We start from the raw sequence: 72,089 nt of genomic DNA on the forward strand, positions 1-72,089 counted from the left end.
ACTATTCTGTGGCCATGCCGCTTCCCCATGAAGCCACATCCCTATATATTTTACTAAGGGGTGCCAAAATATATTTTCGCATACCAAAATAATCACGCTAGGGCCGGCCCTGGGGTGGCTGGCCGCACAGCCCAGCCGCCGTCATGATCCCAGTGACTGCCTAGCACCCTGCGCCCTTCCTCCCTGCGCTCAGTCTCTCTCCAGTGACTCCATGAGTGTGCCCTGCCCTGCCATTTCCTACAGCCCGGCCGACACACGCCAAGACTGGAGCCTAAGACTAGACGCCGCTGCCTGTGTCCAGCTGAGCCCTCCTGCCTGATTCAGGGTGAGAGTCGGTGGGGGGGATAAAATTCTGTATAAAAGAAGGGACATTACTTTATATATATATATATATATATATATATATATACCGTGTGCTATAAAGTGAATTTCGGCTTTTACCGTGTGCTATAATGTGAATTTCGGCTCATACCTTGTGCTATATTGTGAATTTCGGCTCATACTGTGTGCTATAAAGTGAATATCGGGTCATACCGTGTGCTATAAAGTGAATATCGGGTCATACCGTGTGCTATAATGTGAATTTCGGCTCATACCTTGTGCTATATTGTGAATTTCGGCTCATACTGTGTGCTATAAAGTGAATTTCGGCTCATACCTTGTGCTATATTGTGAATTTCGGCTCATACTGTGTGCTATAAAGTGAATTTCGGCTCATACCGTGTGCTATAATGTGAAAGGGGCACCAGTACTAGATAGTATAAGGGGTCCTACTATTGTGATGCATAATGTATATAAGGGTTATATGGTGTGTTAAACTACACTGAAGGGCATGCCCCCTTTTGACGGGCCACACCCGTCAACGCAGTACTAGTAGGAGGAGGCGATCCAGCCCCTCCTCTCACCTTTTCTTCTACTCTCTGATCCTGTTGCCCGACATCACACTCCAATGGAAACCAGAAGAGGGGGACCGCTGCTGCCGGTGCTGAAAGGGGGACCCTCCACTGCCTCAGGTACCCAGTGCCTCTTGTACTGAAGGGACACACACATTCAGTAATGCTTGTACTAGGGGGTACGGTGACAGAACGAGGTACACAGTGCCACCTGTACCCCCTCTCTACCCTGGCCCTCTCTCTCAACCCTCTGTCTCACCTCTATTTTTCTCCCTCTTTCTCTCTGACTGCTAATATATGGTGCTAGGCACGCCACTCCAGTCGTGCACCCCCTTATAAAATGTGCTGCGCACGCCTATGACCCTAGGGGATGTTTCCCAACGTGACCTATCCTCTGGCGGGAAAGGGTACGCCATTAGTAACCTCTTAGAAATTACCATAAACATCTTAGTGATATTTGGTGGACCCCTTTCTTTGAAAGTAAAGCATTCATAACCTAGAACCAGAAATAACGACACTGAGACTTGAATTTTGGCAGAAAATTGCTAGCTATTTATTTGTCCCTATCCATTAGGAAACCTGTAATAAAGAAATTAATTTAATATGCCGCTCCAGCTGGCATATGGTGGCGGCCCAAAAGAACGGCTCAATTAATCTGAATTAACCTTAAATAACTAACCCTATAAATTTACTAAAACTTACTATAAACCGGTAATAGGTGACAACTCAACCCCCACAGTGACTACCCACCGCTCCTGGGTGCCCTGCCGCTGCCTTCCCGGACGGGTGGTCAAGCGGCCATAAGTCGATGGAGGTGAGTGCACCTAAACCACAACAAACTGTAAAAACACTACAGTTTTCCCTACAATACAAAACTGCCGTTCTTTTCCGCCAAATAAATAGCCAACAAAAACAGCCAACAACTTAAAGCCAAAGCACCACGTGCCACAAATTCTTAATACCAGGGCGGGAGGGTGGGAAAGCAAATCACCAAGAGACTTAAGATGGCCTCGCCTTCCCTATATATAGCAAACCCTCCCCCTAAAGAAGGCTGTACTTTCCTCACAGCTGGGTCCACCCCTCCCCAGATGTTTAACTCTTTCCTCTCCTATACAGTCAATACTCTCTCCTAAACATCTTAGTGATATTTGGTGGACCCCTTTCTTTGAAAGTAAAGCATTCATAACCTAGAACCAGAAATAACGACACTGAGACTTGAATTTTGGCAGAAAATTGCTAGCTATTTATTTGTCCCTATCCATTAGGAAACCTGTAATAAAGAAATTAATTTAATATGCCGCTCCAGCTGGCATATGGTGGCGGCCCAAAAGAACGGCTCAATTAATCTGAATTAACCTTAAATAACTAACCCTATAAATTTACTAAAACTTACTATAAACCGGTAATAGGTGACAACTCAACCCCCACAGTGACTACCCACCGCTCCTGGGTGCCCTGCCGCTGCCTTCCCGGACGGGTGGTCAAGCGGCCATAAGTCGATGGAGGTGAGTGCACCTAAACCACAACAAACTGTAAAAACACTACAGTTTTCCCTACAATACAAAACTGCCGTTCTTTTCCGCCAACAGCGAAAGACTCATCCCCAAAGTCTTTCGCACCGCCACCATAAACCTACCCTAACTCCTGCAAAGCGAAACCTAGATCCTCCAGAAAAAACATCATCCCCTCATTGGATAGATGTACTCCATCGCGCCGGAAAAGGTGGCTGTCTCTGAACCGTATCCTCGGGTGGCGAATAGAGATGAGCGCCTGAAATTTTTCGGGTTTTGTGTTTTGGTTTTGGGTTCGGTTCCGCGGCCGTGTTTTGGGTTCGAACGCGTTTTGGCAAAACCTCACCGAATTATTTTTGTCGGATTCGGGTGTGTTTTGGATTCGGGTGTTTTTTTCAAAAAACCCTAAAAAACAGCTTAAATCATAGAATTTGGGGGTAATTTTGATCCCAAAGTATTATTAACCTCAAAAAACATAATTTACACTCATTTTCAGCCTATTCTGAACACATCACACCTCACAATATTATTTTTAGTCCTAAAATTTGCACCGAGGTCGCTGTGTGAGTAAGATAAGCGACCCTAGTGGCCGACACAAACACCGGGCCCATCTAGGAGTGGCACTGCAGTGTCACGCAGGATGTCCCTTCCAAAAAACCCTCCCCAAACAGCACATGACGCAAAGAAAAAAAGAGGCGCAATGAGGTAGCTGTGTGAGTAAGATTAGCGACCCTAGTGGCCGACACAAACACCGGGCCCATCTAGGAGTGGCACTGCAGTGTCACGCAGGATGGCCCTTCCAAAAAACCCTCCCCAAACAGCACATGACGCAAAGAAAAAAAGAGGCGCAATGAGGTAGCTGTGTGAGTAAGATTAGCGACCCTAGTGGCCGACACAAACACCGGGCCCATCTAGGAGTGGCACTGCAGTGTCACGCAGGATGGCCCTTCCAAAAAACCCTCCCCAAACAGCACATGACGCAAAGAAAAAAAGAGGCGCAATGAGGTAGCTGACTGTGTGAGTAAGATTAGCGACCCTAGTGGCCGACACAAACACCGGGCACATCTAGGAGTGGCACTGCAGTGTCACGCAGGATGTCCCTTCCAAAAAACCCTCCCCAAACAGCACATGACGCAAAGAAAAAAAGAGGCGCAATGAGGTAGCTGTGTGAGTAAGATTAGCGACCCTAGTGGCCGACACAAACACCGGGCCCATCTAGGAGTGGCACTGCAGTGTCACGCAGGATGTCCCTTCCAAAAAACCCTCCCCAATCAGCACATGATGCAAAGAAAAAGAAAAGAAAAAAGAGGTGCAAGATGGAATTATCCTTGGGCCCTCCCACCCACCCTTATGTTGTATAAACAAAACAGGACATGCACACTTTAACCAACCCATCATTTCAGTGACAGGGTCTGCCACACGACTGTGACTGATATGACGGGTTGGTTTGGACCCCCCCCAAAAAAGAAGCAATTAATCTCTCCTTGCACAAACTGGCTCTACAGAGGCAAGATGTCCACCTCATCTTCACCCTCCGATATATCACCGTGTACATCCCCCTCCTCACAGATTATCAATTCGTCCCCACTGGAATCCACCATCTCAGCTCCCTGTGTACTTTGTGGAGGCAATTGCTGCTGGTCAATGTCTCCGCGGAGGAATTGATTATAATTCATTTTAATGAACATCATCTTCTCCACATTTTCTGGATGTAACCTCGTACGCCGATTGCTGACAAGGTGAGCGGCGGCACTAAACACTCTTTCGGAGTACACACTTGTGGGAGGGCAACTTAGGTAGAATAAAGCCAGTTTGTGCAAGGGCCTCCAAATTGCCTCTTTTTCCTGCCAGTATAAGTACGGACTGTGTGACGTGCCTACTTGGATGCGGTCACTCATATAATCCTCCACCATTCTATCAATGTTGAGAGAATCATATGCAGTGACAGTAGACGACATGTCCGTAATCGTTGTCAGGTCCTTCAGTCCGGACCAGATGTCAGCATCAGCAGTCGCTCCAGACTGCCCTGCATCACCGCCAGCGGGTGGGCTCGGAATTCTGAGCCTTTTCCTCGCACCCCCAGTTGCGGGAGAATGTGAAGGAGGAGATGTTGACAGGTCGCGTTCCGCTTGACTTGACAATTTTGTCACCAGCAGGTCTTTCAACCCCAGCAGACCTGTGTCTGCCGGAAAGAGAGATCCAAGGTAGGCTTTAAATCTAGGATCGAGCACGGTGGCCAAAATGTAGTGCTCTGATTTCAACAGATTGACCACCCGTGAATCCTTGTTAAGCGAATTAAGGGCTGCATCCACAAGTCCCACATGCCTAGCGGAATCGCTCCGTGTTAGCTCCTTCTTCAATGCCTCCAGCTTCTTCTGCAAAAGCCTGATGAGGGGAATGACCTGACTCAGGCTGGCAGTGTCTGAACTGACTTCACGTGTGGCAAGTTCAAAGGGCATCAGAACCTTGCACAACGTTGAAATCATTCTCCACTGCACTTGAGACAGGTGCATTCCATCTCCTATATCGTGCTCAATTGTATAGGCTTGAATGGCCTTTTGCTGCTCCTCCAACCTCTGAAGCATATAGAGGGTTGAATTCCACCTCGTTACCACTTCTTGCTTCAGATGATGGCAGGGCAGGTTCAGTAGTTTTTGGTGGTGCTCCAGTCTTCTGTACGTGGTGCCTGTACGCCGAAAGTGTCCCGCAATTTTTCTGGCCACCGACAGCATCTCTTGCACGCCCCTGTCGTTTTTTAAAAAATTCTGCACCACCAAATTCAAGGTATGTGCAAAACATGGGACGTGCTGGAATTTGCCCATATTTAATGCACACACAATATTGCTGGCGTTGTCCGATGCCACAAATCCACAGGAGAGTCCAATTGGGGTAAGCCATTCCGCGATGATCTTCCTCAGTTGCCGTAAGAGGTTTTCAGCTGTGTGCGTATTCTGGAAAGCGGTGATACAAAGCGTAGCCTGCCTAGGAAAGAGTTGGCGTTTGCGAGATGCTGCTACTGGTGCCGCCGCTGCTGTTCTTGCGGCGGGAGTCCATACATCTACCCAGTGGGCTGTCACAGTCATATAGTCCTGACCCTGCCCTGCTCCACTTGTCTACATGTCCGTGGTTAAGTGGACATTGGGTACAACTGCATTTTTTAGGACACTGGTGAGTCTTTTTCTGACGTCCGTGTACATTCTCGGTATCGCCTGCCTAGAGAAGTGGAACCTAGATGGTATTTGGTAACGGGGGCACACTGCCTCAATAAATTGTCTAGTTCCCTGTGAACTAACGGCGGATACCGGACGCACGTCTAACACCAACATAGTTGTCAAGGACTCAGTTATCCGCTTTGCAGTAGGATGACTGCTGTGATATTTCATCTTCCTCGCAAAGGACTGTTGAACAGTCAATTGCTTACTGGAAGTAGTACAAGTGGGCTTACGACTTCCCCTCTGGGATGACCATCGACTCCCAGCGGCAACAACAGCAGCGCCAGCAGCAGTAGGCGTTACACGCAAGGATGCATCGGAGGAATCCCAGGCAGGAAAGGACTCGTCAGACTTGCCAGTGACATGGCCTGCAGGACTATTGGCATTCCTGGGGAAGGAGGAAATTGACACTGAGGGAGTTGGTGGGGTGGTTTGCGTGAGCTTGGTTACAAGAGGAAGGGATTTACTGGTCAGTGGACTGCTTCCGCTGTCACCCAAAGTTTTTGAACTTGTCACTGACTTATTATGAATGCGCTGCAGGTGACGTATAAGGGAGGATGTTCCGAGGTGGTTAACGTCCTTACCCCTACTTATTACAGCTTGACAAAGGGAACACACGGCTTGACACCTGTTGTCCGCATTTCTGGTGAAATACCTCCACACCGAAGAGCTGATTTTTTTGGTATTTTCACCTGGCATGTCAACGGCCATATTCCTCCCACGGACAACAGGTGTCTCCCCGGGTGCCTGACTTAAACAAACCACCTCACCATCAGAATCCTCCTGGTCAATTTCCTCCCCAGCGCCAGCAACACCCATATCCTCCTCATCCTGGTGTACTTCAACACTGACATCTTCAATCTGACTATCAGGAACTGGACTGCGGGTGCTCCTTCCAGCACTTGCAGGGGGCATGCAAATAGTGGAAGGCGCATGCTCTTCACGTCCAGTGTTGGGAAGGTCAGGCATCGCAAACGACACAATTGGACTCTCCTTGTGGATTTGGGATTTCAAAGAACGCACAGTTCTTTGCGGTGCTTTTGCCAGCTTGAGTCTTTTCAGTTTTCTAGCGAGAGGCTGAGTGCTTCCATCCTCATGTGAAGCTGAACCACTAGCCATGAACATAGGCCAGGGCCTCAGCCGTTCCTTGCCACTCCGTGTGGTAAATGGCATATTGGCAAGTTTACGCTTCTCCTCCGACAATTTTATTTTAGGTTTTGGAGTCCTTTTTTTTCTGATATTTGGTGTTTTGGATTTGACATGCTCTGTACTATGACATTGGGCATCGGCCTTGGCAGACGACGTTGCTGGCATTTCATCGTCTCGGCCATGACTAGTGGCAGCAGCTTCAGCACGAGGTGGAAGTGGATCTTGATCTTTCCCTAATTTTGGAACCTCAACTTTTTTGTTCTCCATATTTTATAGGCAGAACTAAAAGGCACCTCAGGTAAACAATGGAGATGGATGGATTGGATAGTTTACTAGCATACAATTATGGACGGACTGCCACGGTTAGGTGGTATAAAAAAACCACGGTTAGGTGGTATATATTATAATAATAATACAATTATGGATGGACGGACTGCCTGCCGACTGCCGACACAGAGGTAGCCACAGCCGTGAACTACCGCACTGTACACTGGTTGATAAAGAGATAGTAGTATACTCGTAACAACTAGTATGACACTATGACGACGGTATAAAGAATGGAAAAAAAACCACGGTTAGGTGGTATATATTATAATAATAATACAATTATGGATGGACGGACTGCCTGCCGACTGCCGACACAGAGGTAGCCACAGCCGTGAACTACCGCACTGTACACTGGTTGATAAAGAGATAGTAGTATACTCGTAACAACTAGTATGACACTATGACGACGGTATAAAGAATGGAAAAAAAACCACGGTTAGGTGGTATATATTATAATAATAATACAATTATGGATGGACGGACTGCCTGCCGACTGCCGACACAGAGGTAGCCACAGCCGTGAACTACCGCACTGTACACTGGTTGATAAAGAGATAGTAGTATACTCGTAACAACTAGTATGACACTATGACGACGGTATAAAGAATGAAAAAAAAACCACGGTTAGGTGGTATATATTATAATAATAATACAATTATGGATGGACGGACTGCCTGCCGACTGCCGACACAGAGGTAGCCACAGCCGTGAACTACCGCACTGTACACTGGTTGATAAAGAGATAGTAGTATACTCGTAACAACTAGTATGACACTATGACGACGGTATAAAGAATGGAAAAAAAACCACGGTTAGGTGGTATATATTATAATAATAATACAATTATGGATGGACGGACTGCCTGCCGACTGCCGACACAGAGGTAGCCACAGCCGTGAACTACCGCACTGTACACTGGTTGATAAAGAGATAGTAGTATACTCGTAACAACTAGTATGACACTATGACGACGGTATAAAGAATGGAAAAAAAACCACGGTTAGGTGGTATATATTATAATAATAATACAATTATGGATGGACGGACTGCCTGCCGACTGCCGACACAGAGGTAGCCACAGCCGTGAACTACCGCACTGTACACTGGTTGATAAAGAGATAGTAGTATACTCGTAACAACTAGTATGACACTATGACGACGGTATAAAGAATGGAAAAAAAACCACGGTTAGGTGGTATATATTATAATAATAATACAATTATGGATGGACGGACTGCCTGCCGACTGCCGACACAGAGGTAGCCACAGCCGTGAACTACCGCACTGTACACTGGTTGATAAAGAGATAGTAGTATACTCGTAACAACTAGTATGACACTATGACGGTATAAAGAAAGAAAAAAAAATACCACGGTTAGGTGGTATATATTGTAATACAATTATGGATGGACGGACTGCCTGCCGAGTTCCGACTGCCGACACAGAGGTAGCCACAGCCGTGAACTACCGCACTGTACTGTGTCTGCTGCTAATATAGACTGGTTGATAAAGAGATAGTATACAATACATACAACAATGAATATACTACTATACTGGTGGTCAGGCACTGGTCACCACTAGTCACACTGGCAGTGGCACTCCTGCAGCAAAAGTGTGCACTGTTTAATTTTAAATTAATATAATATTATGTACTCCTGGGGGCTCCTGCTATAACAACCTGCAGTGCTCCCCAGTCTCCCCCACAATTATTATAAGCTTTGCCTTTTATACATTGATGTGCAGCACACTGGGCTGAGCTGAGTGCACACAGACTGAGTCACACTGTGTGACTGGCTGCTGCTGTGTATCGTTTTTTTTTCAGGCAGAGAACGGATATAGCAGAGAACGGATATATATTAAAATAAATAAAAGTTAACTAACAACAACTGCACTGGTCACTGTGGTAAACTCTGTCTGACTCTGCACAATCTCTCTCTCTCTTCTAATCTAATTTCTAATGGAGAGGACGCCAGCCACGTCCTCTCCCTATCAATCTCAATGCACGTGTGAAAATGGCGGCGACGCGCGGCTCCTTATATAGAATCCGAGTCTCGCGAGAATCCGACAGCGTCATGATGACGTTCGGGCGCGCTCGGGTTAACCGAGCAAGGCGGGAGGATCCGAGTCTGCTCGGACCCGTGAAAAAAACATGAAGTTCGTGCGGGTTCGGTTTCAGAGAAACCGAACCCGCTCATCTCTAGTGGCGAACCACCCTCCCACCGTGGGACAGCACCCACTTTGCCACCGCTCCGTTCACCTTTTTCCGGGCCTCATCAATCTGGCGACCATCCGCCACACCCCTCCAACACAATCTTGGCACCATCATGGAAAAAACCAACACACAATTGGTCCATGCCGCGGTCACACTTGCCAGATCCTGTATCATGGCCCACCGCAGATCCAAGGATGTCCTCTTCCCCAGGTCGTTGCCACCTAGATGGACAACCAAAACCCTAGGGACTCCATGCTTGCTGGCCTGACTCACTAACCTACTCCTCAGCTCACCCCACATCATTCCTCGCCAGCCAAGCCATCTGACACCCTGTGTTCCTAGCAATGCCTGAGACCCTTCCGGGGCCACAAACCTGGCCGCCCAGTAAATGTAAGAGTGGCCAACCACCCAAATGGGCAAATAGTCTTCGAACCATCCTGAAGGGAAAAAGAGGGGTAGAATTGATTACTAAGAGGCTTATTAATTGTTTATACTGAAGGATCTGCCAAAAAAGAAAACTTTAGATCTCGCCATTGCAGCAGTCACGGCCTAGCCGACTGCACCATGTTCCGTTGCCAATTTAAAGCGCAATTAAAGACACAAAGGGGAAAGATCAAATAAAACAAACGAAATAAAAAGGGGGGGGAGGGGAGGGGGGGGGGTATAAAATGGGAAACACATGTAATAACTCAGCTGGAGGTGAAACGTAAAGACCTGCTGAGGGACTCTGATTAGACCAAATTAGCCGAATTATAGATTAGAATTCAGTCCGTCAAGTCAGGCAAAAAATCGCAAATAACTCCAGACCCCCGCTGCCGACTCATGCCAGCAACGGCGAGTAGCTAATCCCTGAGTAGGATAAAAAAGGGGGAACACCAACAGACGCACAACACCATAAAATCACAGAACTGGAACAACATAATACATTGCCATTTAAACAAAGCACCAAGCGCAAACCGACCTCTCATGTGACGGGGCGAATATATCGTCTGTAACTTGACGACTTCCATCGCCCCACCGCCTGGATTTCAGTTCTGGAGCAACCCGCCGCAGCAGCCGACGTCGCTGCGCCTATGCGAAAGGAATGGGTACCGAAAGCAGTGGGTGGGAGGCCCAAGCCCGCCAAACAACGACTCAGCATCCAACGAAACTGGTATTTCGTGACTGGCAGCCCATCATAATGCAACAGCCAAGACCCCTCCTTAACGGGTCGCACCACCACATATTGCCTTGCCAGACCAACTGGGCAAACGCTCTCCTCTAGCGCTGGAACCATTGTAACCCAGCGCCCTCTCCCCACTTGATCCGTCTTGGAGCGTCGCAACCTGCACAGCAAGGACCTCTCACCCACTACCACGTCCCCGACCAGCATGCGCGAATCTGCTCTCTTGGAAGGCGCTACCAACTCAGAAACTCGAAAGGCCCCGTGGTAAGCCATTGAGAACGCCAAACTGAACAAAAGCGTCTCAAACCTGGACGACGCGACTCGCCCTACCGCCTCGATGACGGCCGGCAACAAAGCCGCATCGATGGGCCGCCTCCTATCCGGTGGCGACGGCGCAACTCGCGCCCACCCTTTCATTGCCTTCCGCAGAACCTCGCTTTTCGTTACGTCAGGGACGCCTCGCAGCTTGCAGAAAAATGAGATGCCTGCCAAATACCGCGATACCACTGCTCGTGACCTACCGGAGACGTAAAGCTGCCACATAAAAGAAAGCATCAGCCGATGCCTGCTCTTACCTTGATGCTGACGCCCTTGGACAAACTCCTCCCATTCACTCCAAGCTTGTCCGTAAGCCTTGAGCGTGGCCGGCGCGATTGACCGCAACGCTAGACCCTCCAGTCCGGCCCGATCACCTGCCAAACATAACCAGGACAGTGAAAACCTTGCTCTTCGGCCTCAGGTGCCAAATCCCAAAATCTCTCCCACTGTCCACGCGACAACGCGTCTGCGATTCCGTTTTCCAAACCGGGCACGTGTTGCGCCCGGAACCATAGGTTCCTACGCAAGCACGTCAAAAGCAATTGTCCGAGCACCCGCAGCACCACTAGCGATTTCGCCCTCTGGTTATTAATCGCATGCACCACGCCCAGATTATCGCACCTGAACACTATGCTGCGGTTAGCCAACCGATCGCCCCAAACTTCCAACGCTACCATAATGGGAAAAAGCTCCAGCAGCACCAGATCTCTTGTAAGACCCTCGCTATGCCAGTTTCCCGGCCAAGATGCCGCACACCACGATCCCTCCAAAAAACAACCGAATCCAGAGGCACCTGCAGCATCGGTAAAAAGCTGCAAACTCTCGCTGTCAACGGCTGGCGCTTGCCATATGCTCACCCCGTTGAAATCCTCCAGGAACGAAGCCCAGACGGCCAAATCCCTTTTTAATTCAGAGGACAATCGAACGAAATGATGCGGCCTGGCACACCCCGCCGTTGCCCTTTCGAGCTTTCGGCAGAAAACCCTGCCCATCGGTATTACCCGACAAGCAAAGTTCAGCATGCCCAGCAAGGACTGCGCCTGCCGCAGCGTGACTTTACGCGAGCCGTTGAAACGGCAAATAGTTTCGCGGAGCTTTGACGCTTTGTCCTGGGGCAGGCGACACTCTCCCGCCACGGTGTCAATTTCAATCCCCAAAAATGATAGGCAGGAGGCCGGACCCTCCGTTTTATCCCTGGCTACCGGGACACCGAAGTGGTAAAAAAGAGCCCGCGTGCTAAACAGCAAGTCGCCGCACCTTGTGTCATTAGCCGGTCCCGCACACAGGAAATCATCGAGGTAATGTGCAACCCCGTGACCGCCTGATGTCGACTCCACGCACCAATGAAGAAAAGTGCTAAAGCGCTCGAAAAACGAGCATGAGACGGAACATCCCATCGGCAGACATTTGTCGATGAAATACTCCCCCCCAATCCGGAAACCCATAAAACGGAATGAGTCCGGATGCAATGGCAATAATCTAAAAGCTGACTCAACATCAATCTTAGCCATGAGGGCCCCGCTCCCGTAGCCGCGGACCATCTCCAGCGCCTCGTCAAATGACTGATACACCACCGAGCAATAAGCCGGTGGTATTGCGTCGTTGACCGATGCCCCTGGCGGGTAAGAAAGATGCTGAATGAGCCGAAAAGATCCTGGAGTCTTCTTTGGTACCACCCCGACCGGGGAGATGACCAAGTCATCCACCGGGGGTGACTTAAACGGCCCCTCCATCCTACCCAACCTGACCTCCTTATCCACTTTCTCCCGTAACACCGTCGGCAAGGTTCGGGCAGACTGAAGGTTCCTGTGCGCGCGCACGGACACTTCGCTTGCAACAGGCAAGCGAAAACCGAACTTAAAACCGTCTAACAAAAATTTTGCATCCCTTTTATTGGGATACAGACCCAACCATTTACCCATCGTTTCCAACTTAACTGGCGTTGGTGCTCTGCTGAGCGGTCCCGCTCGCGGCCTGCTTAGGGTATGGTTGTTTCCCCCGATTTCCCTGTCGTCCCCCTTTGAAACAAGAGGAGGCTGGGTGGGTTCCACCGCACTGCTGGCAAGAGTGACGAAAACGACACTGTTTGCCAAATGAACATGTTCCGCTGTTAAAAGCGAAGCATTTCCCTCGAGGGGCAGACCGCCCGCCCATGCGAACGGCCAATCCGCCTGTCTTGGCAAATCCCCCGTCCGCGCCCGTTCCCTGCGCTGAGGACCCCCCGCGACGCCCACCTGCTCCCTGTTTCTGGGTTTCCTCCTCCCGCTGGGATGCCCGGGTCACTTTGAGCCAGACCTCCACGTCTTTGAACCCAAAATCCATAACCCGTAGCCCGTCCTGCTTCTCCCGAAACTCTTGGTCATATCGCCGCCATTCCGAGCCCGAGGATGTGCGCTGCATGTCGTGCACGAGATGAAGGTACCGGATGATATTCATGTGCTCTTCCGGCCTGTCCTCCAAATAGCAAGCCGCAAACACCCAGAAACCGGCCAGCCAGTTATCAAAAGACCTGAAAGCTTCTGCCCCCATGCCCTTCGTAGCTCCCGCCGTTTTGTAATCTTTCTTCATGGCCTTAGTCAAACCGAATAAGTCCACAAAGTCACCCCTACGTATCTTCTTGCGGCAGCTGTCTCGCAGCCCCCGCATAACTGCGGTGTACTCGCAGCGCACTACCCCCGGCAGATCGCGCCGCTTCTTTGCCCTACGCTCCTCTTCACTAATTCGCCTGCGCCGCTTACGCCTCTTCTGCTGTTTTGCTGCCCTTTTGGCAAGTTTTTCGGCCTCCTTCCTTGCCCTAGCAGTACTATCAGCGTCGGACGCTTGCGACGCCAAAGAAGAGGAGGAGGACGAAGAGCTACGCGAACTCGAGCTCGCGGTGGAAATTGATATAGACTGTACCAACTCACCGGATGCCATCGACCTCTCCGACCCGGATTCTTCGTTTTCTTCAGTCCAATCATCGTCCACCACGAAATCTGCCAAATCCCTTTCACCTCGGCCCTCTGTGGAAGACAAAACAGAAGAGGGCCCGGCCCGCGCTTGCGGCGCACGCCGGGCACCCCGCGTGGAATGCGCAGCGACCGTGCGCCCCTTCTGCTCCCGGTCTGGTCCTAGCTCCAGCTCCGCCGCGGCGGCCCCCAGCTCTCGGCAGGCTCGTGCCACTCGCTGCGCCGCTGATGTCCTTCGAATGCCAGAAACCCTGCGTCCCGCAGCCTGGCCGAAATCCGCCATCGCCCTAGGGGAGGCCACTGCAGCTAATGGCCCCAGAGCCTCCACCACCGTGGCCAGAGCTGACGCTATGGCCCCAGGAGGATCCCGTGCGGCGCGACCCCCGGAAACGCCGCCCGAAGGACGACCGGTCCTTGGTTGGGCGCGAGCCCGCGCCCACCGACCGCCCGATGCGCCCGGGGACCCTGCCCCTCATGTTCTAACCCGAAGGCAAGTGCCCCCCGGCCGGCCCAACCGCTCTCCATCTCCGATCCTTCGCCTTCCCTATCCAGGGAAGCAGAAGAATCCCCTGGTCCTGGGGAGGACCCGCTGTCGTGCGCAGCGGCCCGTGCCGCGGCCCTGCGGCCGCTGACCCATTCCCTGTCTCCCCTCCTGCCGCGGGACCCGCTGCGTCCTGCGGTAGTCACAGGGACCTGCTGCCCCCCCGCGCGTGCTCCCCCGCGTGTCACCGGACCCGTGGAAAGCGCACCCGCCTGCTGCTCCTGGCCACCCCTTGTAGTTCCTGCTGTGCCCCCCTCTCTTATCGCCCTCTCCGTGCGCCCAGCGCTGCCTAACCGAGGCATACGCTGCACCCCCCTAATGGGCTCTCTCCCCCTGCCAGATTCTGGCATCCGGGGAGAAGAAGTGGGTGGCCTGTGTGATGCTGGCGCCGCTGCGCGCGCACGTGTGCGGCCAGCGGCGTCGGGAGCGAGCGTGGGCGCGCGCACGTCGAGCGCGCGTCCCACGCCCACCCGCCAACGGCCTCCCGCACTGTTCCTCCTCATCGGCCGCCGCGCGAGGTTCCTGCATAGGCCCCGCGCGGCGACCGCCAGCTCCCTCACCCGTCTTCTCCCCCCGCCCGGCACGAACATTCGGCCGTGGCGAGGAAGGAGAGCCAGAGCCTGCCACTCCCGGGCGCCCCCCGCGGCCCGCGGGCGCCCGACATGATCTCGGGCTCGGCGGCTCCCGGAGGGGACGGCCGCCGCCCGCCGATCCTCGAGCGGCCCGAGGGGACCCCTGGTCCCCCACGCCGCCCTCGTCCGGCCGGAGTGCCCGACCCGGCACCCGGCGGCGAGCCCGCCCGGGCCCTGTCCGTGCTGCCAGCGGCCGCGTTCGGCGAGGCCCTAGGGGACGGAGCCCCGTCCCTCATGCCGCCCACTGCCGCCTCAGGGCCCGCTCAGCCGTCCGACCCACTGTACCGAGCCGGGGCCCTGAGCACGCGCTGGGGGCGAGACATGTCGGCAGACAAACAAATACCAGGAGGGGAGAAGGAGAATTAATTATAAGGGGTTACTCTGGAGAGGAGAATCCCAAAGTGAGGGTCAGTCTATGTACTAATCGCACAGCAAGAATCCCCCAATAAAACAAAATTTTGCTTGCACTGCAGCACTCACCTAAAGCAAATCACCAAGAGACTTAAGATGGCCTCGCCTTCCCTATATATAGCAAACCCTCCCCCTAAAGAAGGCTGTACTTTCCTCACAGCTGGGTCCACCCCTCCCCAGATGTTTAACTCTTTCCTCTCCTATACAGTCAATACTCTCTCCGTTTCTTATCAGGGGAAGCCCACGCTTCTTCACACACTTCATTTAACTCTTCAGATGGAGGAAAAGCTACTGGTAGTTTTTTCTCTCCAAACATAATACCCTTTTTTGTGGTACCGGGGGTAACATCAGAAATGTGCAACACATTTTTCATTGCCTCAATCATGTAACGTGTGGCCCTATTGGAAGTTACATTAGTCTCATCGTCGTCGACACTGGAGTCAGTATCCGTGTCGACATCTGTGTCTGCCATCTGAGGTAGCGGGCGTTTTAGAGCCCCTGATGGCTTTTGAGATGCCTGGGCAGGCACAGGCTGAGAAGCCGGCTGTCCCACATTTGGTATGTCGTCAAACCTTTTATGCAAGGAGTCGACACTGTCACGTAATTCCTTCCACAGCACCATCCACTCAGGTGTCGACCCCGCAGGGGGTGACATCACATTTATCGGCATCTGCTCCGCCTCCACATAAGCCTCCTCATCAAACATGTCGACACAGTCGTACCGACACACCACATACACACAGGGAATGCTCTGACAGAGGACAGGACCCCACAAAGCCCTTTGGGGAGACAGAGAGAGAGTATGCCAGCACACACCAGAGCGCTATATAACACAGGGATCCCACTATAAATAAATGAGTGTTTTTCCCTTATAGCTGCTTATATAATATATACTGCGCCTAAATTTAGTGCCCCCCCTCTCTTTTTTACCCTTCTGTAGCTTGTACACTGCAGGGGAGAGCCAGGGAGCGTCCTTCCAGCGGAGCTGTGAGGGAAAAATGGCGCCAGTGTGCTGAGGGAGATGGCCCTGCCCCTTTTCCGGCGGACTTCTCCCGCTTTTTCTGGAATTCTGGCAGGGGTATTTTTACACCTATATAGCCTTCCTGACTATATATGGTGTAGATTTGCCAGCCAAGGTGTCTTATATTGCCCTCAGCCCCCCCCCCCCCCCCCCCAGCGCCCTGCACCCATCAGTGACCGGAGTGTGAGGTGTGCATGAGGAACAATGACGCACAGCTGCAGTGCTGTGCGCTACCTTGTTGAAGACTGAAGTCTTCTGCCGCCGATTTTCCGGAACACTTCTTGCTTCTGGCTCTGTAAGGGGGCCGGCGGCGCGGCTCCGTGAACGAACACCAAGGTTGGGTCCTGCGGTCGATCCCTCTGGAGCTATTGGTGTCCAGTAGCCTAAGAAGCCCAAACTACCACCTGTTAGGTAGGTTCGCTTCTTCTCCCCTTAGTCCCTCGCTGCAGTGAGTCTGTTGCCAGCAGATCTCACTGTAAAATAAAAAACCTAAATATACTTTCTTTCTAGGAGCTCAGGAGAGCCCCTAGTGTGCATCCAGCTCAGCCGGGCACAAGAATCTAACTGAAGTCTGGAGGAGGGTCATAGTGGGAGGAGCCAGTGCACACCAGTAGTCTAAAGCTTTCTTTTAGTTGTGCCCAGTCTCCTGCGGAGCCGCTATTCCCCATGGTCCTTACGGAGTCCCAGCATCCACTTAGGACGTTAGAGAAATCCACACATATATTGGCCTACACAGAAAAAACAATCACTTTGCTCCCCACATAAATCATGTTGCTCCTTACATAAATCCTATTGCTCCCCACATAAATCAATCACATTGCTCCCCACATAAATTCTATTGCTCCCCACATTAATTATTCACATTGTTTCCCCCATAAATCCTATTGCTCCCCACAGGAGAAATAACATAACAAATATTAGCCCCTACCAGTCAGCTGTCCTCCTCCCTGTCTCTCAGTGGTGGGGGTTGTTCATAGTGGAGTGCTGCGAATACTGAGCAGTGGGCAGGCGGACGGGCAGGTGTGGATGTGGGTGGGCAAGGAAAGCTGTGGATGCAGGTGGGAACTGGAAAATGTGTATGTAGGCGGGTGGGCTGGCTGGGTGGTGAGTTGCGGCGGCCGTGACCTATGATATCACACCGCCGCGTCATCAAGGCACAGGTCACAGCCAGAGCATGAAAGATCCTCTAAGAAGAGCCCAGGAAAACAGTTCACACTGAAGGTGCGGGAAGCTGCTCTGGCTCCGCGGCACACCTTGCAACTGGTCGCGGCACACTAGTATGCCACGGCACACTGGTTGAAAAAGCCTGCCCTATAGCCTTATGATTAATCTGAAATTAGATACCAGAGTAGTGGCAGTGTGGAGTCTCCGCTTTGTGGAGGTGAGATGTGTGCGGTAATGGATGTGGGTCGATCAGTCAATCAATTTATCTTATGCTATGTTTTTTTTTTTTTTGTTACCTTTAAAAAGTGAAACCCAGTTAAACTAGTATATTGTCGAGAAAAACACCACTATGCAAAATATACTGGACATTGTTCTGTTTAGCTTTCTTTTATATTGGCTAATTATTCACAATGTGTGTAAACTTATGTTTGTAAAGAAACGCTCACTCGTTGTAAAATGATATTATGCTTCAATAAAAAGAAAGTAAAAAAATAAATAAAAAAATAACAATTATGGTTCCTTGGTACCTGTGTATTAGTATTAGGTTGTAAGAGGTATGTGGCTTAATTTCTACTGTATAAGGAAGAGGGGAGAAATACATGATCTATGTTTATGTGATTAGACAGGGTGATTTTAGACAGGATGTTATCTTTGAAGGAGAGGAACGTGGGAATCTCCTAGAAAATGTCCTTCTCTTTGTTACCAAACATTGATTTGTTTGCACTGACGTCAGCTGTTAGTTTCCTCACTAGTGACTTGCATCTGCCAGACACTTAAATACAGAAGCTGCAGAGGGCACCACATTCGTGGACGGGGAGATCACACCATCTACAGACAGCAGAAGTTCTAATGAGACAGCACTTTAGTGACTGAGACATCAGTAAGTATAAGTCTGTCATATGTTACCTTGCTCTTGAATCAGTACGATACACTATGCTGCTATTCTGTACAGGGGTTTACTAACATTAATGCACAAGTGGACTTGTTAATTTGCATTGATTGATAATGTGCTTCTGCAGTTATACAGTTTGATCCTATATTAGTAAATCATACACCTTTCCTCACATTGCTACAGCAATACCCCATTAAATTGTTCTTGAAAACCAGGGGGCTTACAAAAAAAAAACAGTAAACCAAATTAATTAATAATGAATAATAATATTTGAATAGAATTGAAATCAAGTAATATGTTACAGGGGTACTGCAAACTTTATCAAAATGCTGTAAAAAAACTGAACTTTCCATATTTTCACTAATACATCTTCATCTACACTGCCATGTTATCATGCCATGACGACATGGCTATCGATGTGACCACCATCGATTTTGATGGTGACACAGGCCATTGATGGTAGGTAACTATTCAAGGAAGTACCATCAATGGTATTACCGTCCATATTTACTTACATGATCAGAAGTGAGTCAGAATGCGTGGCAGTTAGCGCTGCTACTTCTATGTAAAAGTCAGAGACTGTCAAGGAGGCAGGCCATCCCATTCCCGGCACAACACACTGTGTGTAAGAGCAGGGGGCAGCGCAGGACTGCTGGCTGACAGACTAGGAGCTCTGTGCAACAGCAACAAAAAAAAATTGGACCAGTTGCTACCATTGATGGCTGGTACTCCGTCATCGATGGTAAAAGAATTCTACACCTTTTTGTGAGTAATTATTACTGATTGTACCCTTATGCCATCTAATTTGTTAAAGTGTTGATTTCAATATCTCTTTGAAACTGTATGCTTCAGAATTAATAAAAACATTTTAGAAAAAAAGAAGTATTCTACACTGACAGTAGCTCAATAGTCTTTACCATGAACTGTTTCTCTGGCTGCTTCATTTAATATTTCTCTAACTATGTTACTAGATTTCTTCACATCTAAACTGAAATTTGGCTCCAGTAGTACAAGAGTAAAGCTGGGTGGTCAGGCCATGTATTGATAAGTGTGTACCCAGCTTAAGCACGTCCAGCCTGAATGGAATATTTAATTTTAGAAGTGCAAAACAGGTATATACCGTAGCATAACTAAAGAGAGCATTTTATAAAAAAAAAAAAATCTCTAATCAAACAACACCAGGGCATTACTGTATTTCTGTCACTGAAAAGCTTCTGCACTATCTACTTCATTTGGATATCATTATTTTTGTTTATATTTTCGACAGCAGCGCTCCTGAAAAGCAAGTAATGTCTTTATAAGCAATAAATCCTCTGTTGCTTACTTTCTCTGTAAATAGATATATAGCATCTTATTTCACACAGCCAAAATAATACACACAGCCAAAATAAATACAGTGGGATGAATTTACTAAGATGGGAGTTCTATTTAAGATGGGATGTTATCCATAGCAACCAATCAGATTCCAGGTAAATGATCACGTCAAGTAGAACTCCAGTGGCGTAAATCTCGAAGTTCAAGTGACTTTCTCACATATAAGACCATGTACCACTCTTATCGTAATGCTCTGGACATTGCCAAACAAACATATTTTCAATCTCTCATCTCTGCTCAAGCCTCTAACCCCAAGTGACTTTTTAATACATTTAAATCACTTCTTGTCCCTCTCTCACCCAACCCACCAGTCACTGTGCAAGTTCTTGCTTCCTATTTCAAGGACAAGATTGATAAGATCCGAAATGAAATGGTATGCTCTTCCACTGCAAGTGACCTGCTCAATTCCCTGCCTGAACCCTCTAACACCTTCTCTTCATTTGATCCTACAAATGAAGATGAAGTATCTGCACTCTTTTCATCTGCCTACTCTATTACCTCTCCCCTTGAATCTGTACCCTCACAAATTAGTAAAGCTCTGTCTGCTATGCTCAGCCCAACCTTAACTAAAATCTGTAATCTCTCTCTGTCTACTGGTATCTATCCTTCTCTGTACAAGCATGCAGTGATTACTCCCATTCTGAAAAAACAAAACTCTGACCCTAACTCTCTCTCAAACTATTGTCCCATCTCTCAGCTCCCATGCCCCTCCAAGCTACTTGAGAGACTTGCCTACACTTACCTCACACACTTACTTAACTCACACAGCCTACTGGACCCACTTCAGTCAGGATTTCGTGCCCAACACTCCACAGAGACAGCACTGACTAAGGTAGTGAATGATTTGGTCACTGCTAAATCTAAAGGTCATTACTCACTACTTATTCTCCTTGCTCTCTCTGCTGCTTTTGACACTGTTGACCACTCTCTTCTCATACAAACACTACAATCCCTAGGTATTCAGGACACAGCCCTTTCTTGGTTCTCATCCTACCTATCTAATCGCACCTTTAGTGTTCGTTTCTCTGATTCCACCTCCTCTTCGCTACCTCTCTCAGTTGGAGTACCGCAAGACTCAGTCTTAGGTCCTCTGCTTTTCTCTATCTATACCACATCTCTTGGCAAACTAATCAACTCTTTCGGATTTCAGTACCATCTGTATGCGGATGATACTCAAATCTACCTATCCTCCCCAGATTTGTCACCATCTGTATTGAGTCGTGTTACTGAATGCCTTTCTGCCATTTCATCTTGGATGACATCATGCCACCTCAAACTTAATATATCCAAAACAGAATTAATTATATTTCCACCGGCCAATAGTAGTTTCCAACCTGATATCTCTATCACTGTTGAGAACTCTGCAATCATCCCTACCCCACAAGCTCGCTGCCTAGGTGTCATTCTTGACTCTGAACTGTCCTTTGTTCCCCACATTCAATCTGTCTCAAGATCATTTTACATACATCTAAGAAACATATACAAAATACGACCATAACTTACACAAGACACAGCAAAAACTCTAATCCATGCTCTCATTATCTCCCGCATTGATTATTGTAATAGTCTCCTGACCGGTCTTCCCAAACATAGGCTCTAACCACTACAATCCATTTTGAATGCAGCTGCGAGGCTAATCTTCCTCGCTAGACGTTCATCGTCTGCAGATCCGCTCTGTCAGTCCCTCCATTGGTTACCAGTGTTCTACCATATTAAATATAAAATACTTTTACTGACATACAAGGCTATTAACCAAACTGCACCAACATACATCTCTTCACTCATCTCAAAATATCTCCCTACCCGACCTCTCCGCTCTGCACAAAATCTACGTCTCTCATCCACACGCATTACTTGTTCACACTCAAAATTACAGGACTTTATCCGGGCTTCACCCACTCTGTGGAATGCCCTCGCACGCACAATAGGACTGTCCTCTAGTCTCCAAACCTTTAAACGCTCCCTGAAAACGCACCTCTTCAGACAAGCGTATCAAATTCCAGACCCACCCACATAACCTTCAGTGCTTCCCTATCTAATTACATACTCTCTGTACAGTATACATAACATCACATATCTTGTCTTTCTTTACTCTCACACCCTCCTGACACTTGCCCAACATTGCAGCGTGATCATATCATACAACCCATTAAGAACCTAGCAATCTGGTGGACCATTATGCAATAGGTAGCATCTATCCTTGTGTATCAATGCCTATTTCCCTATAGATTGTAAGCTTGCGAGCAGGGCCTTCCTACCTCTATGTCTGTCTGTTTTTAGCCAGTTTTGTTCTATTATTGTTGTTCCAATTGTAAAGCGCAACGGAGTATGCTGCGCTATATAGGAAACTGTTAATAAATAAATAAATAAATTATCTTCTAGAAGGTGCTAGATAAATGAGAAGTAGAATCTGATCAGTTGCTATGGGCAACATCCCATCTTAAATAGAACTCCCATCTTAGTAAATTTTCCCCAGTGAGTTAATTACTTGAAATAAATTTTCCAGCTGACAAAATGCAACTTAATATGATTAATATATTTCTTCTATAGTGTATTTGCCATAGCCTGTACACTGGCATATTATATAAGGGTTTTTTCAGATGTGGTTGGAGTTGCTGTTCATGCAGCAAAGTACCGATGGGATGCAGTTACATTGCCAGCAGCATTGCCGGCAGTCGGGACCCTGGTGGTCAAGATACCGACGTCGGAATCCCAACCACTGACAATGCCGACAGCTGTAACAGGGGCTATTTCCACTCGTGGGTGTCCACAACACCCATAGAGTGGGAATAGAACCTGTGCGAGCCACCGCAAGGGGCTTTGTTGCGCTCGACCCCCTGACGGCATTCTGGCGTCTGGGATCCGGACGTGGGTATGCTGACCACTGGGATACCGGCAGCCGGCATACCATGCCCAACTCACACGATTACACATTGGGGGTCATTCCGAGTTGATTGTAGCTGTGCTAAATTTAGCACAGCTACGATCAGGCACTCAGACATGCGGGGGGACGCCCAGCATGTCAGTGCCGCCCCAGGCCCCCCCCCCACCCACCCGGGGGCAGAAATGCAAAAGCATCGCACAGTTAACCAGTGGCTCCCACTTGACATTATTCGTCCGCACAGAGAACTCTGCCCGCTGTGGCCAGTGTCATCTGTTGTAGAGCACCTTGGTGTCCCTGCTGTCCCAAAGGCAAAGAAAGCAGGGAAACTTGGAAAAACCGTCTTGGAGACCCATTAGGAATCCCACCATTTATGAAATAACATTTCAAATACAAGGACAAACATATATATATATGTATATATATATATATATATACACACACACACACATAACATTTTTGTAGAGAGAGCACTCACCAGTCTTCTTGAAGATACATTTAGATAGTTTATTTACTCACAGCAAGTCTAAAGGCAGACATGTCTGTTAGACTTACTGTAAGTAAACTATCTAAATGTATTTTCAAGAAGACTGGTGAGTGCTCTCTCTACAAAAATTGGATATAATTGGCAGATTTTGGATGAACTCCTGGAATTGCCTGAGATTTCGTGCACCCCAGCATGATGGAATAAGTACATTGTGAGTGTGATCACATATCTTTGGAATATAGGGGGTAATTTCTTTGTTATAAACCTACCTGTGCGACTGACAATACAATGCCCCAACTCACGGTGACATGCTAGCTGCCCATGGCAGAGGCCAGGAAATCTCTGTTCAACCATGGAGAGCCTCTGCCTTCCTCCTAAACAGCAGCAACACCCCCCCCCCCCCTCCCGCCCCACATCCTCCCTGCCCCTAGAGAGCATCAGACTGTCAATCACTAATAGTCTGATGCCACAGTGTGCATTCGTGCATGCACAGAATGGGTCCTGCCCATGAGCAAAGTACCGATAACACTACGTAACATAATAAATGTTATATATATATTTACCTCATATACATTTTTCTATTCAATATTTAGAAATGGGGGGTGACCCGTTGATCATTGCACACCTCAATATAAGTACAGACACAAAAAACAGGACACAATTGTACGTATATAATTTATTTATTGTGACAAGTATGTAGTTCAGTGGACATATGCACTTTTCCTAACTTTATTCACTTATTCTATAGTTTTAAGCAATATTTCGCTAGCATTTCCTTTTTAATATAATATGAATTAAAGGTTATTTTTTAAACAATTAAACATAAGTGCACCACTGTAAAGCAAAATTCCACTGTCTTCTCTCTTTTTTGCAAGTCACCGTGGGTGCCTGAAGCCACCCGATGGTGAGTGACTGATCCGATGGTGGGTCCTAGTACACAGGTTGGATCACTACTGCAGCAGGAGGTGTCTGCTTGTAATAGACGCCTCCTGTAGCATTACCATACAGTGCTATCACTGCTACTTTCATGAAAGCAGAAGTGATAGCAACTGTCTGCAACCACATCTTACCCTCCTGCTTTTCAATAGCAATTTAAGACCATTTAGGTTTATATGCATATGTAAACCTGGAGGAATTATTTTGTTACCATGCTGCTCTGACTATTAAATTCAAGTTGCTGTCACTGTTTATACAGTAACTGTGGGAAAAACATTTCTATCAGTCTGCAATGCTTTTAAGTTATATAATGTATAGTAAAAGTTTTCCTTGTTTAATTTGCTTTTAATTCATGCTATTTTGTATATTTTATGAGTTAAAATGTATTACAAAAAAAGAGGCAAGGAGAATATAAGTACATTGTGTTATCATGGTGATCAGGTCAGGTTGGTTAGGTGTAATGTTCTATAGCTGTATATCCAGTGACCAAGGGGCTAATTCAGACCTGTTCACTCGCTAGGGGTTTTTTGTAGTCCTGCGTTCGCATAGTCGCCACCCATAGGGTAGTGTATTTTTGCTTTGCAAGTGTGTGAACGCATGTGTGCGCAGAGCTGTACAACATATTTTGTGCAGTCTCTGAGTAGCCCAGGACTTACTCAGCCACTGCGAACACTTCAGCCTGTCCGGGACCGGAATTGACGTCAGGAACCCTCCCTGCAAACGCTTGGACACGCCTGCGTTTTTCCAAACACTCCCAGTTCTGTGAGCTGCCGGCCATGCCCCCATACCCCCAGTCCCTCTGCCTTACTGGAATAGACGCTGCACGCGTACGCACAGCGTCTATTCACCACTGCTCTGCTCTGAATGGAGCAGAGCAGCGAGTGCTAGGGAGCCTCCCAACTGTTCCCCCCACCGCGGGACACTGTGGCCCGCGGGAGGGACAGCGGGACAGACCCAAAAAAACTGGACTGTCCCACGCAAATCGGGACAGTTGGGAGGTATGCAAAAAGTACCGTTGGCAGGCAATGACAGCACATGTGTAGCATACGTGCCTACTTTTGAAAAAGCATTTCAGGGAGATTGTGAAAGTAACACCTATCAGCGTGGATGTGCACTGCTACATCTAAGAGGCATGTTATAAAAATGACTTACATCCAAGTGTAAATGAGCCCCAAAGTTAATAAGGATTTGTTTGTGTATTGTGTTTTACAAGAGGTTCCATATGCTGTGGCCACGAGAAACCTTATTTAAAATACATGTAGCCATAAGGATCATTGGGGCAGATGTATTAACCTGGAGAAGGCATAAGGAATTGATAAACCCAGTGATAAATGCAAGGTGATAAATGCACCAGCCAATCAGCTCCTAAACTGTTCATTTACACATTGGAGCTGATTGACTGGTGTGTTTATCACCTTGCACATATCACTGGTTTATCACTTCCTTATGTCTTCTCCAGGTTAATACATCTGCCCCATTGTGCCTTATAACCAATGCAGGGAAATGGCACTGATGAGCCCATTTAAATGTATATATCTCTGATTTCTTTTGTTTCTCCAAGAATGTAACAGCTGCATAATGGGGATAAGGTGAAATCAGGGAGATTGCAGGTCTATTCAGGGAGTCAGGGAGATTGCTACTATTTCAGGGAGTCTCCTGCAGAATGAGGGAGGGTAGGCAACTATGGGGGTCATTCCCAGTTGTTCGCTCGTTGCCGATTTTCGCTATGCTGCGATTTGTTGCTAACTGCGCATGCGCATGGTACTCAGAGAGCATGTGCTAAGTTATTTAACACAAAACTTAGTAGATTTGCTGGTGTTCGAGCGTCGATTTTCAGTCGCAGTGCTCATCGGTGAATGATTGACAGGAAAGGGGTGTTTCTGGGTGGTAACTAAGCGTTTTCCGGGAGTGTGGTAAAAAACGCAGGCGTGTCAGGGAAAAACGCAGGAGTGTCTGGAGAAACGGGGGAGTGGCTGGCCGAACGCAGGGCGTGTTTGTGACGTCAAACCAGGAACTAAACGGACTGAGCTGATCGCAATCGAGGAGTAGGTCTGGAGCTACTCAGAAACTGCAAAGAATTATTTAGTAGCGATTCTGCTAATCTTTCGTTCGCTATTGTGCTATGCTAAGATACACTCCCAGAGGGCGGCGGCCTAGCGTGTGCAATGCTGCTAAAAGCAGCTAGCGAGCGATCAACTCAGAATGACCCCCTATGATGTGTAGTGATGGGTATAATAGGTCAAATAAAGACAACAGTCTTACTTTTAAACTCACAGTGACTTCTCCATTACTTACCCAACTAAGGGGGTAATTCAGAGTTGATCGCAGCAGCAAATTTGTTAGCAGTTGGGCAAAACGATGGGCCTAATTCAGATCTGTTCGCTCGCTAATCTAATTTTTGCAGCGCTGCGAACAGATAGACGCCGCCTATAGGGGAGTGTATTTTAGCTTTGCAAGTGTGCGAACGCATGTGCAGCCGCCCTGTACAAAAACAGCTTGTGCAGTTTCGGAGTAGCTCTGACCTTACTCAGCTTCTGCGATCGCTTCAGCCTATTCAAGCCAGTAATTGACATTAGACACCCACCCTGCAAACGCTTTGACACACCTGCGTTTTGCCAACCACTCCCAGAAAACAGTCAGTTGACACCCACAAACGCCCTCTTCCTGTCAATCTCCTTATGAATGGCTATGCGAATGGTTTCTTCATTAGAACCAGTGCACAACGATCCGCTTTGTAACCGTACGGCGCACCTGCGCATTGCAGTGCATACGCATGCGCAGTTCTTATCTGATTGCTGTGCAGCGAAAAACACTAGTGAGTGAACAGATCTGAATTAGGCCCCATGTGCACTGCAGGGGGGGCAGATATAACATGTGCAGAGAATTAGATTTGGATGGGGTGTGGTCAAACTGAAATCTAAAGTGCAATGTAAAAATAAAGCAGGCAGTATTTACTCTGCACAGAAACAAAATAACCCACCCAAATCCAGGGCCGGCCCGAACCAAAAAATTTTGGTAAGCGAATATATATTTTGGCGCCCCTGGTTGGAATATATAGGGGCGTGGTTTCATGGGTATGAGGCACGGCCACAGAATAGTACCAATTCACATTACATCGCACAGTAGTGTCTGTTAGTCATATTACACCACACAGTAGCGTCTGTTGTTCACATTACACAGCACAGTAGTATGCAGGGTGTGACGGAGAAGCAGTGGGTGACAGGGAGAGGGTAACCGGGAGAAGGTGACAGGGAGAAGTTGGTAACAGGGAGAGGCTGAGGGTGATGGAGAGTGGGTGAAAGGGAAAGGTAGAGTGTAAAATGAGAGGGTGATAAGCAGTGGGTGACAGGGAGAGGCAGAAGGTGATGGGGAGGGGGCGACAAGCCGAGGGAGACTGAGAGAGTGGGACAGGGAGAGGCATTTGGGTTATGGGGAGAAGGTGACAAGCAGAGTGTGACAGGGAGAGGTCTGAGGTCTCTGTATGAGGGAGTAAAGGGGGTAAATTGGGTTGAAACGGCTCACTGGGATATGACGGGAAAGTATTAGTGGGAGAGACAGACAGAAAAAAACAATGGCTGTTAACATGAGAGGAGAGAGGGAGTGAGAGACGGAGAGGGGAGAGGAAAGAGAACTTCTCTGACCTGCAGTAAGAGAGACGTTCATTTCTGGACACAGTGGAAGGTTCTGGAGAGCATAGTCTCATGGTCCCAGCACTGGCAGGCGATTGAATGTCCCTCGAGCCGGCCCTGTGTTGGAGGTCTGGCAAGTCAAACAGTATCAGAGAGGAGGGAAGGGGAGGGGGCCCCCTCCTCTACTTCGGCCGGACTGCCTCCTCCTGCTTTGTTATGACCCGCTGCAGCGTACCGCTAGCTCTGTAAAAAAAAAAAAAATGCCAGTGCACACTGCACACATACATAGATTAGATAGAGGAACACTGACACATCATATAGAGACACACTGACACACAGATTGTATATGTGCACAATTACACACACATACATTGTACATGGAACAGGGGCACACTGACACACACACATTGTACAGGGAGCAGGGGCACACACACACACACACACGCACACACACACACGCACACACACATTGTACAGGGAGCAGGGGCAAATTACCACACACACACACACACACACACACACACACACACACACACACACACATACATTGTATAGGGAGCAGGGGCACACTGACACACACACACACACACACACACACACACACACACACACATTGTACAGGGAGCAGGGGCACACTGACACACAGGTTTATTTTTACTTATATATTCACCCTGCTTGTCCCCCTCCCGCACCTCTTTCCCTGCAGACAGGCAGTTTAAGATAAAAGGCAGTGAACACTCACACTGCCTGCACATCTGTAGTAACTGGTGCTGCCTGGCTAAGTGCCACCCAATGCCACAGAGATGTTTCTCTGTGACTTGTCCAGGTCCAGTCCCCTAAGAGGAGCAGCATGCTCCTCCTCCGTCTCTCCTCACAGCATGGCCGCACAGGGGTAGAGAACTGTCTGGTGGGCGTGCGGTGTGACGTCCTCGCGTCCCATTGCGCACACAAACCATGGAGGCAGGGTCAGCAGGGTCAACATTGTCAGTGCTGAATGGGCAGCGGGCGTCATGCGGGGCAAGGGGGGTGTATTGAGCTGCCTGCGATGCGGGTGTGTTTGGCATCCCTGTGTGCACGTGTAACTCTACGTTTATCAGAGTTGTCTGGTGGGCGGCAGTGGGGATGTAGACAGGGAGTGGTGGTGACTCACTGTCTGCAGTAGCGCCCTCTAAACTCTGGCGCTCCATGTGGCCGCGTACCACGCGTATGCGTCGGGCCGGCCCTGCCCAAATCTAACTCTCTCTACACATGTTACATCTGAACCCCCTGCAGTGCACATGGGAGGTCATTCCGAGTTGATCGCTCGCTAGCTATTTTTTGCAGCGCTGCGAACAGATAGTCGCCGCCTACAGGGGAGTGTATTTTTGCTTTGCAAGTATGCGATCGCATGTGCAGCCGAGCAGTACAAGGAAGTTTCGTGCAGTTTCTGAGTAGCTCAGAACTTACTCAGCCGCTGCGATCACTTCAGCCTGTTCTTGCCCGGAATTGACTTCAGACACCCGCCCTGCAAACGCTTCGACACGCCTGCGTTTTGTTTTCCAACCACTCCCAGAAAACGGTCAGTTGACACCCACAAACGCCCTCTCCCTGTCAATCTCCTTGCGATCGGCTATGCGAATGGATTCTTTGTAAAATCCATCGATCAGCAACGATCCGCTTTGTACCCGTACGACGCGCCTGCGCATTGCGGTGCATACGCATGCGCAGTTCTGACCTGATCGCAGTGCAGCGAAAAATCCTAGCGTGCGATCAGGTCGGAATGACCCCCATGGTTTTGCCCAACTGCTAACAAATTTGCTGCGGCGATCAACTCTGAATTACCCCCCATGTACACTGCAGGTGTGGCAGATATAACATTTACAGAGAGAGTTATAGGCTCTACACACTGGCCAATATTTCTCAAAGATATGAACACTCTCGTTCATTATTGAATGAGATAATGTTCATATCTTTCAGTGTGGAGTCACCAGCGATGAACGATGCGCGTCCCCGCGCTCGTTCATCGCTGGTTCCCCGTCGGCTGTGCATGCAGGCCAATATGGACGATCTCGTCCATATTTGCCTGCACTTCAATGGAGCCGGGTCCCGTCACTGCCTCCCCCCGCCGCCGGGTCACCCGTCGGCCGTATCCGCCGTCGGGCAGCTCAGCGGCAAATCTTTATATGTGTAGGGCCCATTAGAGTTGGGTGGGTTATTTTGTTTCTGTGCAGGGTAAATACTGGCTGCTTTATTTTTACACTGCAATTTAGATTTCAGTTTGAACACACCCCACCCAAATCTAACTCTATCTGCACATGTTATACCTGCAGTGCACATTGGGGGTCATTCTGACCTGATCGCTTGCTGCAGTTGATTGCAGTGCAGCGATCGGGTCATAACTACGCATGCGCCGGCGCCACAGTGCGCAAGCGTATGGCTGACAGCTGACGGCTGTCGTTGCTTAGCGATCGCCTCTGCCTGATTGACAGGCAGAGGCAGTCACTGGGCGGAAGGGGGCAGGCATGGCCGGACCATGCGGGGGGCAGGCTGCAGCGGCTGCGTGATGTCACACGCAGCCGCTGTGACCCAGGGCAGCGACGAGTAACTCCAGAGCCAGCTTTACTTATAAATAAGCTTTTTTCTTATATCATGTATATTATTCAACTTAGGAGTGTGGTACATTTTAATGATAATGTCTATGTTTTCATTATTGAATGTCAGTGTACTGGCACGCTTGGACCAAATGGGGTGGGGGGGTGCTACAGTGAGGAATCTCACTTGCACATGGGCAAAGGGGGTGGCTCTGACAATATGGGTCGAGGTGGCTGGTGTTCTTCTGGCCTGGTGGCTCTGAGCTGTGAGCTGCACCGTGGCGCGCCCAATAAGTCACACTGCGCTGATATCAGTGCTATTTTCCATCCTTCCAGGAGATAAGGACACGTTGGAGCAGCTCCATTAGGCCGGGAGGGGAAACTGCAGGTGTCGGACAACAGGGGACTTTTGCTGGGCAAAAAATAGAGCCTGGGGGAGAACACTCTTATTCATCAGTAATATAGGTTGTTCTGAAAATTGGCTTAATGCTTCAGAAATAGCAAACCTAACCACGACCGTGATAAATTATGTGTCCTATTTATATACCATTTTCACATATTCTTCTTCCATCTTTCATGTTATTTAGGGTACATTTCTCATATTTTTCATATTTCTATGGTCTGGTTCATAAAGATTGATAACAAAATGTTTTGTCTTTTATTACAGATATCATGTTCTGTCCAGCTGCAGCCCTGCTATTTCTGACCCTCTCTTCTACATTTTTCCCTGGCCATTCTTCTAACTGTGTCTCATTTCTGGCCAAGTCTCGCTTCATTTTCTCCTGCCAAGCCCAAGGTTTATTCTCTATCCCATCTGTTCCTTTTAACACCCAAGTTCTCTTGCTCAACTTCAACCATATCCCATCCATTTCCCAGAAATCTTTCCTTAATCTCACTCAGCTGCAAGACCTGTCACTTGGTGCTCAGAATAACAATGGCTCCTTGGTTATTGAAGAAGCTGCTTTCCAAACACTGACTACTCTCACAACACTTGACCTTGGAGGCAACCGCAACCTAATCATGCACCCTAAAGCTTTCAAAGGTCTCTCCCAACTAAAGATACTTCTTCTGGACTCCAATGGACTAGATGAATCTGTCCTAGAATCTAATTTGTTTGGTGAGTTGACCTCTCTGAGAAAGCTTGATCTCTCTTTTAACAATCTACGAAGACTGAGACCAGATCCCAGCTTTCTAAAGTTACACTCACTTTCTACCATCCTTTTGAAACTCAACAAAATCAACCAGCTTTGTGGAAAAGACCTACAGAACTTGCAAGGAAGACGTTTAGAGCTCCTTGACCTCTCATCAAATCCTCTCCAAGTGTCGAACACATCATTGTGCACCAATCCTTTCATGAACATTACTTTAGGGACCCTTGATATATCTTCAACAGCATGGAATACAGAACAGACTGAAAACTTCTTTAAAATTATATCTGGTACTCAAGTAGAGCAGGTTAAGATGAGGCATGGATCCTTGTTGGGCAGTGGATTTGGATTTAATAACCTGAAAAACCCAGATGAAAATACTTTTTCTGGCCTGAATTTTAGTAATGTACTTATATTTGACTTTTCCCATAGCTTCACCTCAAAGCTGGAGCCATACATATTTGCTGGGGTTTCTAAACTATTGTCTCTTGACCTATCTTTCAGCAAACTTCATATTATCAGCCCTGGAGCATTTTCAGGTCTAAGAGAACTAGTAAGTCTTAATATGTCTGGCAACCTCATTGGAGACCTCACAAGGAGCACTTTGGAAAGCCTCTGGTCTTCTCCTCTTAAAGTTCTGGATATCAGTTCCAATCATATTGGTGCCATACAATTTGGAGCAATGGATGGCCTTGTCTCCTTAGACTCACTAAACCTAAGGGACAATGCTCTGAATAATATACCATCAGTTAAGCTCCCAGGTTTAACTATTGTACTATTAAAACAGAACCGCATATCAGACACTTATGGTATTACCACCTTCTGCCCTAACTGCAAACTTCTAGATCTTTCAAGCAACCGATTAACTGATCTCAGGTCCCTGAGGGAGATTCTGGAGTTAAGGTCTCTGAAAATCCTCATGCTAAGCAGTAACCAGCTTTCTCAATGCTCACCTAAACCTGCTGTTAAACCGTTAAACAACACTTCCTTGCTTTTTTTGGATCTATCGGATAATGACTTAGGACAGGTGTGGACATCTGGACAGTGTTCAGACATCTTTAGAAATTTGGGACTATTGAAGACCCTCAATCTGGCCAAAAACCACATATACTCTTTTCCTGAAGATTTATTCCAGGAGCTAGTAAGCCTCCAGGCTCTAGATTTGTCAAGAAATTACCTTAGACTACTCCCACAGGAACTGTTCACTGACTTAAAAGCTCTGAAGACTCTCAATATAAGGAACAACAACTTTGTTACTCTCTCACCTTCCAGTTTTAAGCCTCTGACATCCTTGAAAAGCGTTGATCTGTCCGAAGTCACGCTAATATGTAACTGTGGCCTCACTGACTTCTGGAACTGGATAAGGACAACTAATGTTACTGTGCAAGTCAGCTATACTGGGAAGATTTCATGCCTTAGGCTTTCCCCACCTGTCCAGGAGATACCATTGGAAGCCTATTTCAAGGACTGTTAGATATGTTTTTGTCATCATTTTGCCATTGATACAGAGATAGGAGATGTACAGTTTCAAATCTGTAAACTATGTATTAGATGCACTGTAGCAATCTCTCCAAAGTCAATTGCAGTAATGTTGTGTATAATGGACTTCATATATAACAAATACAGGGAAGTCTGAATTCAATTGATAAAATATTGGTAAAACTGGTTAAAAAAAAAAACCAAAACTTTAAGTGAGATTATATATTGGCTGCCTGATGTCCCAAAAAAACACTCCTTGTTCCAAAGATGTTTGTTTCAAAGGCAAAGAAACTAAATTACAACTTTAACCTATTAATTTGAAGCCTTACCATAATATATAGCCCTAACATTATCACAGATTTTACATCTGAACCTACCCCACGTAAGTGCTAGACTAAAAATTAACCCAAGCTCACATTGTAACCACATTTTTATTTGTACATCAATTTAAATTTCTAATACTATCCTAACAGAGCCCTGATTTTACAACCCAAATCATTTTAATTTATCTTTGAACAGCATACTTTATGGTTACATTGCAAGTTATTGCTTGTGTATAAAGAAAAAAGAAAGAAAGGGGTCATGGTATTTTTTATAACTCATCAGTGCTCACATTTCTTCTAGAATGATGACATCAGAAGTCTGCAGTAATATTTGATAACATCAGATGACTATAGAATTCCTTGTTAATAAAGATGTTATTTACATTTTATAAACAGATTAACAACATGTTGTTTCAAGCAGAATGATGAAAAGAAAGACCAAAAATGAAAAATGAAAACGAATACCAAAAATGATAGCCACAATAGTTTTCAGGAAGTACTTTGAGTGAAATTAATACTAAATTAAGAAATATTTTTTGTGTCTTCGAGTTACTATTCATTTAAAGTGTTCTATAGGAAAAAGTTAAATAAAAGAACTGTGTATAATTTAAATACTAATTCATTGGTGTGTTTTCTTGTAATTTCTGCTGTTTATTGAAATTCTGTGCTGGGCGGCTCCCCACATGTGAGTGGTAACAGTTGTAGTTTTGCAAATTTTAATATTAATAAAGTTCTCAAGTAACAAACAATATGAATAAAAGCACAGGGTGGCAATACACATCTAAGGGCAGCACGGACGGTGTAATGGTTAGCATTACTGCCTCACAGCACTGAGGTCATGGGTTCGATTCCCACCATGGCCCTAACTGTGTGGAGTTTGTATATTCTCCCCGTACTTGCGTGGGTTTTCTCCGGGTACTCCGGTTTCCTCCCACAATCCAAAAATATACTGGTAGGTTAATTGGCTCCCAACAAAATTAACCCTAGTGTGATTGCGTGTACATGTGGTAGGGAATATAGATTGTAAGCTCCACTGGGACAGGGACTGATGTGAATGGCCAAATATTCTCTGTAAAGCGCTGCGGAATATGTGTGCACTATATAAATAACTGGTAATAAATAAATATTAAATAAAATAAATAAAGCTGCATACACATGGTGCGATTGCACCGTGTGTATGCACTTGCGATGGCAATGCGCGGTCCCTCGGGATCGACATAGCAAGAAAATATACTGTGTGCAGGCGGGGCCAATACTGACTACATGCCTCCGGACACAATGTAGTCAGTATCGTCCGTTAGCCTGCATCAGTGCGTGTGTATGAACCTTAAGGGGGCTATTCAGGCCTGGTCACATTGTTCAGAATATCGCAAAACGGCCAATTTTCAGAACACTGCGCACGTGCAGTGGCCGCAGTGCACGGGCTATCATGATTCGATCGCATCCCGGAAGGATGCATTTGCATCATGATTGTCAGGAGACGGGTGTCCAGGGGCGGCAATGCGGCATTGAAGGGGGGGGGGGGAGACACAAGTACACCAGGAAATGCAGGAAACATGTTGGCAGTGCGCCTGCCTACACAGCCATGTTTCGTAGGCAGGGATCAACCTCTATTTGAGGTTTTTGCGATGCGATCACAATTCAATTGTGGCCTTGTCCTGTGCTGGGAAACCACCAGCATGCAATTTTAGTGGTTGCAGATTTTGTTAAAAAAGCTAAATCTTCGACCAACTCTGAATAACCCCCTAAATTCAGATCTTTGTAGAATGCCAAGCCACCACTTTGATTGCAGATAGGATCTACCTGGCCCACACAGTCTGTCCTTTACGGTTAGTTCAGGGGTCTGGGTATTAGGGATAGGGTATTAGGAGTGGTTTTGTGGTTTGGGTTAGGGGATTAAGAGATTAGAGTGAGGTTGGGGGTTAGGGTTCAGTTTGGGTCAGGGTCAGGATTAGGGACGGTATGCATCCTGGATTTACTGGGAATGTACCAGATTGGGGGTATTTTCCTCAGCGTCCCGGAAATAACAGTAATTATAAATAGTAACAAGCAGTGTCCAAGTAGGGAGTTCAGTAAGGAATGTCCAGGATATGCAGACAGCAGGTGTTCCAGATGTCGCTAGAACTCCTCATATTCCCCTTTGTATGTGTTTGCCAATAGATTTTCATTCTCTCCTTAAATAATAGCAAATATTAAATATCACACCAATGATTAACTGCTACTCCAGTTATTACTATCGCTACTGGTAAAACTTAGTTGTATGCACACAATACATGAAAAAAACTAACACCACATTTTTTAATCCCTTTCGTCCAAATATATAATATATAGCCCACAATTTCCTATGTTTAATCAAACGTCTCACCCGCCGGCAGAAACAGTACAGACAATATAGCATGTCGTACAAATAAACACACTAATGCAACTGTAAGAGAAAGATAATGTAATACTATAGACACTGGTATATGTATAATGGGTGCAAAGTGTGCACCCATTTTCTTATACTCACCTCTCCATCGGCCCAGCTCTAGCTGCACGGCAGCAAAAATCACTTGAAAAATTACCGCTGTGACAATTTTCTGCGAGGCCATGCCCCCAATTTCGTGTCCCTCAGCTGTCACAGAAGTTGGGACATACTTGCCTACCGTCCCGGAATGGCCGGGAGGCTCCCAAAAATCGGGTGGCCTTCCCAACCCCCCGGAAAGGTGGGCAAGCCTCCCGCTTCCCGTGCTGCCCCTCCGCGACCCTTCTCAGCCGCCCGCAGCAGAGAACAAGTGGGCAGTCCGAGGGGGTCCGATGACGCGATTCGCGCTGAATTGCATCATCTTAGCTCTGCCCCCCCACTATACAGCGTCTCTTTTCTCGGCACTGCATAGCGGGGGTGGAGCCACGATGACGTGAACCTGATGCCACACCCCGGACTGTCTACTACCCTGTTGGCCATGCCCCCGGACCGCCCATCCTGCTGCCAGCCACAGCCCCAGACAAAAGCATCCCTGTAGAGTGACACAGCCTCTATATACAGACGCACAGCCCCCTATACAGTAACACAACCCCTATAAACAGACATGAGTGACAGTTACTTGCTGGACCTGCTCCTCTGTATGGTATCTGGTCTTTAGGTCGACCACACTTAGGTCGACAGTCATTAGGTCAACCACTATAGGTCGACATGCATTAGGTCAACATGGTCTATACGTCGACATGGTCACTAGGTCGACATATACTAGGTCGACATGGAAAAAGGTCAACATGAGTTTTTCACATTTTTTTTCTTCATTTTTTTTACTTTTTCATACTTCATGATCTACGTGGACTACGATTGGGAATAGTAACCTGTAGCGAGGCACCTTGCCCGAAGCATGGTGAGCGAAGCACTAATTGGGGTTCCCGGTCACTTTACGAAGAAAACGGAATCGAAAAATTAAATAAACTCTTCCATGTCTTCCATGTCGACATTGTTCATGTCAATCTAATGACCGTGTCGACCTAGTCACTGTCGACCAACAGTGGTCAACCTAATGACTGTCGACCTAAGTGTGGTCGACCCTATGATACACACCCCTCTGTATCACCCCTCAGCCGCAGACATGATGCTCCTAGCTGCTGGCATTGAAGATCCCATCTGGAGCCGGCTTTCACTACCTCCTGGGCACAGTTATACTGCCAGGCACTGCCCCTTCCTCTCACACAGGCCCCGCAGCAGACTGAACACTGCAAGGTGGCAACTGTCTCCACGGCAACACTTCAATAGAAGAGAGGAAAGCTCAGCCCCTAGTAGCTGTGTAGAGATGTAGCCGGTAATGATGCTGCCATCCAGGGCCGGTGCAAGGTTTCTCGGCACCCTAGGCAAAACTTCTGCGCACTCTCCCCCTCAGGTGAAAATGTGGAGGTGGCGTCTTAGAAGTTCCACAGCCGATATTGCTAAATAGAGAATGCCACCTACAAAAAAAAAAATGCTAAGCACGACTTTTGCAGAGACCCCAGGTAGGCTGTAGTGTAGGGAAGAGGGACAACACAGGCAGGAGATATAAATAGATACACAGCATATGGAGTGTACTATAGTTGTGAGGAAGGGTTCTTTGCTCGGTATGCGGTTAACATCCTGGCTGTCGGGATCCCGGCGGTCAGGATACCGATGCCGGAATCCTGACACTCTGCGAAATGGCGGCAGTCGGAATACCGTCACAAGCCCGATATTCACCCTTGTGTGGTGGTCCACGGTGGTCCGAGGGGGAATATATTAGTGTGGCGACCTTTGGCCGATGTGTGGCGAGCGCAACAAGCCTGCATGGGTACATGCTGCGCTCGCTGTCGGGATTCCGCCTGTCAGGATCCCGGTGTCACTCTCCTAACCGCTGGGACCGCCACTGCCGGGATCCCATACCAATCCCCTTTGCTCATTACAATGAGTAGATCAGATTATGTCACATTACAGAAGCCTCAGTTCATATTATGCCACATTACAGTGCCCCCCTACCATTATAACATCCACTACACACTGCTCTCACGGACAATGTAATGTCACACAGCACAGGCTGGGAATGGATCAGACCCAATTGCTTAGCAGCCAAAACTAGGGAAATTGCTATGCAACTTTATAACTTGGGTCCAGGGCCCCCTAAGCCTCCGGGCCCCATAACAATGGCACCTCTTGCACCCACAATAGTTACACCCATGATTACAGGATCAATGCAGTGACAGACCATACAATACTGATATCACTGCAGTTACTGCAGTGCTGTACATTCACTGTCACAATGACTACCATACCACATACACAGCATGTCAGTAAGTGCCACACCGCACAGAGAGCATCCTATCATCTGCCGTATTGCACAGACAGCACACGGTAACAGTGCTCACCATACCATACAGACAACACCTTTGGGATTGCAATACAGTACACTGAGTACAGGGTGTGCTGGAACTTGTAGTACCTCTATTGCTGGATACTTGTGGCCCCTCTGCTAGCTGGGCATAGGCATGTCAGTCAGTTACATGGATTAATACAGGACTCACAAAACTCCCATTATCCATAGCTGCAGTTGCCAAATGTGGTGACATGCACCTGAAACAAAAGGGGTGGGATAATTAATTGCTGACGAGGAGGGAATGGAGAGACTACAGCCAGGGAGGAGCCACCCGAGAGCAGGTGCTGCACAGGCAGGCGACATCACAGCACATGACAGTCATGTGACTGTCAGTGCTGATGTTGTAGCCACACTGAGACTAGCACTTAAGGCCCATACACACTTGCCGAGAAAATGAACGACGTCGCTCACTTTCCCCCTTCCTCAGCGACGTCGCTCATTTTGTCGGCAAATGTGTATGCTGCCAGCGATGACCGATGCGCGGCCCCGCAGGTAGGCAACGATCGTCGCAGTCGGCAGTGCATGCATGCTCTATCTGGACTGTCGGCAGTGCATGCATAACCGGCGGCTGCATGACATCACTGAGCGATATGAACGGTCATATAGCTCATTGTGTATGGGCGGCTGCTGACCGCTAGACCCGGGAGGGGAAACACTAGACAACATCGCTCATAGAGCATCGTCGTCTAGTGTGTATGGACCATTAGAGCCAGGCTGGCAGGTTAGTCATATGTGCAGGCAGGCACTGCCTGAGCCTAATTTTTTTGGTAAGAATAAATCCTTATTTTTACATACAGATGTAGCCATGCTCATCATGGCTACATCTGCGCTTAACGAGCACTCTCGGCGTGTCTAGGTGCACCCATTCATGCGAGCGTAGCTGTCTGTAACTGTCATTTGCTCCATGTATGAAAAAAACACACACTAGCCTCCACGTTAAAAAAAAACATACACATATAGCCCACATAAAAAAAAACCCACATACTGGACATTAGCCTCCACATGAAAATAATGAAACGCACTGGAGTATACTCAATACTGTACATGCCAAACACAAACTGCATTTGTATAGTATATAAATCCAGACCTACAGTATTTTACATTGTCCTGTAGATAGACAATGATGCACATGTAAACCAAGTTCAACTAAATTATTTTATTTTATTAATTCTACTTAGAATAATTCAGTAAGAACCTTTGGTAAATGTTAGTCAATTTGTTTGGAACAAAATGCAGAAATGCCTGCCCATGTTATTCCTCAATAACAAATGAATCCAGCTTCAGTCTGTAGCTATATATACTCTATTCACATTTGCCACTTGATCCACATTATTTGCTAACAAGAAAATTACACACCAAACCTTCTATATACTTTGACAAAACCGTGTGTGGGCACGGTACTGGTAGGCGCAGACGGGCAGCAGCCACGATGGGGTGATGAATGCACAGGCAATGAAGGGAGGAAGACTAGATCAGTCAGTGGGGAACAGGAGCTGGGAGGCACAGATGGGCAGGCAGCTACAGGTGAAGCTAACAGCGCCGGTGGTCGTTGTCAGTGCAGCAAGTGGAAGATAGCACCCTTGCAGATTTGTGCGGCACGTGACTGAGTACCTGGCATAACTGGGGGCCAACCCTGACTGAATAACAAGGTGCACACAACTCATATCCCAACCCTATTGGTGACCATGTTACTAAGGGGGTGATTCATACCTGATCGCTGCTGTGCGTTTTCGAACAGCGGGGGATCAGGGCATAACTGCGCATGCACCGCAATGTGCACACGCGTCGGACAGCAACAAAGGGCATCACTGGTTAGCGAAGGGATGGAGCGAAAAAACGAACACATGGGCGTTCGCAAGGTGATTGACAGGAGGAGGCTGTTTGTGGGTTGTAACTGAGCGTTTATTGGGACTGTCCGTAAAAAGCAGGCATGTCCAAGCGTTTTCAGGGAGGGTGTCTGACATCAGCTCCGGCCCCGATCAGCCTGTTCTCATCACACTGGAGGAGTAAGTCCTGGGCTGCGCACAGACTGCACACACTGGATTTTTGTAGCTCGGCGTACACATAGCATCGCATACTTGCACGGTGAATTTACACTCCCCCTGGAGGCGGCGACTATCTGAATGCAGGACAGCAAACTGCAGCCCAGCGATCAGGTCTGAATCACCTCCTAAGCTCTCTGATTCTCCATAACTCTCCCATCGGAGCCTTAGTCATGCCATGTACACAAAGGGGGGGGGGGGAGATATTGTGCTGCTGTTACCCCCTCCTCTGCTTCCATCTGCCCAGCTACAGAAAGAAGTGTGTCACTGTATCATACATATAAACCCTGTGCACACGACTATACCGCAGCAGTGCTGATCAAGTACCGCCTCACTGCGGTGTGGGGGGTGCTGTGACTGCCGGATGAGAGGCCAGGCTGCGCGGCCCTTCTTCTCGTTGTCCCGAGGCGCCAGTAATGCCCCTCATGCTCAGCGTGAGAGGTAGGTGCCGCAGTGCAGTGCGCCCAGGCCCCTCACCTCATCCTCCATAGTCTGTTTTTCCCCTGGGTCCTAGAGCAGACACATATCAGCTGATGGCACCGCTGCTCCTCATTCTCCCCTATGACCCTGTGCAGGGACGTCGGCGTACTGTGGCTGAGCCTGCCGGAGTCCCTGTGCCTGGAGCTCCTCATGCGCAAATGTGGCTGCTTCGTGTGAGAGCTGCGAGGAGGAAGACCGGATACATCAGCGGTGACTGAGAGCCAGTAAGCACTGATGGGCAGGCAGCTGCGGCTTAAGTTGTCAGTGCAGCCTGCCCTTGAAGCTTGACACCATACGCGGCTGCGTACCCAGCGTAATTGGCCAGCCGGCCCTTTGTGCATAGGCAAACGCAGGATTTATGCAGGGGTGTTTCCAAAGATGGTCTGGAGATGGGCTGGAGCGCCAAACATGGGGGGAGGCAGAGACTGAGGTGACCCTCTATATGCGGGGTTTGTTAGTGTTTGTGTATGAACTGTATGAATTATACATATATACTATATATATATAAGTACACTGGCAGCAATAATTACAAGACAAACACAATATATTTCTAGTCTGTACTTACACCCCGTCCCCTTCATCCATACTGCTTAACTTACCGCTGACTGAGATCAGCAACAGGAGCAGCACAGCGGATACAGTAGGTCACTCACTGTGACTGGAACAGGAGCTGGCCGGGTGCCTAACTCAATCAGGCCCCGCCCCCTTGCAGTGTGTCCTGGCATGTAGAAAGGGGGCGGAGTCAAATGCCGATTGGGGGCGGGGCTTAAATGGCGGGTAGCAGGGGGGGGAAAATGCTAGCCTGTGTGGAAGACGTGAGGGGTTGTAAGTCTGGCAGCCTGCGGCTGCTGCCGGCATTATCTAAATGGAAGGATGTCTCTCAGACAAGAGACATCCTTCTGTGTTTTTTGTTAGAGGATCAGTGCCGCCCTCCAGTGGCTGGCGCTCTAGGCAGCTGCCTAAAGCTGCCTAATGGTAGCGCCGGCCATGCTGCCATCGCAACCAGTTGGTATATGGAGCCTGGCTGCACTGGCTTTCATGCAGTGGCTTGCAGGACACTGCGTAATAGCGGCCGGCAATGGGGAACCCTCTCGCCCTGAGAGGGGGCGGGTCACCTCTATGCTGCCCCAGCCAGAACTGTTCAGGTGTCCCATTGGACCAAACCGCCCATGGCATAGAGCACAATATAATCAGAACATTATAATGCAGGACTTAGAAGCTGATTCAGACCTGATCGCGGGGCTGCAAAGTTTGCTGTCTTGCGTTCAGATGGTCTCTGCCTCCAGGGGGAGTGTAAATTCGCCGTGCAAATGTGCGATCCCATGTGTACACAGAGCTGCAAAAATCCACTGTGTGCAGTCTGTGTGCAGCCCAGGACTTACTCCTACAGTGCGATGTGAGGAGGCTTATCGGGGCCAGAGCTGACGTCAGACACCCTCCCTGAAAACGCTTGGACACGCCTGCGTTTTTCCAGACACTCCCAGTAAACGCTCAGTTGCCACCCACAAACGACCTCTTCCTGTGAATCATGAATCACTTTGCGAACGCCCGTGTGTTCGGATTTTACGCACCATCCCGTCACTGACCGGCGATGCCCTTTGTGGTTGTCCGATGCGCATGTGCAATGCGGTGCATACGCATGCGCAGTTAGGACTTGATCGCCCGCTGTGCGAAAACGCACAGCAGCGATCAGGTCTGAATCACCCTCTTAGAGCCATGATGTAATACAGATGGGGCCTAATTCATGTTTGTAAGGAATTGCATAGCCGCAAGGAAGTGGCTGTAAAATTCAGTGTAATTAAAATTTAAATGCAGCAGGAGGGGGTTTAGTATGAAATACCTACAATCAAAATCCCAACGGTCAAAATATCGACAACAATTGACCGATGGTCAAAATCCCGACATTTAAAATACAAACAAGGTGAAAATTCCATCATTTAAAATGTCGACAGGTCAAAAAGTCGACACGTGTTTTTCATTATATTTTTATTGGGGGGGGGGTCGACATAGGTGTACTGTGTACCTCACATGGCTCGCTGTGCTCGCAATGCTTCGGGCACTATTATATTCCCCCTCCAGGTCCACTGGGATAGTAAAGTATCAACAAGTTGGTTTCAATGAAAAACTCATGTCGAATTGCTGACCTGTCGACATTTTAAATGTCGGTATTTTGACCTCTTTGGTATTTTAAATGTTGGTATTTCGACTTTGACAGGATTTTGACCGTCGGTCAACAATTGTCGAGATTTTGATTGTAGGTAAATTGACCGCATCCCACAGGAGGCATCTGTAGGAGATAGATGACCCCTGCATGCATTTGCAAGATCCAATTGCTGCATCTGTAAGAGATAGATGCCTACTGCACACATTTACGAGATCCAATTGCTGAATCTATAAAAGATAGATGCCGACTGCACATATTTGCTAGATCGAATTTCTGCATCTGTAAGAGATAGATGCCTATTGCACACATTTGCGAGATCCAATTGCTGCATCTGTAAGAGATAGTCACCTCCTGTATCCATTTGCGAGATCCAATTGCTGCATCTGTTAGAGATAGATGCCTACTGCACGCATTTGCGAGATACAATTGCTGCATCTGTAGAAGATAGTCACCTCCTGTGTACATTTGCGAGATCTAATTGCTGCGCCTGTTGGAGATGGATGCCTCCTGCATGCATTTGCGAGATCCAATTGCTGCATCTGTAGGACATAGATGCCTCCTGCACACATTTGCGAGATCCAATTGCTGCGTCTGTAGGAGATAGACACCGCCTGCATGCATTTGCGAGATCCATTTGCTGCATCTGTAAGGGATAGTCACCTCCTGCATCCATTTGCGAGATCCAATTGCTGCATCTGTAAGAGATAGATGACTACTGCACGCATTTGCAAAATACAATTGCTGCATCTGTAGGAGATAGTCACCTCCTGCGTGCATTTGCGAGATACAATTGCTGCATCTGTAGGAGATAGACACCTCATGGATGCATTTGCGAGTTCCAATTACTGCATCTGTAGGAGATAGATGCCTCCTGCACACATTTGTGAGATCCAATTGCAGCATCTGTAGGAGATAGACGCCTCCTGCATGCATTGAGAGATCCAAGTGCTGCATCTATAAGAGATAGACACCTCCCGCATGCATATGTGAGATCCAAGTGCTGCATCTGTAGGAGATAGACGCCTCCTGCATGCTTTTGGGACGAGGGATTTTCCCAGTACAGGGGGCATCACATCCCAGTATTCAGATTTTCTACAAAAAATTAGGTTGAGGGAAGTGTTTTTGTAAATTGTGAGAATTATATATTTTAAGTGATTTAATGTATTCAATTTGAAAACAAGTAACAGGTGAAAAGGATTTGTAAGCTGCAGCGCAGACTACCTCGTGCAGATGGGGGAACCACTAAGCACATATAAATATATGTGTAGATGTATGTAATATATGTGTTGGCGTGTTTCCGGGTTCGGCAGCAGCACTGTATATCACAGCTGTTGAGCAGAACCCGGGACACATCATTAGGATTCCCTCTCCTAAGCCCACCCCCAGACTCCTTTGACACTAGCCAATGAGAGTCTGGGGGCGGGCTTAGTAGAGTGAAGCCTAATGCCAAGTCCCTGGTTCTGCTTGGAGGCTGCCCCTGCCGATCCTGTATACACGCCATCACATTATTACATAATCTTTACATGTATGGTTATATGTGCTTAGCGGTTTCCCCCTGCAAAAAGAAGTCAGCACTGCAGCCCATGGGCTGCATCCACCGCTGTTGGGCTGCCTTCATGACATGCCCATTAACTAGGTTTGCCGTAATATCCCTTTAATCCAGGACACCTTTGATTTACACAGGTTCTGTGGCTGGCTAAATTCAAACCTGCATTTAACCTGCTTTTAATCAGCTTAGAAACCTGTGTAACAACAGGATTTTAATTACCTACCGGTAAATGCTTTTCTCGTAGTCCGTAGAGCATACTGGGATTCCATTTACTACCATGAGGTATAGATGGGTCCACTAGAAGCCATGGGCACTTTAAGAATTTGATAGTGTGGGCTGGCTCCTCCCGCTATGCTCCTTCTTCCAGACTCAGTCTAGGAAACTGTGCCCGAGGAGATGGACATACTTTGAGACAAGGATATATAGGATAGTGGTGAGTGTCACAAACCGATCTCTCACCTCTGCGGGTTCTGGGGTTCATCCGTTGCCGGTGCGGTTGCTTGCGGTGCTGTGCGGCCGTGTTGGGACGCGGCGTGATCAGTGGCACAGGTGATGCAGGATCTGGGAGCTGGGGGTGCGGGGACCAAATGGCCAAAGGCACCGCTGTTTTTCTGCAGTATAGGAGGCGGCCATGTTGGAGACCAAATAAGCAATATAGAGCACTTGTGAAAACACCTGTGGGTAAGTGTAAGCCAATCCCGTGCTTGTGCTGCCTTTAAGTAGGCTGGGATTATGCTACTCTGGGCCAGTGCTTTGTTGTATCTACTCTATGCCCTAGCTCTGTGCTCTCTCCGTGCATTCCTGTGTGATTCCCGTGGTCCAGATATCGCCTCCGCTCCCAGAGGTCCGTCTGCAGCCTTCACTGCTAAAGATCCTCCAGCTCCCTGCTGTGCTGTCAGTCAATCACTCTCCCAGTGGCAAACAAGTGGATTCCCAGAGTCTTGCAAGAGGTTACCCTGTCTGCCTGCTTCAACCACACAGACTTTGGAGGATTCTACTAACATCAGCTGTTCGTTTGCTCTGCTCTAAACTTAACCCACTCATCACCATTGTCGTCTGCTGCAGTTTCACAGTGATCTTCAGAACTCGCAAGTAACCCATTTCAGTACTGTATTTTCTGTGTTGCTACAATCAAGGACAATTCTTCACAGCCTTTCAGTTAAATCTCTAAACTTCATTATAAATCTCTACAGTTATTTATTTATGTCTGCATTATCCAGTTAACACACTTTACAGTTCAGCATCAAATCTGGTTTCTTTTGGACAATTCATCATTCTTTCACAAGCCTGCTTAAAACTCAGTTCTATGAACATTTCCTCAATGTATCTTTAAGATTGTTCCTGCTTATCATTTCTACCACTTTATGCAATACGTCAGTTTATATATGGTGATTAATAATTTGTCATTTAACTCCTTACTGGAATTGTTGCTTACAATAAATATATGAAACTGAACTTTCTTCGTCCTCCCTGCTTTCATCATACCCCAGCACCTACACCTTTGGTTGGTCCAGGGTTAACGGATTCACAAAAACACCCGGCCCTGACAGTAAGCACTGGCCACATGGATCCATCAGGTGACCAATTCGCAGGAGGCGGTGCTACGACAGACATCCTTTCCCATCTGGAAAATCAGGAGTCTATACAGACACAAATAGTTCAGTTTATGCAAACTATGGCAGATCGTTTGGAGGTTCTTCATACGGCTATAAAGACGTCTCAAGTCCAAGTCCCAACTCCAGTTGTTTCGGCTACCACAACGGTTTCTCCTGTGACGCTGCCTATGTCCCGTTTGCAGTTACCCTCTCCGAGTAAGTTTGACGGGACTCCAAAGCTTTGCAGAGGATTTCTGAACCAATGCGAGATCCAGTTCGAACTGTTGTCCGCTAGTTTCCCATCAGCCCGTTCTGAGGTCGCATATATTATTGCCCTCCTGTCCGGTCAGGCTTTGGAGTGGGCGTCGCCACTATGGGAGGGGGGAGATCCTATTCTCTCTAATTACAAAGAGTTCGTATCATCCTTCCGGAAAATCTTCGATGAACCAGGCAGAACCACCTCAGCATCTTTGGAGATTCTCCATCTACGTCAAGGTTTACGTCCTGTCAGTCAATATATTATTCAGTTTCGCACGTTGTCTTCAGAGTTAAACTGGAATGAGGAGGCCCTGATCGCGGCATTTTGGAATGGACTTTCAGAGAAAATCAAGGATGATTTAACCATTCGGGATGTGCCAACTAAGCTGGATGAATTGATTTCTATCTGTAATAAACTTGACCTACGCTACAGAGAGCGATGTTTAGAGAAATCCAAGGCAGAGCGATCTAGTCCGCGCTATCATCCTAGACCTCGACAAGATTCTTCATCTCAGTCTCCTGTAACGACAGAAGAACCTATGCAGATCGGGCGCTCTCGCCTCACAGAGGAGGAACGAATTCGTCGTCGACAGTGTAACCTCTGCATGTACTGCGGGTCCTCCGAACATTTAGTTAAGTCTTGCAAACTCCAGCCGGGAAACTCTCGCTCCTAGCTTATTCAAGAGAGGTTTAGCTAGGAGTTACTTTGGAATCACGTTCTGGGAAAGAGCAGACTTTGCCTATTCATTTAGAAGTTCCAAGTTCTACAGTTAAAGTTTCAGCTCTCCTAGATTCCGGTGCAGCCGAGAACTTCATCACCTCAGCCTTTGTCATACGATCTAAAGTTCAAACTATGCCTCTGGGAGCGGCAGTTGCTGTTACAGCAGTGGATGGAAGTCGAATTCCAGATGGTATAATTACTCATCGAACCGTATGTCTCAAGATGAAAGTAGGTGTGCTCCATTCCGAATATATTTCCTTCTTCGTGATTCCCAAAGCCTCTCATGATGTGATACTTGGATTACCTTGGCTACAGAAACATAATCCACAATTTAATTGGCAAACCATGGAAGGTCTTTCGTGGGGTAAATCCTGCACCAAGGACTGTTTAGCTTCAATTATACCTCTCCGGTCAGTTAGTCTTCCCGATTTACCCTCAGTCTATCAATCCTTTGTGGATGTTTTCAGTAAACAAGCGTCAGACTCCTTACCCCCTCATCGCGAATGGGACTGCCCAATCGTTTTGGTACCGGGCAAAACACCTCCTAGGGGGCGAATTTATCCGCTATCCATCCCAGAGACTCAAGCTATGTCTGATTATATACAAGAGAATTTAACCAAAGGATTTATCAGACCATCTTCTTCACCTGCAGGAGCCGGATTCTTCTTCGTTAAGAAGAAAGATGGTGGGTTACGACCATGCATAGATTACCGTAGACTTAATGAGATCACTGTGAAAAACAAGTACCCATTACCATTAATTCCAGAATTATTTGACCGGGTAAAGGGAGCTACTGTGAATGGAAGACTGCCTTTAATACCCGGGATGGGCATTTCGAATACCTTGTAATGCCTTTTGGTCTTTGTAATGCGCCTGCAGTTTTCCAAAGCTATGTGAATGAACTTTTTTGTGATCTTCTCTACAAGTGTCTAGTAGTGTACTTGGATGATATCTTAATATTCTCCAAGGATCTGAAGTATCACCGTCACCAAGTTAAAGAGGTACTGACACGTCTGAGGAAAAATCGACTATATTGTAAGTTGGAGAAGTGTACTTTTGAAGTATCCTCCATACCGTTCCTTGGTTACATCATTTCCGGATCAGAGCTATGTATGGATCCTGTAAAGGTACAAGCCATCCGAGACTGGTCCACTCCTACGACTCTCAAGGGGATTCAGCGATTCCTTGGCTTTGCTAATTTCTATAGGAGATTCATTAAGAATTACTCTACGTTGGCCGCTCCCATCACAGCCTTGACTCGCAAGGGAGCAAATCCTATGAACTGGTCTTCTGAAGCAATCAAAGCCTTCTCTGATTTAAAACAAGCCTTTGTGTCAGCCCCCATTCTTCGACAGCCAGATTTGAACCGTCCCTTTCTACTGGAGGTGGACGCATCTACGGAAGCAGTAGGAGCTGTGTTGTCACAAGTCTTTGAAGATAAAAAAGTCCATCCCTGCGGATATTTCTCCCGTAAGTTCCAACCGGCTGAACGTAATTATGCAATTGGGGAGCAGGAATTACTTGCCATCAAGTTGGCATTTGAGGAGTGGAGATACCTTCTAGAGGGAGCACAACATCCCATTACAGTATATACCGATCATAAGAATCTTCTATATCTGCAGTCAGCTCAGTGTTTGAATCCACGACAAGCTCGATGGGCGCTTTTCTTCACACGATTTAATTTCAAGCTCACCTATCGTCCAGGGTCTCAGAACAAAAAGGCAGATGCCCTTTCTCGGTCCTTCAATTCTTCTGAATTAAATGATGCTACCACGAATCAAGCCATTGTGAGTCCTACGTCCTTTTTAATGACTCGAACTTCTCCGGTTCCTCCGCCTGGCAAAACCTTTGTCGCCACAAATCTTCGAAAACGACTGCTTACTTGGGCTCACTTTTCATCATTCATGGGTCATCCTGGGGTTCTAAAGACTCTCAAATTTATTCAACAGTCTTACTGGTGGCCACGTCTTAAAGCCGATGTTCAAGAGTTTATAGCAGCATGTCCTAAATGTGCCCAACATAAGAGTCCAAGGGGTTCTCCGCCAGGTTTGTTACATCCATTATCTATACCCAAACAACCGTGGACTCATATCTCAATGGATTTCGTGACCGATTTACCTCCATCAAAAGGGCAGAATACCATTTGGGTGATAGTGGATCGATTTTCGAAAATGGCGCATTTCATTCCATTAACTGGATTACCATCAGCCCCTTCACTAGTCAGATTGTTCATTTCTGAGATCTTCAAGTTGCATGGCCTTCCTCGAGAGATCATCTCTGATCGGGGAACACAGTTTGTAGCCAAGTTTTGGAGGTCGCTTTGTTCATCTTTAAACATTAAGTTGAATTTTTCTTCGGCATATCATCCTCAGACAGATGGACAAACTGAGAGAGTAAATCAAGATCTTGAAACCTTTCTCCGGCTATACATATCGTCCTCACAGGATGATTGGGTTGACTACCTTCCATTGGCAGAATTCGCTCATAATAATCTCTTTCATTCGTCTTCAGAATCTACGCCATTTTATACTAACTTTGGTTTTCATCCTCGTGTGCCAGAGTTCCATCCGTTGCCAGCCCTAGAGGTTCCAGCAGCAGATCAAGAGCTTCAACGTTTATCTAGAATCTGGAGTTGTGTGCGCAAGTTGTTGGTCAAATCTTCTGCTCGTTATAAATCTTTCGCAGATAGAAAACGTAAGGCTGTACCAAACTACAAGGTAGGAGACCAAGTTTGGATTTCTACTTGCAATCTTAAGTTCATAGTTCCTTCTAAGAAATTTGCTCCCAAGTTTATTGGCCCATTTCCCATTGTAAAGGTACTCAATCCTGTGTCATACAAAGTCAAGTTGCCACCGTCTTTGAAAATTCCTAACGCCATTCATACATCGTTATTGAAACCTTTGATTCTCAATAAGTTTCGTACTACCCTGTCCAAACCTCCTAAAGTTCACTCTTTGCAGGATGAGGAATTTGAGGTTAAGGAGATTGTGGATTTACGTCGCCGATATGGACGTCTGCAGTTTTTGGTCTACTGGAAGGGTTATGGTCCAGAGGAGAGGTCCTGGCTTTTTGCCGAAGATGTTCATGCTCCAAGACTGGTACAGAAATTCTATTCCAAGAATCCTGATAAAGCGCAAAGGTGTCCGGAGACCACCCTTAAAGGATGGGGTACTGTCACGAACCGATCTCTCACCTCTGTGGGTTCTGGGGTTCATCCGTTGCCGGTGCGGTTGCTTGCGGTGCTGTGCGGCCGTGTGGGGACGCGGCGTGATCAGTGGCACAGGTGATGCAGGATCTGGGAGCTGGGAGTGCGGGGACCAAATGGCCAAAGGCACCGCTGTGTGTCTGCAGTATAGGAGGCGGCCATGTTGGAGATCAAATAAGCAATATAGAGCACTTGTGAAAACACCTGTGGGTAAGTGTAAGCCAATCCCGTGCTTGTGCTGCCTTTAAGTAGGTTGGGATTATGCTACTCTGGGCCAGTGCTTTGTTGTATCTACTCTACGCCCTAGCTCTGTGCTCTCTCCGTGCATTCATGTGTGATTTCCGTGGTCCAGATATCGCCTCCGCTCCCAGAGGTCCGTCTGCAGCCTTCACTGCTAAAGATCCTCCAGCTCCCTGCTGTGCTGTCAGTTAATCACTCTCCCAGTGGCAAACAAGTGGATTCCCAGAGTCTTGCAAGAGGTTACCCTGTCTGCCTGCTTCAACCACACAGACTTTGGAGGATTCTACTAACATCAGCTGTTCGTTTGCTCTGCTCTAAACTTAACCCACTCATCACCATTGTCGTCTGCTGCAGTTTCACAGTGATCTTCAGAACTCGCAAGTAACCCATTTCAGTACTGTATTTTCTGTGTTGCCACAATCAAGGACAATTCTTCACAGCCTTTTAGTTAAATCTCTAAACTTCATTACAAATCTCTACAGTTACTTATTTATGTCTGCATTATCCAGTTAACACACTTTACAGTTCAGCATCAAATCTGGTTTCTTTTGGACAATTCATCATTCTTTCACAAGCCTGCTTAAAACTCAGTTCTATGAACATTTCCTCAATGTATATTTAAGATTGTTCCTGCTTATCATTTCTACCACTTTATGCAATACGTCAGTTTATATATGATGATTAATAATTTGTCATTTAACTCCTTACTGGAATTGTTGCTTACAATAAATATATGAAACGGAACTTTCTTCATCCTCCCTGCTTTCATCATACCCCAGCACCTACACCTTTGGTTGGTCCAGGGTTAAAGGATTCACAAAAACACCCTGTCACGATCCGGGTATCTGGACGCCATTTCTTACCCATCAGATGCCTCCTAAGGCTGGCTCAGCGCTCCAGGACCGGATCCCATCTGTTATCCTGATGTGTACATTCCTGTATCCTCTCCTGTCACTCTGGGACACTGTCACAGTAAATGCCATATTACACCTGGCATGGCGTCTCCCGCGGCCTCCGCCGCCGTCCCTGAACTTCTGCATGCAGAGTGTCTGAGTGGCGATTACGTCAGCCGCGGCCTCCGCTGTGTCCGCGTGGTTGGATGTGCATCTGTCAGCCTGGCGCCTCCTGTCTCCAGTGGCCGGCGCCGCCATTGCTGTTTTCATTACCACATGGATTACAAACCAAACTTCCCTCCAAGTGTCTGCATGGGCGCAGCCATCTTGGATTCTGTCAGCTGATCATTTACTCCAATCTGTTGTCAGTATTGTTAATCTGCATAATTGCCTAGCCAATCCCTTCCTTGCTGCAGGTATAAATACACTGTGCCTGAGCAAGGAAGGCGTCAGTGCTTTGGTTGTCAAACCTAGTTCCTGTTTGTCTCTCTCCTGTGATTGTCTTCCAGGTTCCAGCTCCTGTCTCAAGACTTCCACCATAGAGACCCGCACCAGCATTCCACCTGCGGTGTAGCCTGACTCTCCGATCCATTTTGGATTCATCTGTTTCCAGCTACAACTTTACCTGCTTCCAGCCCAGCTTCCAGCAGAGTACAGCTTCTCTTAAAGGGCCGGTGTCCTTTCTACAGTTTACCACTCTCCACCGGTATTATAATTTCACCGCTCTCAAACTCCTAACTTCAGCTCATATTTCATCGCTCCCAAGTTCATTTATTATTTAACTGGTTCCAGCCAGTATCCACTCCGTGCCAACAACAGTCTGGTTCCAGCCAGTATCCACAGCAGCCGTTTTATCTTCAGCAGCCCAGCTTTTCCTGGAACACCAGCTGGTACAATCCTGGGTTATCTCCGTTGCTACAGTCGGGCCTGGTAAGGACATTCCATCTAGAAGATTATAAGAACTATCTCACACTACCAGTGCCCTGTGGCTCCTGCAACCCTGTAGTTCCCAGGAACTGTATTTATTCTTTGCTGACTTTTATGTTTCTTTTACTGCTACTGTGATGCATGGAGTTTGTCATAAATAAACATCATTGACTTTTATTCAAGTTGTCGTGGTCACGCCTTCGGGCGGTTCTTCTTCATGTTACTTACATGTCCAGGGGTCTGATACAACCTCCCAGGTTCCGGTACATCTCAGCCCCTACAACTGAGGCTGCCTCCCGTCAGCTCAGGCCCTCAGTTGTGACAGTAAGCACTGACCTAATGAATCCAGCCGGAGACCAGGATCAAGCGGCCAGGCCGATGCAAGAACTGGCAGCCCGTCTAGAACATCAGGAGGCTGCACAGGGCCACATCATCCGCTGTCTCCAGGATTTCTCTACTCGGCTGGATGGGATTCAGACAACTCTCCGTGGATCAGGCGCGTCTGGTGCGTCAACCACAGTGACTCCAGCTATAACCCCACCCACCTTACCCATTTCTGCTCCACGTCTTCATCTTCCAACGCCAGCAAAATTTGACGGATCTCCAAGATTCTGCAGGGGATTTCTCAACCAGTGTGAGATTCAGTTTGAGCTACAACCTGGCAATTTTCCCAGTGACCGTACAAAAATTGCCTATATTATTTCTCTTCTCAGTGGCTCAGCCCTTGATTGGGCATCACCGTTATGGGAGAGGTCCGACACCCTGCTATCTTCCTACACTGCCTTCGTGTCAACATTCAGGCGCATCTTCGACGAGCCAGGCCGGGTAACCTCAGCTTCATCCGAGATTCTCCGTTTACGCCAGGGGTCACGTACTGTAGGACAATATCTGATACAGTTCCAGATCCTGGCATCCGAACTGGCATGGAACGACGAGGCCCTGTATGCTGCATTCTGGCATGGCTTATCTGAGCGTATTAAAGATGAGTTAGCTACCAGAGACTTACCCTCTAAGTTAGATGAGCTAATCTCACTCTGCACGAAAGTTGATTTACGTTTCAGAGAGAGAGCAACTGAGCGTGGAAGATCATCTGCTCCAAAATCTTCTGCTCCTCCTCCTCGCCAACTGTCACCAACTAAAGATGAGCCCATGCAAATTGGCCGTTCCCGTTTAACTCCTGCTGAGCGCCGAAGACGTCTCTCCGAGTCTCTCTGTCTTTATTGTGCAGCTCCGTCTCACACCATTAATGCCTGTCCCAAACGTCCGGGAAACTCCAAATCCTAGCTCGCCAAGGAGAGGGCCGGCTAGGAGTAATGATCTCCTCTCCATCTCCTCAAGATTGTAATCTCCCAGTCTCGCTTCAAGTTGCTCAACGTTATCGGAACGTCATTGCCCTCCTTGATTCCGGAGCAGCTGGGAACTTTATTACCGAAGCCTATGTTAAACGGTGGTCCCTACCCACCGAGAGACTTCCTTCGTCCATTTCTTTAACTGCCGTGGATGGCAGCAACATTTTTGATGCAGTTATTTCTTTAAGGACTCTACCAGTTCGTCTGAGAGTGGGAGTTCTTCATTCCGAACTTATTTCTTTTTTAGTGATTCCAAGAGCCACACATCCTGTGGTCCTGGGCCTCCCATGGCTCCATCTTCACAATCCTACAATTGATTGGACGACTACGCAAATCCTGGCATGGGGTTCCTCCTGTGCTGAGACATGTTTGTTTAAAGTATTGCCTGTCTGTTCTTCCTCCCCCAGGTCGTCTGATGTTCCACCTCCTCCATATCAAGATTTCACGGATGTGTTCAGTAAAGCTTCTGCTGATATCCTTCCTCCTCATAGAGAATGGGACTGCCCGATTGATCTCGTTCCAGGGAAGGTTCCACCTCGAGGCCGAACTTATCCGTTGTCTCTGCCTGAGACGCATTCTATGGAGGAATACATTAAAGAGAACCTAGCAAAGGGGTTCATTCGACCTTCTTCTTCCCCAGCCGGCGCAGGCTTCTTTTTTGTAAAAAAGAAAGATGGTGGTCTGCGGCCGTGCATCGACTACAGAGGTTTGAACGACATTACCATCAAGAACCGTTATCCTTTACCCCTGATTACTGAGCTCTTTGACAGAGTTAGCGGAGCTACCATCTTTCCAAAGCTGGACTTGAGAGGTGCATACAATCTCATCCGGATCCGTGAGGGTGACGAGTGGAAGACCGCCTTTAACACCCGTGACGGACATTATGAGTGCCTCGTCATGCCCTTCGGATTGAGCAATGCTCCAGCTGTCTTCCAGCATTTTGTCAATGAGATCTTCAGAGACATTCTATACCGTCATGTCGTGGTCTATCTAGACGATATCCTCATTTTTGCCAACGATTTAGAGGAACATCGTTTTTGGGTTAAAGAGGTTCTGTCCCGTCTCCGTGTCAATCATCTCTATTGCAAATTAGAGAAATGCGTCTTTGAAGTCAAGTCCATTCCGTTTCTAGGGTACATTGTGTCCGGTTCCGGACTAGAGATGGATCCTGAGAAACTACAAGCAATCCAAAATTGGCCGATACCCTTAACCCTCAAAGGGGTCCAGAGGTTCTTGGGGTTCGCCAACTATTACCGAAAGTTTATACGAGACTTTTCCACCATTGTGGCGCCTATTACTGCTTTCACTAAGAAGGGTGCTAACCCGTCCAAGTGGTCTGAAGAAGCCATGCAAGCATTTCATCTTTTAAAACAAAGGTTCATCTCTGCGCCTGTTCTGAAACAGCCTGACATCGACTCTCCTTTCATCTTAGAGGTGGATGCCTCCTCCGTTGGAGTAGGGGCGGTGTTATCTCAGAGGGCTAAAGATGGCCATTTACACCCTTGCAGTTTCTTCTCCCGGAAGTTCTCCCCAGCTGAGCGCAACTATGCCATTGGCGACCAGGAGTTGCTAGCCATCAAGCTCGCTCTAGAAGAGTGGAGGTATCTGTTGGAGGGAGCTTCTCATTCAATCACCATACTTACAGACCACAAGAACCTTTTATATCTGAAAGGCGCACAATGTCTCAACCCTCGTCAGGCCAGATGGGCACTTTTCTTTTCCAGGTTCGACTTTAAACTACAGTTCTGTCCGGGCTCTCAGAATCGCAAGGCCGATGCCCTTTCCCGCTCATGGGAGCAAGAAAATGAGTCAGAGTCTTCAGACAAGCATCCTATTATAAATCCGTTGGCATTCTCCACGGTAGGGATGGACTCTACGCCCCCATCAGGGAAAAGTTTTGTGAAACCGATGCTAAGGAAGAAGCTCATGCATTGGGCCCATGCTTCCCGTTTTGCCGGACATACAGGTATCCAAAAAACCCTGGAGTTTATCTCTAGGTCCTATTGGTGGCCAACTCTGAAAAAGGACGTCTTGGAGTTTATTGCATCTTGCCCAAAGTGTGCTCAACATAAGGTATCCCGCCAGTCGCCTGCGGGGCAACTGGTTCCACTATCTGTTCCCCGTCGACCTTGGACCCATTTGTCAATGGATTTTATTACAGATTTACCCATGTGCAACAAGTTCAATACCATCTGGGTGGTAGTTGACCGGTTCACCAAGATGGCACACTTCATTCCTCTCACCGGTCTTCCGTCAGCTTCCAAGTTGGCTCAAGTATTCATACAAGAGATCTTCCGACTCCACGGTCTTCCTGAATAAATTATCTCAGATCGAGGAGTTCAATTCACAGCCAAATTCTGGCGAAGTTTATGTCAAGTCCTTCAAGTCAAGCTAAAGTTTTCCACGGCTTACCATCCTCAGACCAATGGTCAAACCGAGAGGGTGAATCAGGACTTGGAGGCCTTCCTCCGCATCTATGTGTCCTCCTCTCAAGATGACTGGGTTCAATTACTTCCCTGGGCCGAGTTCTGTCATAACAACCAGTATCATTCTTCATCTGCTTCAACACCATTCTTCACTAACTTTGGATTCCACCCTAAAGTCCCTGAGTTCCAACCGCTTCCAGCAACTTCTGTTCCCGCAGTGGATATCACCTTGCATCAGTTTGCCAATATCTGGAAGAGCGTACGATCAGCTCTGCTCAAGGCATCGTTCAGGTACAAGAAGTTTGCAGATAAGAAGCGTCGAGCAGTTCCTGCTCTCAAGGTGGGTGATCGGGTATGGTTATCCACGAAGAATTTGAGGTTAAGAGTTCCCAGTATGAAGTTTGCACCTCGCTATATCGGTCCTTTCAAGATTGAACAAGTCATCAATCCTGTTGCTTACAGACTTCTGTTGCCTCCCTTCTTAAAAATACCCAGGACATTCCATGTTTCCCTGTTGAAACCGCTGATCTTGAATCGGTTTCATTCCTCACTTCCTCCAACTCCGAAAGTCCAAACTCAACGAGGCGTTGAGTATGAAGTAGCCAAGATCCTGGACTCACGTCACCGTTATGGTCAACTACAATATCTTATTGACTGGAAGGGTTATGGCCCTGAGGAACGTTCATGGACCAATGCTTCTGATGTCCATGCTCCTGCCTTGGTCCGGAGATTCCATTCCAAGTTTCCTCAAAAGCCAAAGAAGTGTCCTGGGGCCACTCCTAAAGGGGGGGGTGCTGTCACGATCCGGGTATCTGGACGCCATTTCTTACCCATCAGATGCCTCCTAAGGCTGGCTCAGCGCTCCAGGACCGGATCCCATCTGTTATCCTGATGTGTACATCCCTGTATCCTCTCCTGTCACTCTGGGACACTGTCACAGTAAACGCCATATTACACCTGGCATGGCATCTCCCGCGGCCTCCGCCGCCGTCCCTGAACTTCTGCATGCAGAGTGTCTGAGTGGCGATTACGTCAGCCGCGGCCTCCGCTGTGTCCGCGTGGTTGGATGTGCATCTGTCAGCCTGGCGCCTCCTGTCTCCAGTGGCCGGCGCCGCCATTGCTGTTTTCATTACCACATGGATTACAAACCAAACTTCCCTCCAAGTGTCTGCATGGGCGCAGCCATCTTGGATTCTGTCAGCTGATCATTTACTCCAATCTGTTGTCAGTATTGTTAATCTGCATAATTGCCTAGCCAATCCCTTCCTTGCTGCAGGTATAAATACACTGTGCCTGAGCAAGGAAGGCGTCAGTGCTTTGGTTGTCAAACCTAGTTCCTGTTTGTCTCTCTCCTGTGATTGTCTTCCAGGTTCCAGCTCCTGTCTCAAGACTTCCACCATAGAGACCCGCACCAGCATTCCACCTGCGGTGTAGCCAGACTCTCCGATCCATTTTGGATTCATCTGTTTCCAGCTACAACTTTACCTGCTTCCAGCCCAGCTTCCAGCAGAGTACAGCTTCTCTTAAAGGGCCGGTGTCCTTTCTACAGTTTACCACTCTCCACCGGTATTATAATTTCACCGCTCTCAAACTCCTAACTTCAGCTCATATTTCATCGCTCCCAAGTTCATTTATTATTTAACTGGTTCCAGCCAGTATCCACTCCGTGCCAACAACAGTCTGGTTCCAGCCAGTATCCACAGCAGCCGTTTTATCTTCAGCAGCCCAGCTTTTCCTGGAACACCAGCTGGTACAATCCTGGGTTATCTCCATTGCTACAGTCGGGCCTGGTAAGGACATTCCATCTAGAAGATTATAAGAACTATCTCACACTACCAGTGCCCTGTGGCTCCTGCCACCCTGTAGTTCCCAGGAACTGTATTTATTCTTTGCTGACTTTTATGTTTCTTTTACTGCTACTGTGATGCATGGAGTTTGTCATAAATAAACATCATTGACTTTTATTCAAGTTGTCGTGGTCACGCCTTCGGGCGGTTCTTCTTCATGTTACTTACATGTCCAGGGGTCTGATACAACCTCCCAGGTTCCGGTACATCTCAGCCCCTACAACTGAGGCTGCCTCCCGTCAGCTCAGGCCCTCAGTTGTGACACACCCGGCCCTGACAGTGAGATTCCGATCCAGCACACACAAACCAGAGGAAAGCTATGCTAACCCAACTTTAAACAGGAACAGCAACAGCCGAACCAATAATACTTAACCAAGTAACAGTGCAGGAAGAACGAAGCACTGGGTGGGCGCCCAGTATCCTCTATGGACTAGGAGAAAAGGATTTACCAGTAGGTAATTAAAATACTATTTGCTTTTATGTCCTAGAGGATACTGGGGTTCCATTTAATACCATGGGGATGTACCAAAGTGGGTGGGAGAGTGCTGAGGTTCCTGCAGAACTGATTGACCAAACTGAAGGTCCTCAGAGGTCAAAGTATCGAACTTGTAGAACTTAGCAAACGTGTTCGAACCAGAAGAAGTAGCCGCTCGGCAGAGCTCTAAAGTCGAGACACCCCAGGCAGCCACCCAGGAAGAACCCACCGACCTAGTAGAGTGGGCCTGTACAGATGTTGGAACCGGCAACCCTGCCATGGAATACGCATGCTGGATAGTGAGCCTGAACCAGCGTGCAATTGTCTGCTTTGAAGCAAGACACACAATTTTATTGGGATCATAGAGAACGAACAGCGAGTCAGATTTTCTGTGACAAGCTGATCTTTACGTAGACCTTCAAAGACCTCACAAAATCCAAACACTTTGAAATAGCAGAAGTGTCAGTGATAACCAGAACCACAATAGGTTGGTTGATGTGAAAAGCCGACACCACTTTAGGAAGAAATTCCTGACGAGCTCTGAGTTCAGCTCTGTCCTCGTGGAAAATTAAATAGGGACTCTTGTGAGACACAACAAATAATTAAAGTAGGCGCTAGAATACTAGCTATGAGACACTGATAATTCCTAAAACACTTATCAATGACTGCAGCTTCACAGATTGAGGTGCTGAACCTCAACAAATGTAATACAAAAAATAAAAACCACAGAGAAGCGCTGTCAATTAAAGTATTAATAATACAATTTATTAAAAATTTATACATACAATATCAAATCAATAATCCTAAACCTATGGAGAGTGTTTAGTTTTATGGATTTAGCACTCTGGATACATTTGTAACTACTCGTTTGAATTTTGTATCAATTGATGAAAAACTGGAAAAACTTCCTCAAGTAGAATGTAACTGTATCAAACAGTCCTTTTAGTTATAAACCTTTTTGCACTTGGAAGGAACCTTGAAATATACAAACACCACGTGTGGGCTTATAACATGTGAGCTCGTTAGATGTTTGAAAATTCCGATGTTAATTAAAAAGTCAAGCAATGGGGGAGTAGCCTGTCAGCCTAAACAGCAGGACGTGTTTTTGGTGGGCCCCTGCAAATCCTACCTATATATGGGATTCATTGCCCCATCCCTGCCAGATTGTACCTCTATATATCGCCCTGATTGCATCTGGGGAGCCCCCTGCACACAACGGGTCTTCCCCTGTCCCGTCTGAAGTACTCCACCGTGGCCCGTCCATTGCGGCCTACTCAACCTCTGAAGCCGCGGACTGGAGTACGTTCGGCGGCTGGCCGGGAGAACCGGGGACGCCGAGTCGCCCGCGCTCCCGACTTGAAGATCACAGTTTGCCGGCCCACACCCCCTCGACGAGCTTTACCTGACCCTGGACGGAGGGAGCCGGAGGGAGCCGGAGGGCGCGAAGCAGCGGCGGAGAAAGGCGCCGCCTGAGTCCCGTGTAGCAGCGCTCGGGTGAGCGGACAGCGCGACTTCCGGCGCTTCCCAGCGGACGGTTGCCTTTCGCCCCTACATGGAGGGGAACCACTATACCTCCACCCAGCGGCCTCACTCTCCCCAGTGCCCTGGACCCTGCACCGACACTTGGGTCAGCAGACCTCATCAGCAGAGGAGAAACAGTACACCCAGGAAGAGAGGTGAGAGGGGGGCTGTAATTGCAGGCATTGACTCCTACTCCAACTGGGCCCTCCCCCCCCCCCTCCCACAGTACCCACAGTACTCACTGCTCTACATCTCCAGCACCCCATACCAACGGGGCATTCCTATTCCTGTCCGGCAAGGGATGGATAGCGGTACATTCAGGGGTGTACATTTTCCCATAGGTCTTCGCTGCCACCTGGTGGATGCTTCTGGTAATATCAGGGGATTTTACCTCAACTGCATCATTATCTATACTATCCGTTGTGTATGAGGGAATCTCCATCTCTGCAGCTGCTGAGTTTGTGACCTTGAAAATTTCCTGCGGAATCCACTGGCTGTTGATTGTGATGTATGCAGGCTTCACCATGCAGGTGATCTGTCAATGTCATATGTGAACACTTGTTACGCCCCTTTCGCTTCGACATCATATATACAGTAACATTCTGATGTGACGTATATTGCCTATCCCCGCAATTGCCCACGTGTGCTTGAATACTACATAGTCCACCAGTGTGATTTGCTATACACATACACTACCGGTGATAATGCCACCCAAACTACAGAAGGATCTGGCCAGAATCCCTCCCGTTAATTTCTTTAAACCGCAGTCTCCTCCGCATACGAATAAGAACACTTCCTCTACCGACAAAACCCACAAGCTGTCTGCTTCGAGCTCTCCCTTTAAGCCCTCTCCTATGACTCCGACCACTCAGGGCGGTCAGGGAGATGATGCCCCGCTAACGATCGGATCAATAAAACAGCTGTTAGCCTCCTTTAAAGCGGATATCTCAGCGGACTTTAGGTCAGCGTTGCAGGTTTGCCAACAATCCATAGATGAAGTGGGTCAACGTACTGACTGGTTGGAAACCAAATTGGAAGAAGTGGTCACATCCCACAACGGGCTTATTACCCTCCATGATGACATGCAGGCGGAAATCACTAAACTCTGCGCTAAAATTAAAGACCTTGAGGATAGATCGCGCAGAAACAATATCAAAATACGTGGTATCCCGGAATCTGTTTCAACGACTGACCTGCTTGAATTCGTCATGGACATATTTACCAAGTTGCTCCCGATGGTTATGATAACAGACTTTCTATTGGATCGGATTCACCGTCTCCCTAAATCAAAAATGCCCCAAAAGTTGCCCCTAGGGACACCATAATGCGGTTTCACTATTACCATATCAAGGAGATGGTACTCCAAGCAGCTCGCCCATCAGATTCCTCCGAAGACATCCTGGGTGATCTCCAGATATTCTGTGATTTATCCGCTGCCACGTTGGCATCTCGTCATTCCTTTTACCTGGTGACCAAGGCTTTGAGGAAGGCTGACATCCCTTATTGCTGGGGATTCCCAACCAAACTAATCATTAGGAAGAATGGGACCATGACTGTAGTCTCCACGCCGGCGGCAGGCTCCCAACTTCTCCGTTCCTGGAATTTGGAGGACGATTCTTCTGTAAGGCCGCAGATCATAAAATCTCTCCCGATTGGGCTACTAAGGCTCATCCCCCGTGATGGCAGAATGCGACATGTATATTAGTGACGTTGTAGCTCAACCCTGATGTCCATTACGGTCATATGTTTTAGTGCTTTGCTTCATATACTGCACACTCTACTCGCATAGATTTTCTACATATGTTATGTGTTATGTTTTTTATTCTCAATATGCTGATAGATGTGTGATCGGCCACATGGCTGATTTACCTATCTCTCCCTACTAGATGTGTGTTCACTGGTGTTTCCTATGTTTTGTTCTTTCTTATTTTTCTGGAGTGTTCTATGTTACTGTTTACTCTATTGTTTAGAACAGACCCGCGGTCTAGGATGTATTGTCCAATTAATCTTAAATCAGCTCGACAGGTTCGGGCGCTATAGTTATTGCCCGATTTGGCCCGCGGAGTCTTTTGATGTCGGAGTGTAAAGGGTGGCTATTCTGGCCACTACCTTCTTTGTGCAGCTATGATTAGCGGCCCCAAGTTGCCCGCGCTCGACCTATTTTTCCCTTCCTTTTTCTTTTGTTTTTGCCATTTTCCATCCCCTTATGTCCCCCCCCCCCCTTACATTGCAAAGTGTTTAGCAAATGCTTACCAATAGACGTGTTCTCAGGTCCACATCTTCAAATCAGTCCTATATTCCAGCTTTCTCTCCTCTACCACAAAATGGTTAATGTAATATCCTTGTTAAAGGCCTTAACTCCCCAAATAAACGGAGGCTTGCTTTATGTAATTTTGCCAAACTTAAGGCACAAGTGATTGCGTTGCAGGAAACTCACTTTATGGCGTCCTCCCCCCCTCGGTTTTCGAACCACAACTTCCCAAGCTGTTACACATCTAATGGGCTTAAGAAAAGGGCTGGAGTGGCATTTTTATTCTCCTGCTTGTGCACTTTTGTGTTGGACAAAAAATTCACTGATGCTGATGGCCGCTACCTGATTCTTACTGGGACGTTGAATGACAAACTGGTAACATTGGCGGTGGTTTATGTTACTAATGTCAAACAAACCACGTTTATTAGGAAATTCTGTTCTACCCTCCAATCCTGCCTCAGTGAAGCATTATTATTAGTGGGAGATTTTAATTTGGTCTTAGACCCACGTTTAGATAAGTCGTCTACCCGACGAACCCTGCGAACCCTTCCGACTCGGGATCATTCTCAAACATTTAGACACATATTACATGAGTGTGGCCTGTATGACGTTTAGAGGGCACGGAATCCTAACTGTAGAGATTACACCTTCTACTCCCAAGTCCACGGATCATTCTCCAGGATCGACTTGGCGTTGTCAGACAAATGGACGTTACAACAAATAAAGCGGGCCTATATATTGCCAATCCCCTGGTCGGATCATTCAGCCTTAAAACTACGCTGGGATTTGACTTCCCCTCAGACATCCCCTCGACCGTGGCACCTTGGTGAGTACCTTCTCACGGATAAAGAAGCCAAATCATGTATCTCTCAAGCCTTATCCTCCTACCTAGAATGTAATGATCCAGCTGACACATCTGTGTTTAACGACTGGTGTGCACTAAAAGCGGTGGTTAGGGGCTCAGTTATCCAAGCGGCAGCTGGACACCAAAAGCTGTTACGAAAGCAACAAGTTGACGTAGAAGCGCGCTTAGCAGACCTGGAACTTAGACTCAAATCCTCCCCCAATAATAAATCACTCTATCGGGAGCTACTCCTTGTTAGGGAGGAATGGAATATCCTAACCCCAAAAGAGGTACATAAGAACCTCTTTAAGCTGAAACAAAAATTCTATACCCACGGGGATAGGGCGGGACGAATGTTAGCCAGGAAGCTGAGAGGCAAAATGGCAACTGAGAGAGTCAAGGAGGTTTTTAATGCTAAAGGCTTGAAAGTCTCTGACCCTTCGGACATAGCCAATGCCTTCGTAGAGTACTATTAAGCCCTGTATAATCTCCACTTGGACCCCTCTACCCCGCAACCAACTACTATAGAGATTGATGCTTTTTTGAGTAAACTAAATTTGCCCAGCTTAGATCCCCATTCCCTTCAAGTGTTGGAACGCCCCTGGACTTTGGAGGAGATTAGTTGAGTAATTAATGGTCTCCCGTCAGACAAAGCCCCTGGCCCAGATGGCTTCACGAACAGGTTCTTTAAATGTTTTAGAGATACCCTGGTTCCAGTCTTGAGGACAGTTTTTGATGAGGCTACGACAACGGGCTCGTTTCCATTGGAAATGTTGGAAGCCAGAATAGTAGCTTTCCCCAAACCTGGTAAGAATCCAGTTATGCTATCTAATTACCACCCTATAGCTCTCTTAAATTCCGACGTTAAAATATATGCAAAATTGATTGCTAATAGATTAAATCAGCTATTGCCATCCCTAGTAGACCAAGACCAAGTGGGCTTTGTTCAGAATCGCCAAGCACCCGGACAACACCAAGAGGATTATAGATCTGTTGGACGCCTTCTCCGAGTCGGTGGATCCTCTTTTGTTGCTTTCCTTGGATGCGGAGAAGGCGTTCGACAGATTACATTGGGGCTATCTGAAAGCAGTTTTGATAAAATTTGGTATTTCTGGTAGGGCCCTATCCTCAATTACTGCACTCTACTCTGTCCCTTCAGCCAGAGTATTTATAAGTGGTATGCTCTCTCCCATATTTACAATTTCTAACGGTACTCGCCAGGGTTGCCCGCTTTCCCCTTTAGTTTTTGTATTGGCCATAGAACCTTTGGCAGAGGCTATCCGCATTGATCCCAGGGTGAGAGGTCTGGCTTTGTCTGGTAATGTGTACAAGATATGCCTCTTTGCGGATGATGTCCTCCTCACCAGTCCATTACCAAACCTCACAACTCTCTCCGGGCCCTCCATGACGTATTGCAGGCCTACTCTCTAGTTTCTTATTACAAACTAAGGCCCTCATTCCAAGTTGTTCGCTCGTTCTTTTTCATCGCATTGCAGCGATTTTCCGCAAACTGCGCATGCGCAATGTTCGCACTGCGACTGTGCCAAGTAAATTTGCTAAGAAGTTTGGTATTTTACTCATTACGAGGTTTTTTCTTCGTTCTGCTGATCGTTGTGTGATTGACAGGAAGTGGGTGTTTCTGGGCGGAAACTGGCCGTTTTCTGGGAGTGTGTGAAAAAACGCTGCAGTTTCTGGGAAAAACGCGGGAGTGGCTGGAGAAACAGGGGAGTGTCTGGGCGAACGCTGGGTGTGTTTGTGACGTCAAACCAGGAACGAAACTGACTGAACTGATCGCAGTCTCGAGCTACTCAGAAACTGCTTAGAAATTTCTATTCGCAATTTTGAGAATCTTTTGTTCGCAATTTTGCTGTCACGATCCGGGTATCTGGACGCCATTACTTACCCTTCAGATGCCTCCTAGGGCTGGCTCGGCGTTCCAGGACCGGATCCCATCTGTTGTACTGATGTCCACATTCCTGCCTCCTCTCCTGTCATTCTGAGACGCGGTCACTGCAACGCCTGTTACATCCGGAATGGCGTCTCCCGCGGCCTCCGCCGCTGTTCCTGAGTTTCTACATGTAGAATGTCAGAGTGGTGATTACGTCAGCCGCGGCCTCCGCTGTGCCCGCGTGGTTAAATGTGCGCCTGTCAGTCTGGCGTCTCCTGTCTCCTGTGGCCGGCGCCGCCATTACTGTTTTGATTCTCACATGGATTACAAACCAAACTTCCCTCCAAGTGTCTGCATGGGCGCAGCCATCTTGGATTCTGTCATCTGTTCATTTCCACCAATCTGCTGTCTGCATTGTTAATCTGCATAATTGCCTAGCCAATCCCTTCCTTGCTGCAGGTATAAGTAATCTGTGCCTGAGCAAGGAAGGCGTCAGTGCTTTAGTTGTCAAACCTAGTTCCAGTTTGTCTCTCTCCTGTGGTTGTTTTCCAGGTTCCAGTTCCTATCTCCAAACCTCCACTAAAGAGACCCGCACCAACATTCCACCTGCTGTGTAGCCTGACTCTCCTATCCATTTGGATTCATCTGCTTCCAGCTACAGATCCACCTGCTTTCAGCATCCAGCTTCCAGCAGAGGTCAGCTCTTCTTAAAGTGCCGGTACCCTTTTCTGCAGATTATCATTTATCACCGGCATTATTATTTCACCGCTCTCAAGCTCCAAACATCACTTTCATATTTCATCGCTCTCAAGCTACATTTATTATTTAACTGGTTCCAGCCAGTATTCACTCCGTGTCAACATCAGTCTGGTTTCAGCCAGTATCCACAGCAGCCGTTTTACCAACAGCAGCCCAGCTTTTCCTGGAACACCAGCTGGTACGATCCTGGGCTATTTCCATTGCTACAGTCGGGCCTGGTAAGGACTTTCCACCTAGAAGATTATTAAGAACTATCTCATACTACCAGAGCCCTGTGGTCCTTGCCACCCTGTAGTACCCAGGAACTGTATTATTTCCCTGCTGAGTTTTATGTTTTCTTATTTGCTGCTGTGTTACGGAGTATGTCATAATAAACATCATTGACTTTTATCCTGGTTGTCGTGGTCACGCCTTCGGGCAGTTATTCTACATGTTACTTACATGTCTAGGGGTCTGATACAACCTCCCAGGTTCCGTTACATCTCAGCCCCTACAACTGAGGCTGCCTCCCGTCAGCTCAGGCCCTCAGTTGTGACATTTGCTAAGCTAAGAGTCACTCCCAGTAAGCGGCGGCTTAGCGTGTGCAATGCTGCTAAAAGCAGCTTGCGAGCGAACAACTCGGAATGAGGGCCTAAATGCGTCTAAAACAGAAGCACTCCCGATTAACTTCTCCGCTGCCCTTCTCGATCAATTGAAATCTCAATATACTTATGCCTGGCAAGTGGATTGCCTGAACTACTTAGGCATCCGTATTTCCCCTAAAGTTTCAGATCTTATTGAATGTAATAACCCCCCCCCCCTTTAACTAAATTAACAATGTTGACGAAAGACTGGCTGTTATATAATATATCGTGGTTAGGCCGCATAGCAGCTTTGAAGATGGTCTTGCTCCCCAAACTGCTTTATCTATTTAGGACTATCCCCATCCTATTATCTAATGCCTTATTAACCAAATTTAACTCCGTACTAACACAATATGCGTGGAGAGGCAAAAAATCAAGACTAGCTCGTAAAATGTTATCCTTACCAAAATCGAGGGGTGGTTTAGCTTTTCCCGATTAACATTTGTACTAGATAGCGTGTATTTTGGCCCCATTAGGGGCGTGGTAGGAGACGGATGTTCCTAAAATATGGGTCTCCTTGGAAAGGGGCCTCATATCACCTCTCCCTTTATCTAGTGTCTTAGGAATGCCCGCTATTGACAGGTCGAATCTATTTTCGAGATCGGCTGTGGTGCAATCCACACGTAAATTTCGTCTGACTTTGGTAGGGATGTTACTGGAAATCTCCCTCCCCCCGCTAGACTTCCCACTGGACGGAGTGGCGGGTCTAGTTCCGGATTTATCATTTCGCTTATGGGTTTCCCAGGGTGTTAGGACTCTTCAAGATGTGATGGAAGGGGGTACTTTGATGTCCTATGCCCGACTACAATCTAAATTTTCCCTCCCCAAGGGTGATTTCTATAAATATCTTCAGCTCCGACACTGGTTGCAGAGTGTACCCATACTACATGGCAGATTACTACCGATTCCCAAATATGTTCACTCCCTGATTGTGAGAACCGACTGCAAAGGTACAGTCTCCAGATGGTATGCCCTTCTCAACCGCCCCCCACGCCCCCTCCAAGACTAAGCTTAAGTCTCAGGTGAAGTGGGAATCCGACCTAAATAGTGTCCTGACAGAGGATGAATGGCGTCTGATATTTGACTCCTGTTTTCATTTGTCTAACTGTGTATCACACATAGAACAGTTTTATAAATTAATACATCGCCAATATTTCACACCGGCCCTCCTCCACTCCATATGGCCAAATACCTCTAATGATTGCTGCCGCTTATGTGGTAACGTTGGGACGCTCATGCACGTGTTTTGGTTATGCCCTTCGGTTTCGGCCCTTTGGTATCATGTTTTTGATCTGGGATTGTGGGCTTTCCAATATCTCCCCAACCTACATTAGCCCTACTGCACCTCTTTCCCAGGTATATTCCCCCTCACACTAGATATGTCTTGGGCCACATTCTATCCACCACAAAGTCGCTATTGGCACGCAACTGGCGCTCCCTGGTGATACCTACGGTCTCTGCTATTGAAGCCGCAGTACAGTCTCATTTTGAGTTTGAGATGGCGGGCGTAACTTTTACATCAGGAAACGCCAAGCAAACCGCAAAATGTGCGGCGTGGTGTGACTATAGGAAGACACGGCCCCTTGAACCACTTACCCTGCCTCGATAGTCTACTATTCCAGCAATGGTGTATAACTGGTAACCAGTTCGAATAGGTAATGTTCTTTGCAGTACTGATTTGAAATGTGTGACAGCATTGCACAGTATTGTCATCCGGTATTTAAGAGGCTTTTTCAGGGTAGTAAATTAAAAGCACAATTAGAATACACAGCTTAATGTTAATTGAAATATATCGCTGTGAAAGGCAGTCTGTGAGTGTGCAAATGCTTACCCCAGCCTCTATTGTTATATTGATGATCCACGCTTCCCTACTAATCGCGGGCGCCGGCTGCCCGTTCCACTCACCGCGGTGAGGATGAAGCTGTCTGGAACAGTGCAGTTAGCGGCTCTGAAGCTCTCAATGTATAGCAGTCGGGAGAGCGTGAGCCAGAGTCTTTGTCCGCTTATCTCACAGCGGTGCAGAGGGAGCTGCCAGAGACGTGCTGTCAGTTGTTGTGGTCACTCTCCAGCGCAAATGATCAACAAGAATATGGGCAGGATACTTAACGCGTTTCTCAGCCTCAGGTCCGGGGCTGTTTCCTCAGAAGTACCGCCTCTTAAACTTGATAGCCCTTTATACTCTCCTTCTCTATAATTAATGGTGCAGCTATCTGATGAATATCTAAACAATTAAGAACTGCGGCCACTCAATTTAGTATAATGGTGGCTCACAGACTCATTTCTAAACAGTCATCCGCAACCTGAAGTGCATTTTGAGTAAAGATAAAAAATATTTGTAAAAAAAACCTACAAATTTATTATTTAGCAACTTTACTGGAATCATAATAATTAAATAAATAAATAACGATATATATATATATATATATATATATATAGAGAGAGAGAGAGAGAGAGAGAGAGAGAGAGAGAGAGAAACTATCATTGGTATATATAATCTCTACTTGTAATTAAGTATAAAATATACAGAAGTGTCTCATAGCCAGATGATTACCAGAATTGATTCATTCAAAAATAATAATAATCCAACTCTAACAAGATGGAGTCACACATACTTATATATTTATATATTCTAATATTTAATTCTTAAGTGAGAGATATACATTTCTAGATTTTGATAATGTATATACTAGTATAGATACTAAGCTAAGAACTAGAAAATATTTCTACGTGGTTATAGATTAATCTTCCATATTTATATAACTCATTATATTTATATATTAATATATTGATGAAAACCACAGAGTAATGTATTATAGAATAAGACAAAAACCTATATTTACCACCAGTGCCGTAACTAGGTATTTTAGCGCTGTGTGCAAGAAATGACATTGGCGCCCCCCCCCCATGCAAGATAGGGGCAGTGCGCGCCGCAGGCGCGCAAAAAATATATAGGGGCATGGCTTCATGGGGAAGGGGCGTGGCCACAAAATAATAGCAATTCATACTACGGTGCACATTAGTCTCCATTATTCAAATTACACTGCACAGTAGCGCCACTACACCAGGTAGAACCCCTTTTATACATTACAGCAGACAGCGTCCCCCTTTTTACACATTGCGGCAGCCAGGCCCCCTTTTTACACATTACGGCAGCCAGTCCCCCTTTTTACACATTGCGGCAGCCAGTCCCCCTTTTAACACATTGCGGCAGGCAGTCCCCCTTTTTACACATTGCGGCAGCCAGGCCTTCTTTTTTACACATTACGGCAGCCAGTCCCCCTTTTTACACATTGCGGCAGCCAGTCCCCCTTTTTACACACTGCGGCAGGCAGTCCCCCTTTTTACACATTGCGGCAGCCAGACCCCCTTTATACACATTGCGGCAGCCAGGCCCCCTTTTTACACATTGCAGCAGCCAGTCCCCCTTTTTACACATTGCGGCAGGCAGTCCTTCTTTTTACACATTGCGGCAGCCAGTCCCCCTTTTTACACATTGCGGCAGCCAGGCCCCATTTTACACATTGCGGCAGCCAGTCCCCCTTTTTACACATTGCGGCAGCCAGACCCCCTTTTTACACATTGCGGCAGCCAGTCCCCCTTTTTACACATTATGGCAGATGGTGTCCCCGAGAGAGAGAGAGAGAGAGAGAGAGAGAGAGAGAGACAGAAAGAGATACATACATACTTACCATCTCCCCGCTGGCAGTCAGGCTCCTCGTGCAGCTCCCTCGGTGCAGGCAGGTGAGAAGGAGGAGGAGGGAGGGGGACTGGAGCCGCAGCAGCGCTATGTCATTGGTAGTAAGCGCCGCTGCAGCAGCCCCCTCTCCTTCCGTATTGGCTGCCTGGCGCTGCTGTGGATGCTGGGATGGAGGAACCACATCCCAGCATCCACAGCAGCGCCAGGCAGCCAATACGGAAGGTAAGGGGGCTGCTGCAGCGGCGCTTACTACCAATGACATAGCGCTGCTGCGGCTCCAGTCCCCCTCCCTCCTCCTCCTTCTCCGCTGCCCAGCGCTGCTCTCCTCCTCAGTGCGGCGGCGGCGCACGGCGCAGACTTCAGAGGCGGCATGTAATGAGTCAATTTGACTCATTACATGCCGCTGGCCGTGCGCCCTCAGGGCAACTGCGCTGTGTGCCAAGCCCACTTGGCACACACGTAGTTACGGCCCTGTTTACCACTATGATTACCACACTCAAGTAATGGTTTCTCAATCAAATACCCACACTGTTAATGGTCTGCCAATGAGAAGTATAACAGAAAACAACAGGAAACAATAATAGCCAAATAATATATCTCATACCGATTGTTTAATGTACAGAAACTGGCCCCGAACTCTCACTGAAACCATTTGATACCAACCCACCCCTAAATCTAATGGCAAAATGGAATGGGGAATCTTCGTCTCAGATGTAGGAGGACTTTGCCTCGTGCTGAATCTAAGAAATAAACCACATGGGAGAAGTCCCTAGGGACCTAGGATTCATATCCCTCATACAGTAGAGGTCTTAATCTACTCAGTGGTCCCTAGATATTGTTTAACTCAATGGTGTCATTAAGGCCCGCAGGGGTCATGGTACCAAGTTTAAAAATCCAAAATGCCTCCTTTCTGCAAAGCTCCTTGAACCTATCCCCCCTTCTAACTGATGGGGGGATCTGTTCAATAGCTTGTACCTTTATGTCCTTAAGAGTACCCTTAGGACATGTACTGATGTGACAAGGTAAACTATGTGATTGATTGTCTTTAAGAATTAATCTTCTATGTTCTAAAAAACGAACATTGAGTGTTCTTGTGGTGCGGCCCACATACTGTATTCCGCACCCGCATGAGATGACATAAATGACATAGCGAGACTGACAGTTAAGGAAAGATCCTAACTCATATGATTCTTTATTCCCAAATGATGTAATGGTATTACCCCTATGTGCTGCATGGACACATGTGAGGCTTCTCGGTTTACTGCATCTAAAAAAAACTTTTGGTTTCGGAATTTGGTTCAACCAATTCACTTCAAAGGTCTCCTTGGCAAGATTGGGTCTAAGCATACTAGGTGCTAATTTTTGCTTAAGACTGTCGGCTTTCCTAAATACAACTTTACGGGACCCCTGCAACTCATTTGTCAAATACACTGCTCAAAAAAATAAAGGGAACACTAAAATAACACATCCTAGATCTGAATGAATGAAATATTCTTATTAAATACTTTGTTCTTTACATAGTTGAATGTGCTGACAACAAAATCACACAAAAATTATCAATGGAAATCAAATTTATTAACCCATGGAGGTCTGCATTTGGAGTCACACTCAAAATGAAAGTGGAAAAACACACTACAGGCTGATCCAACTTTGATGTAATGTCCTTAAAACAAGTCAAAATGAGGCTCAGTAGTGTGTGTGGCCTCCACGTGCCTGTATGACCTCCCTACAACGCCTGGGCATGCTCCTGATGAGGTGGCGGATGGTCTCCTGAGGGATTTCCTCCCAGACCTGGACTAAAGCATCCGCCAACTCCTGGACAGTCTGTGGTGCAACGTGGCGTTGGTGGATGGAGCGAGACATGATGTCCCAGATGTGCTCAATCGGATTCAGGTCTGGGGAACGGGCGGGCCAGTCCATAGCATCAATGCCTTCGTCTTGCAGGAACTGCTGACACACTCCAGTTACATGAGGTCTAGCATTGTCTTGCATTAGGAGGAACCCAAGGCCAACCACACCAGCATATGGTCTCACAAGGGGTCTGAGGATCTCATCTCGGTACCTAATGGCAGTCAGGCTACCTCTGGCGAGCACATGGAGGGCTGTGCGGCCCCCCAAAGAAATGCCACCCCACACCATTACTGACCCACTGCCAAACCGGTCATGCTGGAGGATGTTGCAGGCAGCAGAACGTTCTCCTTGGCGTCTCCAGACTCTGTCATGTCTGTCACATGTTGT

At 47.5% G+C, this 72,089-nt stretch overlaps 1 protein-coding gene across 1 annotated transcript; it reads left to right on the top strand.

The window, feature by feature from the left end:
- Nucleotides 1–18,251: 18,251 nt before the first annotated feature.
- LOC134970025 (toll-like receptor 5) lies at nucleotides 18,252–33,818 on the top strand. The gene is made up of 2 exons (XM_063946142.1): nucleotides 18,252–18,384; nucleotides 30,941–33,818. Exon 2 carries the CDS (start codon nucleotides 30,946–30,948, stop codon nucleotides 32,893–32,895), a length of 1,950 nt encoding a protein of 649 aa, XP_063802212.1. The 5' UTR covers nucleotides 18,252–18,384; nucleotides 30,941–30,945; the 3' UTR covers nucleotides 32,896–33,818.
- Nucleotides 33,819–72,089: the final 38,271 nt, after the last annotated feature.

This window comes from Pseudophryne corroboree, chromosome 11, assembly GCF_028390025.1.
Source record: "Pseudophryne corroboree isolate aPseCor3 chromosome 11, aPseCor3.hap2, whole genome shotgun sequence".
NCBI classification, from domain to species: Eukaryota; Metazoa; Chordata; class Amphibia; order Anura; family Myobatrachidae; genus Pseudophryne; species Pseudophryne corroboree.

Coding starts and splice junctions, on each gene's coding strand:
- LOC134970025 (XM_063946142.1), top strand. CDS start 30,946: ATGTTCTGTCCAGCTGCAGCCCTGCTATTTCTGACCCTCTCTTCTACA.